Raw genomic sequence first — 72,089 nt, 5'->3', positions numbered from 1 at the left:
TGATTCCTTAGGGTCCCTTCATTCCTCACCATTCTGCTTATCCTACCACTTGGGGGTGCTCCATCTACCCTGTCTCCAATAGTGTCCCTCTCTCTGGGTTCCTCTTGAGCATCAGGGATTGCTGCTGTTTCCTGGGTCAGGTGAGGAGAGGGAGTGTGGGACAATGGCTAGGAGGAAGGGGCAGGATGTGCTGGTGCCTGGCCAGGTAACAGAACACTTGCTGGGTCTCTCTGGCACTGGGCTGGTGGTGCCGCCTATGACCCTGGGCACCTCTGTGCTCTTGTGGTTTGGCATCTGGGGAGACAGCTCTTCAGCCAGCCCCTGCCTCCCACTCCATTCCTGTTGTAAGCCATTCCTCTGCCCCATGGTAACCTTCAGGAGCTGGGAAGCAGCCCACTCAGCAGGACTCCCTGCTCTACGCCCACCCTGTTGCCTTTCTGTTGGTTGTGGTATTATCACCAGAGCAACCAAGGGAAAGAGGGCAGCTCACATTTATCAAGTGTTAGGGAACATCACGTACCAGGAACGGGAGTGCTGATGTCTCACATTCACTGGGGGGCAGTTAAGTCCACAGGAGCCAGACTGCTTTCTAATGGGTAGTTAGAAACATTAACACAGAAACTTCAGAAAGCAAATCATTTCCCAAAGTCCGTCCATTTTACTGATAAGTAAATGAAGTCACAAAAAATGGAGAAACTTCTGCAAGGCCAGTTACTAAGCAGAGTTACCAGCAGTTCCTGATTCAAGTACCAAGAGCAAATTGTAAATCAGTTCAGTGGAACTCACAGCTCATTCATCTTGTACCTTTTTATTGTTTATAACTTTTGTAATTATTTTATAACTGTTATGATGAGGGTCAGACGCCCAGACCAGGCTACAAAAGTGCTATCACTCATATTGTAACTTACATTGCAATGGAAAGTAAACAAGATACAATATTTGCAGGCTTTGTAATCAAATTATTTTAAAAAAATCATAAATGAAAAGGGTTTAAGGTTTTAAAATTGATATCTAGTGCTTCTAGAAGTTCATACTTCTAGCTGACTATGGAGCAAGGTGGAATCCACTATTTCGATTCTTCAGAGGATTGCTGTTTTCTGGGCAAAGTCATTTTTTTTCTCTTCTTCCTTTTTCCCCCACCCTCTGCCCCTGCCATCTTCCTCATACTATCTTACATACTTGGGGTACAAGCACAGAAGGACATAGGTCCTGACCCAATAGTAAAAACCGAATGCGACAAAAATTCAATGTGGTGAGCTTACATTCTAATTATACCCGGGATCTATCCACACTCTTCAGCGTCTCCCACTGGACTCAGCTCAGTGCTCTTCCCATTGGCCTCCCCAGATCCACCCTGGCACTTTCCACTATGTTCTCAGCTATCTTTGTCTCTTCAAAATATCATGCCACCCACCTCAAACTCCAAACTCCCACTGGCCCATGAAGCTCTGCAGAGAGTTGTCTTTCTAATATTTCCCTTCACCAGCCATCCCACACTTGCTGGTTTCTGCTGTACGATGTGTTTTCAGTTCCCCTGACCCCCTGAATGACCATGCTTCCTTCCCTCAGTTACTCTTACTCATCCTTTTGAATGCAACCTTAGGGAAGCCCAACCTGCTAGGGGCCCCTGTTACAGACTCTCTTAATGGACACTGTAATTTTTCTTCAGAGCACTTTTTACAGTTGTGATTTTCTATCTGTGGGATTACTTGAGTAATATCTATCTTCATCTCAACCTTGCTCCTATACACACACGAAGTGGGTTCTCAGTTCCCTGTGGGCAGGGAACAATGTTGTGGGCCCTCTGGTGTAGAGTTCCAGGAGGAAGTCCAGTGAAACCCCTGAGCACGGGGACTAAAATTTTGTACCCACGGCACACAGTGCAAGTCCTGGCCTACAAACATGTGCTCAGGAGATGCATGTTGAATTTGTTTTAATTTAGTAACCACCAGAAAGAAAAATGCAGTCTTGTTATACATCTTTGGGGGTCAGTGGATAAGAGCCCTTGGTTCAAGGCTTCCATCTGTCAGTTCGTTCAGTTGAATTAATGTTGCATAGGCATTTTTCCAGAAAGTACAGGTAAGCTGTACTCTGGTGCAGCAGGATATCTGAGTCCAGTCAAGTCAGAAAAGTTGACTTGAACATTTGTTTTCCTTTGCATCAGAAATGTATTGCCCTCTTGGCATGGATGTAAGCTCTTAACTCCTCAGCCCATTCTTCTTTAAAGGATTCATCACCTGTTCTCTCTCTTAGAGACTCATCTCTTCACCAGCTGAGGTTAGTTGCCATTAGGACATTTCCACAATCACTTCAGCTCTTCCATTCCTTGATGCTCCTGAGGAAAGAAAGCATTGGTCATTTGGTTTGAAACAGACTAGTAAGAATATATTAGCTTAGAGAAGTTTTAAGAAGTTGTACCAATTTCCCTGCAGTAAAAGTTCTGGTCTAAACTTGTCCTATAGTGTTACATGTTATTTTCCAATGCCGCTGTGGTTTAGTCGAGGAGTCCTCTTGGAATCAGGAAGAAAGGTCTGGAGCTCTTGTCCTGACTCTGCCCCTCATTAGTCATGGGACTGTCTGCTCTTTGGCTTCCTTACTTGTGAAAACAGGGTTTGTAGGCCTATTTCTCAGGGTCATAATGGAGATTACGTTAGATAGCACATGAGTAAGTGCCTGACATAGAACTAGGCAGACATAGAATTTCATAAATGTGAATTTACTACTAGTTGTCAGTTTTCTTCCCTAGCAGAGAAGTTTGGGAAGAATGCAAAAGTTATACTACAGACAGAATTCCAGAAAGAATTTGGGTTAAGTTGGCTGACAAAAGTGTTGATTACAAAGGTGGTAGCTACTACACTAATCTACCTACCTACTGTCCATCATCTCTCTATCCATCCATTCATCCATCCATCCTTTCATCCATCCACCATCTATCATCATCATCATCTATCTTTAGTTATCTACCTACCTATGTGTCTATCCACACACATGTACATACACATAAACATGAATATAAATACAAATAATTAAACTTGGGGTAGCAACTTTTGTCCCAGTTAAAAGGGACTGTTTTAAATTTAAAGAGTTTTCATTCAAGTAATTAAAAACATATGACTGCCAAGGACCCTTGACCTCCAGATCTGTCTTTCTAATTGCTTCCTGCACATCTGCTTCCTGCACATCTGCATGTGATGTCACAAAATCCACTTACAAGCTTTACCTTCATATCTGCTTCACTTCTTGATATTTTCCATCTTGGTTAATAGGATCATTATCTGTCTGGGAAGTCACCTAAGCCAGAAACCAAAGACATCTGTATTTAGTTTTCTTCTTTCTTAGATCCAGTTCCCTCTATGGGTACTCTGCTGTCTAAACATGCCTTGGTTTTGTCCCCTGGTTGGCATCCCCTCTTCCAAGGCCGCATCTGTAGAAGTGAAAGTGAAGATTATCATTCCTTAGAAGAGAAAATGGATTCTGTATTTCTTAAAACAAATTTTTATAACCAATCTCAAGGTAAATTTGGCAATTAAATAGTTGGAGGGGAGCTCTGAAAACAGGTGCTAAATTTTCCTAAGGAAAAGGTAAATCCTGTCCACCTCTCATGTCTCCCTGTGCTCAGAACTTGGGCCTCACTTGCCCCTTCAAAGCTGTGAAAACTGTAACTTAAAATCAATGATCTAATTGCTCTTACACATTTTGAGTTCTCTTCAAGAAAATAAATATTTATATTTATTAATAACTATATTTATTTCCAATTCCCAGTTTATTATAAATGCTATTTACTTTTATTTTTTATTTATTTAATACTATTTATTTTTAAAAATAGATCCATGGTCTCTATTTTTGGTCTTCCCTTCTTGTTTTCTTCACATAGTCCTTAAAATCTAATGATGTTAATTGAATTTATTTTTCACTGATTGAAATGTAATATTCCTACTGAATTGCTATTTTCTTCTCTTAAGTTTGGCTTAAGTGCTCCATGCATTTAAATAAACCTTTCCTGGATTAAAGAGGTTCTTAATGTTTGTGCTGTGTCCTCAGTATCTTCAGTCCCCTAACTATTCATAATATCCAATGAACTATTGAATGATAAGGAATCTGTCTGGTCTTCATCCCAGATTCCTGGGACAGAGCCTTGAAACCTCTGGAATTTGTTAATAGGAGCAACTTTGTTATTCATAGTGGATCCCTCAGGTACATGTGAGTGTATGCTAATAAGATGACTTGTGATAGATCCCTAAATAGTTTTAGAATGAAGGCTGGCCATGTCATAAAGACCAAACTTGTGATTAGAGGGTTGAAGTTTTGAGCCAGGTGACACCAGCCTGACCTCTTGACCTCCGGGGAGGGGATGGGGGCTATAGACTGAGTTCATGTGGTCAATGATTCAGTCAATTATGCTGATATAATGAAATCCTCCAAAAAACTTTGAACTCCGGAAGCTTGTGTGAGCTTCCTGGTTGGTGATATACATTGATGTACCAGGAGGATAAAACATCCTGAGGACATATTTGGGACCCTCTCAAATCTTGCTCTGTGTGTGTCTCTTCATTTGGCTAGTCTTGATCTGGAACTTTCATAATACTGTGATTTAAGTATGGAGCTTTCCTGAGGTGGTCTTGGGAACTCTTAAATTCTCAGTTAGTTGGTCAGAAGTGTGAGTGACCCAGTACTCCCAAGCTTTTGGCTTGTGTCTGAAGTGAGACTGTCTTGTGGAGGACTGAGCCCTAAATCCCTGAAGTTCGACCTACCTTTGGGTAGTAGTATCAGAAATGCACTGCAACTATTGCTTGCCTTCTGTGTTATCAGAGTTCTCCAGAGAAACAGAACTAAAAGGAAGGTATAAATATATAAAAGAGATTTATTATTCAAATTGGCCCACATGGTTATGGAGGCCAAGAAGCCTTCTGAGAGCTGAAGAACCAGGAAAGCCACTGTGTTATTTAGAGTTTGAAGGTCTGGGAATGGCAGGAGATGATAGAGGGCAGTGCTGCTGGTGGTGAAGGACCTGGTACCTGAAAGCCCAAGAACTAGGAGTGCCAAAGTCTAAAGGCAGGAGAAGATAGATGGCTCAGCTCAAGCAGAGAGCAACTTCACCCTCCCTCCACCTTTTTGCTCCAGCCTGTCTTTCCGTGGGTTGGATGAGGTCCACACAATTGGTGAAAATGCTTTTCTTTCCCCGTCTGTACTGATTCAAAGCAAATGCTAATCTCTCCCAGATACCCCCTCACAAACACACCCAGGAATAATGTTTTACCAGCTATGGGGCGTCCTTTAGCCCAGTCAGTCTGACACAGAAAATTAACCATCAGACCTTCTACCCTGCTTTCAATCTATTATATTGCCCCCTTCCAGCAGAATCTTCTGCTTTAGTGGGGCTGACCAGCTCTTTACTCATCTCAAGTACTGTGCTTCTTTCAGCCTCTGATGGAGATGCCTTTTCCCTCCGTGACACCATTGCTACACCCATTGAGGTTGGCTCCTGCCCCACATCTTCCTTAGGACATTGCCTCTTACACTGCATTCTTTCTTCTCTGAACTACAACACAGGAAATTAATGTTTATTTTGAGAATATATTGTTTTCCTAACAGCATAGGAGGAGACACACTGAAGCTTTTACACTAGGCTTCCTATTAAGAAAAAAATGTTGTTCTCTGCTCAGCATAGTGATAAAAACTTACAACTTAACATATATTGAATAATTGAATAGTGACAGATTAAATGACACTTATACTTACATTGATAGAGACTGCAGACTGCACTGACACATTGTAAAGCTTTAGGTTTGGAAGGGACTTTGAAGGTCATCTGGTGAGATGGCTTTGTTTTGCTACTAAGCCACTCCATAAATATTGGTGGAATGAATAAAGATAAGGAAAGATGAATCCCTGAGAATTGGCTTGCCTAAGTCCCAAAGCTATTAATATTTATTAAACAAATGAATCTAGACCAATCCAATGTAACAGTAGGATGGCTCTTTCCCCTTTCCTTCTGACCCCCTTTAGCTACCATATTATCCTCCCTCATTTGGTTATTGGATGTGAATCTCTTTTATGGTGCTAATAAGGCTCAAATGATCATAAACATCTTAGAGAGTCAATAGTTTTTTACTGATTCTTTTTGAAATATAAAGGCTTTACCTCAGATCAACATTTAGGTGCTTAATGAACATTTCTTCTTAAAAGGCTTACCTTAGATAGAATGAAATAAATTCAAATCTCTAAGCCTAGTATCTAGGACGAAAGGGAAGTAAAACAGGCATTGTGCCCCAAATTTGGGTCTAGTTACCACATATATGTAAATCCTAATTATTTCTTTTAGAATGCCTGCTAACTCACTTCCAAATAATAGCAGAAAGGCACTTGTTTTCTAAATAGTGATATTTTATTGCCTAGAAAGATGTTTTGGGTATTTCAAGATATAATATTTATAGCAATTTTGCTAGTTTTCCAGATGAACAATGCTGCTGGTGATGAACTGCTAATCCACCAAGGGAAGACTGTGAAGGACCTTCTCCTCCCTTTAGGACTTTAAGCAAAACTATTTACTTGGTATCTTTTAACTACAATCCACCAGGGTTGGCTTGGAAGAACTCCAAAAGTCATTTCCCAATTGATGTTTGTAGAGCATATAAGAAGCAAGGGGAAAAGAAAATAGTATGCAACAGGGTTTTGTCTTTGTTTGCTTAAGAATAAAGTAGAAATCTGGGGATTGCCTCCAAGTACCCATAGCCATGGGAATCTTGTCTAGAATGTAACGTCTAGAGCCTTTGCTTCTCTGCATGCAATTGTCCCATCATTCCAGAGGAAAATGATCTCAAGCCTCCATAGCATCAGCAAGTGTGCCTGAATGCTTTTTGACAGGGTGGAGGTCACAGTAAGATCTTGAATCAGATTTTTCCTGAGGAAGGACAGAATTGGCTGTGTTAAGGTTGATGAGGATTCTTAGGAGAAGGGAGAACATGGTCTCCCATGCTCGGACTCCTGTAATAAAACCACTGCAGGAGCAGCACTGGACTGAAATGGGTGGCTCTAGCTGGTTCTTGACCCCGCACACATCCTTTTTCTTCATTTATAAGATGGCAACTGCGATCCTTATCCACTCAGGCTTTTGGTAGGTAGTGAATGAGACGAAGTCTGTAAAGACTGAGAGTGGTGCCAGCACTTAGAAAGTGCTCAGTAAGTTTTGTGAGTTAACTCATGCCAAACAGTAACAGTTGCTAACTATACCATATATCCTGTATGAGGCAGGATGCACTGTACATCAGTGCTCTCATAGGAGTAGAACAATTGAACAATTGAAATTCTCAGGCCCAGATCTTTAATTGAATACCCAGCTATTTGTTTTACTCAAAAGGTATCATAATTCCCTTTAGTGCATTCCTTACCTTAGGTGCTTATTTACTTCCTAGAGAAGCCTTATGGATTTGTTTAAAGATGATTCCTGAATATTTGGGTTCTTTGAAAGAATGCTTTCTGTTGTGTTTTAGAGGAAAATAAAATTGTGTAACTCAAAGCACTTGTTAGATTTTAGTGAATATTAATGGGTTAAAAAGACAAATGGGTTATAATGGGTTATAAAGATCAAAGACATTCAGTTTATAGTTCAGTTAGTGATCAGCACATCTAATGGTGACATTCTGCAGTTAACTGACAATAGCAATTCTAGAAATTGAAGGCAAAAGGAGCTACCTGGAATCTAGGAATGGCAAACAAAGCTGGCTTCCTCAACTACCTCTCTTTTGGTTATGAGGGCATGGACCTCCCTTTTGTCCCCTGTTGTTAGGATGGCAGATCAGCATCATCTTTAGCTATATCATTGTGACACATGAATCTGTGAAATTTTACATGTTCTATTCAAAAGCCAACAGATTCTGGTAAATAGTGTGATAGCTTCATCTGGGGTGCATGATATCCCTTTGCATCATCTATGGTGACAGGATTCATTTCAAAAAATGCCAAGACTTCAGATTGGGTGTTTCCAATGCAAACATTCAGCAGCACCTGCAAGCTAAGTGCCAATGGTGTGCACGCTACAGATATATTCAATACAGAGTATTTGCTGAACAATGGCTGTGTGGTTGCATTTTGTCCTTGTAACCCTTCAAGGTAGGTCCTATTATGATCTCCAAGGTAGGTCCTATTATGATCTCCATTTAATATATAAGGGACTGAGGTTCAGAGTGATTCGGTCATTCTTTTAAGATCTTACACCATTTTGAGGCAAAGCCACATCATATCCTGAATAACTAAGTTGGAGTCTCAAGAATCATGTGTGTCTCACTTGTAAATGCAGGTAAGTCAATTCAAGTAAAAGTGCATCTGGCCAAGAGTCCTGCCACATCTGGGCTTTATTTTGCTTCCTTAATGAGGAGTCCAGAGATAAGTATTTTCTGGGGTTTATTCAGCTGTCTGACGATGTCTGGGCTCTGAGCTGGTGTTTCTGTGATTCTTGTGGCAGCTTTAAGCATCATTTCCTCCTATGATAATGTGGAGAAGCAGGAAGGAAGGCTGGCAAAGACCATGTTCTTCATGTATATCTTTTTTAACCTGAAAGAAATGCCTTCTCTGGAAGCTTTCCTGGGAAGACTTTGCCTAATCTGGGCTAGTCACATGCCTGGGCTCAGCTGTGGTGGCATTGGGGAAGCAAATGTCAGGGTGGGTGGTGGGTTCAGTTATGGGAGGGGGTTCTGCTGTCAGAGGAAGTGTGGGAGAATTACCCCCTTCTGCCCTGCCCCTGCCCAAGAACTGTGAGGTCTGTTTCCAGTAAGATGTCCAAATCCTCTGCTTTGATAATTGCTATAGCTCAAAGACTGCAGATCTAGTACAAGCTGTAAACAGACTGGCCTTTTGTGCCCTTTTGGTGACTATATTTGATAATTAAAACTATCGCTTTTTAAGTGAGGTAATTATTGGTGAGTGAACTGTTGGAATATTGAACCAAGTGATGAAAAAATTCGAAATAATCTTCTAACTAGTAAGGACATGCAAGTTAAGAATAGCTTGTAGTAACCATGGCTAGGATTGACCAAACACTGTCCTAAGAGCTTTGCCTAGAGTACTCAGAGCAGTCTTCACAATAATGGAGACAATCCCTCCTCTTTTGTAGCTGACTTTTCCACAGGGTAGGGTTTCCACAGGTGAAGTAATTTGCCCATGATCACCCAGCTCATCCACAGCAGAGGTGATGCAGGAGCACAGCACTTCACTACTGCACTTTTGAACTGCCTCTGCATTAGTGGCACCTTAGGTTAGTGGCACCCTGATTGCTCTGAAGAGAGAGACCCTTTATCTGGGTACTATAAACCAATTACTGTACCTCATGTCCCTTCAGTATTCCTAGGGGGACTTCTGTCCTTCTTGGCTCTTGCCTAACCATGGCTCTTGGGTCCGGTGGTGGTCACTTTCTCTTGAGCTCTCTGTTGTTCCCATTGGTCACTACCCAGCTTCACCACCCCCATAGTGAGGTCCCACAGTGCTGGTGTGGGCAGCAACATGCTCTGATGCTGGAGGGGCATCTAAAGTTCATTTTTCTTCCTGACTGCATCTCTACTGTGGCTCCAACATTTTTACCATCTACTTGTGATTCCTATCTTTCTTTACACTTAAACTTTATTTTACACTTGTTAATAAGATAAAATGTCCATAACAGTTTGGAATTAGTTTTGTCTTTGATAGTCTCAGATTCTTAGGCATTTTCTTCCCCAATGAACCTTTAAAATTGGAAATATAGCTGCAGAGGATTTATTCTTCTATTGTCCAAAGCCATTCTCCAGGATGATGGGCAGTTCTTGTTTTTCTATTAGGGCCCACACCTCATGTAGGAAGGGAACAGCCCAAAAACTCAGCCATAAAGTGATCATGTATCCTTGAAACTTACCCCCACTCTGTACTGCCTGGGACACTTTCTTTACTGGCATGCAGACCTAATATTTATTTCTTGTCTCATTATTCAATATTCTGTGTGAAGTAGAAGTCCCAGCTTGAGCTAAAGCCAAAGTTACAGACCTATCTGGGCATCTGATGATGAACTGTTTAATGCAAGCTCAGAAGCAATGTGGATTTAATTTAGGAAAAGATAACTGATAGAACATGAAATGGTAAGACCAGAATAAAGTGTTTTGTTGTGGGACCAACCCTGGCCCTGTACTTACCTTGTGCTGGAGTCCAGGGTTTTGGGCAGAAGCTGAAGGAATAAGACTCTGGACATCTTGAGGGTGTAAGAAACCCTTGGGGGTGATCAAATGGGACCCAAGGTTACCATTTCTGCATGGAGAACAGCATGGCTTGGGTCATGCAATGCACAGAGCAGGCACTCAGTGATTGTTGAGTTAAAGAAGGAAGAAGTGAATGTTTGGAGACAATAGAGAACTGAAGATCACCTCAAGAGTATGCAGCTTGGAGGGCCCCAGAGAACAGTGTCTGAGCTGCAGGCTTCTGAGCTGCCATGCTGAATCCTAGATCCAGACCATGAAGGCCCCCAAGAAGCTCCGAGGGGCAGTGTTCATATCAAGCAAAGTCTGAGGAGGAATGATGTGGAGAATACCAGATAGAGAAAACTAATTTCATGGAAACCTCCAGGACTCCTGGAAAGAACATAGGCTTTGAGAGGCTCCAGATAGGGGTGCGGGGAGTGAGGGGTTGTGAATAGCCCAAAAGTATCTCTAAGGGGTGACTAGATGGAAATCTACCTTGCTCTCTGCTTTCAAAGATCTCAAAGGGATACCTTATGCTGATTGCACATGGTGCCCTGTGGCCTAGTAGTGGCTTCTGTAGGAGCAGTAATTATTACCCTGTTTGTACCTAAGGCTGAGAAGGGGGTCCCTGAGAAGACAGACTTTCCTGATCCAGGTATTAAGGAAGATTCAACTTCCTCACCCTTGTTTACTTCCTCACTGCATCTTTCATATGGAAACTTTTCAATAATTATTTACTGATTAATTCATCACCACTGTTGACTTTGGTCTTAACAAACTGATATATACATGATTGTATTTCTATCTCTATATACAGTTGACTGTAAACTATGTATGTATATATATATATATACACACACACACACATAAACATATATATATATATATAGTTGACTGTATCTATGTATGTGTGCATCTATGTATCTATTATCTATCTATCTATCTATCTATCTATCTATCTATCTATCATCTATCTATCTATCTAATTGGTGTATAGTTGACTCACACATGTCCTCAAAGACACAGAGGTCTGAGACTAAGAGGCAGGGGCTAGATGGCTTGAGTTGAATCACATCTCTGTCTTTTGGGGACAACATTATTGAACCTTTCTGTGCCTTAGCTTCTTGCCTTGCAGGGTTCTCATGAGGGAACCTATGCGCTATTCTCCATAAAGCTCCTAGAGCATTGCTTGGTGCATGAAAAGAGGTCAGCTGTGGCTATGCTTGTATTAAATGGCTTCTGGTAGCCAAACCTGCCTGTCCTTTCTGCTCCTCCCACTGCCACTGCACAAGGCCTGTTTGGAGATTTCAGATAATATTTACTTTCAGACATGGAAAAAGGAAATGTGTGTGTAAGGCAGGGACTATTCGAAGGAGTGTAGTGGAGCATGCAGTGTTGACCTTGCTCAATACAGACTTACAGACATTCATTGCATTTTAGAAGTGTGTTTGGTTCTAGGGATGCAAAGGTGAGTATTTCATGGTCCCTGGGCTGATGCATTCCTGGCTGAATCCCCCTCAATTGTATTTCCCTCAATTTCTCCCCTATAGATTCACATAAATTTTCAGATGATCTTTAAAATAGGAATACTTCTGAATAATTTGTTGGCATTAGATGAATTAGCTCAACCCATTTCTTTCCTTATAACACAGTGTCATGAAGGAATGAGGGAATTTTGGCCAGGAAGAGAGTGTAAGAACTAATTTTGAAAGGGGGGTACATCTGAAGATCTGAATAGAAATAAATGACCCTAGAATAGAGAAGTTCAGAAAAAGGTACAGAGAATCGGCAAAATCAAAATTCATCTATTTTCCAAAGTTTTCAAGGGCTCAATCTTGAACAGTGCATAGGATAAGGATACTGTTTCCTATTTGGTTTCACTTTCTAGTCCCGACTCATGCCCTCATCCTCATCTTGAGACCTAGAACTTTTAATACAATTCACCTACTTTTTGTTAAATGAGCTTTTGCTGTGTAGCTAAGAAAATAATCTCAGTGATTTACTCCATCCTCCTGAGATAGCTCTAGGCTTCACATGTGTCCCCCACTTGGCTCCTGCTCTTCACTTCTCCCATCTATAATGTCCTTTGTCAAAACCAAGGAGCCTGTTGGCTGGAGTTCTGGTAACCCATGACATATTCTTGTTGACATCATCCTCTCTTAGAAGAGAGGAACAGAGTCTGTGGGTATCTTTTTCATCTCTTCACCTTTTTACAGATATTTTCACTCCCACATAGGTGGTATGAACAGGCCTGGGTCTTCCTCTCATTTTGGAAGGGCTCCTTACCCACCCTGAGAAGTCCTAGGCTTGGGTATCTTAAGCCAGTTCTGCTATAGGTAGGTCTTGGAGACCTACCTATTTGCTCCTTCGTTCTGAAGAGGAATGAGCACTGAGATGCACAGAATTGTGACTGCCCCCCCCCCACCCAATTCATGGGTTGAAGTCCTTATCTCTGGTACCTCAGGACATGACCTTATTTGGAGATGGGGCTTTTAACAGTTATTTAACATAAAATGAGGTCTTTAAGGTGGGCGTTAATCCAATATGACTGCTGTCCCTGTAAGAAGAGGAAATTTGTATATATACTCAAAGGGAAGACAAAGTTTGGACAAAGGAAGAAGATGACCATCCACAAGCCAAGGGGAGAGGCTTCAGGAGGAAGCAACCCTGCTGACACCTTGACCTTGAACTTCCAGCCTCCAGTTCTATGAAATGGTAAGTTTCTGTTGTTTAAGCCTTGCAGTGTGTGTGCTTTGTTTTGCAGCCCGAGGAAACTAATACAACTGAGCAAACTAATACACCATCCCTGCTCACTCTACAGAAAACCAGGATCAGTGCAGCCTCTAAAGGGGTGGTCAGAAAAGAAAGAGGCTCCTGTCTAGCCTTGGGCCTCAGGTCTCATTCATTCGAGAGAATCCTTGTGGCCCACATATTGTCTGATTCATGTCAGTAGACCCAGAAGAATGGCTTATAAATAACAAATAGGGTGTCTTTGTCCTGCCACCTTTCTTTGCCTTCTGCCCCAGCAGGAAGAACCTAAGATCACTCAGGTGAGTGACTCATCAGTGACTGGGATTCTGGCCAAATACCTTTCTAACTCATCACACAGCTAACCCTACCTGTCGTTTAGAACTTTGCATTCATAGGAAAATATATTCTACATTCCCAACAACAATTTATAAGTGCATTTTGGATTGCAACTTGTTTAAATTGAGGACTGCCAATATTCATAGATTTCTTTTTGAACTTTTGAACTTTATATACTTTTTTATTGACACACTATAAACTTCAACCTTTTCACTGATGTAGAGCAGTTTTTCCAAAGTTAGTACTACTTACTGTAGTTTTTTGTCACATTGAGTAAATAGTTTCAAAGGATTTTGCGGATATGAAAAATAAGCCTGAAGAAATCCTTATTTTTTAAAAAATATTTATTTATTTGAGAGAGAGAATGCAAATGGGGGGAGGGGCAGAGGAAGAGGGAGAAAGAATCCTCAAGCAGACTCCCTGCTAAGCATGGAGCCCAACTTGGAGCTTGAATCTAGGACCCTGAGATCATGACCCAAGCCAAAATCAAGAGTCAGATGCTAAAATTGACTGAGCCACCCAGGGGCCGTGAGAAGTCCTTTTTATGGTACTTAGCATCCCCAACAATCAGAAAATATGGGAAATTTTAGTTTTCAGTATTTGAGATGCTGTGTCCTATTGACATGAACATATTCACTTCGAAATGTTGAATACTTGTTCAATGAGGAGAAGACAATGTCTTTCTTAGTGACTTGGCATGGAGTATTGTTCTCTTGTAGCATTCTCTAGCATCATATAAAGGAAGGTGAAATACTACCCACTTCTTTAAAAGTATATTAAATGAGTTCAAACAACATTGGTTAAAGGCTGAAAAGTAGGTTAAAATTTTTAATCAGCTCATAACTATCAAATCCTGCTTCAGGCTTGACAAAAGTGATCAGACAAGCATTTGCTGAATACTCACTCTGCTCCTAGCACTGGGCCTGGATAAATGCAATATCATGCCTGCCCTCAAGGAGCTGATGATTTAGTAGGTCTGACCCATAGTCACTGAAGAAATTTCCTTTAACGTTTATTAGTGCTAGAAATGAAAGGAGATAATCAAATAAAGTGCTTAGCTGAATACTGGGCATATGATCCAGCGTTTCATAAATGCTAGCTATAATAGTCACTATTATAAAAAATAACAAAAGATATACAATGATCTACTTTGTTGTCTTTTGATTTGCTTTATCCTGTAGCCAGCTTTGGGGCAATGCCTGGAGAGTAACATTAATGATTATAGAAGTCTATAAACGCCTTCACAAGTGTTTTGTGACTGCAGCATCACTTTTCCTACCTATGGATAAAAATAAACAGTCACTCCCCCTGGGTAACAACATTGCATTTTGCAATTCAGATTTTATATTTGACTGACTTCTTAACAGCTCTGCCAATGTTTATCTTATCTGTGTCTTAAGACTCAGCCTTGAAGCTACTGAGCACCCCTTCCCTCAGCTTTTTGCCAGCGTTAGCTAAATTATCCACTGCCTTTTTTTTTAAAAGATTTTATTTATTTATTCATGAGATACACACAGACACACAGACACACACACACACACACACACACACACAGAGGCAGAGACATAGGCAGAGGGAGAAGCAGTCTTCATGCAGGAAGCCAGATGTAGGTCTCGATCCTGGGACTCCAGGACAATGCCCTGAGCCAAAGGCAGACGCTTAACCACTGAGCCACCCAAGTGTCCCTATCTACTGCCTTTTTAAATGAATCATGACCTCAAGATTCAGGACTTTTGGGTGTTGTTTCACTTACCTCTTTGAAGCTTAGGGACATGTGTTTACTGCAAAGAGTGTACAGCCACACCTTAATGCTGAGGCCCAAAAGAAGGCCGAGAAGCAACAGGCTTGCTGACAGGAATACCCATGCTCCGTTATTTCGTGGCCTCCTGTGCCATTACAGCTGGAGAAAGGGCTGAAGGCAGACATCTGAAGGATGGCTTTCTTTTAAGAATTAATTCTATCCTATCTGAAAATGGCCTTGCAGTAGCTCCCTCCGACCCTGCCAGCTGACTGACCCTCCAATGGACAGGGCGTGACCTCGGCCATGGCCTTCTACTGCGACCACACTCTAATCCCAGCTCCCACACTGTCATGCCACATGGGACATCCACATGCAGCTCCCGCCTCTGTCCTCATCAGCAGAGATTTCTCCCACAGCTGGACACCATCAGGGCCTCCTGGATGCCCACATGGGATGCATTTTCCACTATCAACTCCTGTTATTGAGGACAGATGTGCATCTTAAAATTTAGGGCAATCTTGACTGCAATGGTCATGGGACACTTGATAAACTCTGCACTTCAGTGGCAGAAAAAACAAAAACAAAAACAAAAAAACCCTCACTTTCCAAGCTTATTTTCTGGGCAAGCCTGATCATGGAATGAAAGACCCTGCTTGCTTTTTTCTTTAGCATAGAAACTCTTTAATTAAATAACGGATTTGTTTTTCACTCCATAGGAGAATAGAACATTTTAATCTTTTATGCATGCTGAAGAACGTGTTTATTGAACAAAGGAAACAGACTGAAATCTCATTGGATAGGCTCACAAGGTGGTGAAGATGGACCTACAGAAGGACAGTACTTCACAGGGAGAATCTTTACGAGAAAGCCCAAGAACAAGAAAGACAAAGCTGGAGGATTTCAGGTCTTATCACACTTAAATGGGCAGGCAGGGCTAGTTGTGGGTCAGTCTGTGTAGGAAGTGAAGGTACCTTCAGTAGGAAACCCTCCAGGTCTGATCCTAGTCTATGGACATGGAGTCAGGAGGACCCTGGGGAGATCCCCTGGTCCCTCCTGCTCCTCATCCTCTTCTCACTAAAATACAAAGTGGTTGGTTGAGATCTTTATTTTGTCAGGAGGGCCTCCTGCCGTTGCTGCCTGGGTGGATGCCATTCTCCGTGGATGCATGCATCACACATGCATGACCTTCTTTACGGCTATCACGCTGGGCACTAAGTGTGATCGTTTCCACCCTCATCACTGCATCTGCCAGGGTGGCCCTGTGACCTCCTGTTTTACTCTCAGAAAGCAGAGCTGTATTAGCATATGGCACACACCCAATTTGGGAAAGCAATGGAGAGAGGAAGGAGGAAGGAAGGAAACAGAAAGAAAAGAGGGAAGGCAGGGAAGGGGGAAAGAGGACTTGCTATTCTCTCCTTTAAAACTCTTCCCTCAGCAGCTTGGGGACTGTGGTCCCCAGATTTTTTTTCTTCCGACTTCTCAATCCAGTTTCCTCTTTGCAGTATTTAGGTCTTAGTATCCCTTGGTATAGAAGACTGATTGGTTCTAATGGGAGTAATTGTGTTGACCCTTTCAGGAAACATGTTCGTTTTAACTGGACTTCCTGGGGATAAGGCCTGCAAGCGAGAATCCAGGGCTATAAGGCAGCCAAATGCAGGGTTCCTCAGTTGAGATGGCGCAAGTAACTTCCCGGGGCGAATGCTCGCAGTGTCTATGTTACAAAAGAGATTTGCTGTTGCCCATTTGGGCAGAGGCAATATGGACTCACCAAATAGTGCCTGTTTTTCTTCGTGAGGTGAGGAGTGCCAATGGCTATGAGCAGAAGGCGTGGGGGCCCTTTCAGGTAAAGGCAGTGAAGAGCAGAGGTGCCTGCCCTACCTCTGCTCCCCTCCTCAGTGGTCTGGAGGCCAAGTGTTCCACAGAGAGGGGTTTTGAGATGCAGGAGGCTGGCTTTGCCTCAGTGACAAATAAGCATTTACTGTGTCAGGCCAGTGAGATTTGGAGATTTGCCTTGTTGGAGGTTAGCATTAATTTCACAGACTAATACACACATTCTGCTATAAACCAAACTAAACTATATATATATATTCAATTAGTCATCAGAGTACATCATTAGTTTCAGATGTAGTGTTCAATAATTTATCAGTTGCGTAGACAAGCCAGTATCAACCAACCAAACAAAATATCAAGAACACTTCCACGGCAAGATTTCCTTAAGTTTTGATTGATGAATTCCTGCTCAGAAGGTAGATGTAAATTTGCATCTTTTTTTCCCAGGGAGAGCAATGTTTCTTCACTGTGAAATGAATATCAAAGTTGGAGAAATCAGTCATTTGTGAACTAATACATTTGTAAAATGGTAAGATGATGCAGAGTCTGCAAGTATGATTTTGTATCAAGTTGGAGAAGATTGCAATAACTCCTGTGAGCCCAGGGAAGTCACTTCATTACCTACATAATAGCTCATGCTTAAAAAATGAGGGTGACAAAACATGAGACACCCCTAACTCTGGGAACGAACAAGAGGTAGTGGAAAGGGAGGTGGGCAGGGGGTTGGGGAGACTGGGTGACGGTCACTGAGGGGGGCACTTGGCGGGATGAGCACTGGGTGTTATGCTATATGTTGGCAAATGGAACTTCACACACAAAAATGCTATATGTGTTCTTATTTCACCTTAATGCCGTATTTATACTTGTCTGTCCACAAAAGGTTGGGGGGGGGTGCGTGAGTGGCATACTAGTAGAATGTGTTAGAGCAAGTCTTGATTTTGAGGGTTCCAATTCTGACTTGGGGGACAGGTAGGAAAAGGAAGGCATGAGAGAGCTCATATTACGTCTTTTATCCTTACCTGCTCTCTCCCCATTCCTACCCTGCTGTACCTTACCACGTGGAGGAGGAAGTGTTCTGTACTTGGATTTGAGGGCCCTGATACCCAGTAACAAGGAGGGTTAGGGCCTACTGATGCATCCAGCTGAGCTCAGGACACTCACGTGAGACCATGTAACACAGGACACAACATATGTGCAGTCACATGCAAGCACAGTGCAGCTTCTTCCGAGGACTTGAATTGTATGCAAAGATGTGGGAACGGAGTTAAGGAATTTAACAGGTGGAAAATTCAAAACATTCACATTATATCAAAGCATACCTAGGGAATATTAGGGATTAAAAACACAACATTTATTAGGAGTGCTGAAATTAAAGCACTGACTTCAGTGACAATTATTATTGTTATTTTTGCTTGCCATCAGCCCCCTTATATTTCTTTCTGCAGATTTCTAGGACTCTACGTTCATTGTTCTTTGCTGTTAGGGGTACTTTGATGGAAGTATTTGGGAAGCTCAGAGTGTCAGAAGAGTTTCAGATGGCTCTCCTTAGATGTTTATCTGGGCAACATTTGTCTCTGTACTGTTTAGAGCTTTAAGAAAAACTTGATATTCTACAGAATTGCTTGTAAGAGCTCTCCAAATACCCACTGAACATTTAAAAATAAGCGGTGGTTCTCCATGATCCTGAGAATTAGAGAATGATCATTGTGATCGGTCAAATGTGTTACTAACTCTGAGGAAGGTCCAGTTCTTTGGAGTAAAGACACCGTATGTGAACCCACTTTAGCCAGAGGAGATCTGTTTTCAGTGATGGGTTTTCTGCAAGTAACTTTGCGATGTAAGGGCTTTGAAGTCTGGGCTATGTACATGAGGGGTCACTGAAGTGCAGCTTGCTTTCCTGGGAAGCCCTTTTCATGAAATTCCAGGAAACCAGCATCTTTACTGAAGGTGTGTGTTTCGTGTTTCTCTTTTTCCACTGTGGGCCCTCTGATGATCTGAGTGGCAGGAGCAGTGTGGTCTATAGGGATGGGGCAGAATGAGAGGGTGCGGTGCCTCTGGTCCCATTTCAGGGCACTCATATCACGCTTTTGGACTATTGCACAATTTGACTGACAGTGCCTTTTGTTTATGTAATAATTACCAGTTTACAGAGCAGTGCACATTAGAATCAGGAGTTAAAAAAAAAAAAAAGAATCAGGAGTTTAGACCAGGAAGGAATATTAAGAATCCTCTGAAAGTAAGGATGTTAGGATACCAAAGATCCTCATTGCTTCACTTTGCAGTTGAAGGCAATGAGGTCCAGAGGAGAGTGGGGTGACTTGTCCAAGATTACACAGCAGCACAGTATGGCTGAGATTAGAACTGGGATCTTCTGAGTCCAGCCAGGCAGTGCTCCTGCTCCCTGTGGGACCTCACCGCACCCCATGGGGAACTGGGTCTTTGCCTCAGCAGTGGTGGGCACAGAGGCAAGCACACCCCACTGGTTACCTTGCTGGCAACTACCTTTCAAGGTAGGAAGGGCAGGTCATGTATATAATTAAGAGCATCTCTAAGTGATAGGAAAACAAACTGAGCCTCAGAAACCATGAGTATCCTGTTTAAGGCATACACCTGGTAAGTGACAAAACCAGAATAGAATACAGTTACCCCAGCCTTGAGATCTTTCTACGCACATGCTGCCTCGGTACCCAGAACCCAGCCATGGTCCTGGAGGCCCAAAGCCTGCTGAGCACCTGGAGGGCAGCTGGAAGCCTTTCATGCAAACGGAGGAAAATCTAATCACAGACAACTGGATGAAAGATTTAAAAAAAGAGAAATAATTATTGGGATCTCTTATTCATACAACAAAAGAGCAATTTCCTTGCGTCGCCTAGGCAGGGATAGTGGATTGTGCAACAGGCTTTGCAGGAAGGAAAGAACATTTTGTCAGTTGTCACCTTTGGCCCACTATCTTGCCACCTGCTGACTTTAAGAAAAATTTGTCTGAAGATGAGGATTAATGTAATGGCTCATTCCATTACTTCTGTACTTTTTGGATGAAATTTGATCATTCCGCTTCACATTCCTTCTCCTCACCTGCTCTGGAAAGCAAATTGAATTCTTTGAAAGAAAATTCAGTCCAGACCAGAACACACACAGAACCAGCATCTACCCCTCCTCTTAAAACCTAAGGGGCTCCTCTTAGCCACAAATGCTTCTCTTCTGGTGTGTTTACACTGCACGGTTTATTCCATTAAGGTCCAATTTCAGGTGCTCAGTGAAACCCAGATGGCTCGAGCCTGGCTGTCCTGAAGAACATAAGCACCCACAAGTAAACAATTTCTTAGACTAACTTCCTCAGGGATTCGTTTGAAAGTTCACTGGAAACTCTGCTCATGGAGAGCTTACCCACCTTTAAAGGAGCTGGAGGTTGTTTTCTGGCCTAGCCCATCAGAGCCAGGCATCTTAGTGTGAATCTCGCTCCCCAGCCATTGTGGGCTCTGTGCACACCCGGGGAAGCTCACCCTGCTGCAGGGCCTCTTCCCAGTGCTTCTCCCAATGCGAAGTTCCCGGCTCAGCCTGCAGCTGCTTGGGAACTCAACAAATAAAATATCATCCAAATAGCTGCGCCCCACCCTCCCCACCACCATTTTTTAATAGTGCCTTTTAATGTATATAAAGCACATAATTGATGCTCTTTGCCTTATAAACATCTAGTTACAGGATTTTGAAATACAGGAGGCTAATATGTTTCATTTCCCAGTTGAGTAAACTGAGGCCCAGGGAGGTTAAGTAACATGTCTCAGGACCCCAAGCCGGTGAATGCTAGAGCAGAGGGCGGAATCCCAGGGAGGTTGAGTCCAGAACAACCTCCAACTACAGTCTTACCTGTGGCCCACCTACACGCCAGGGTGCGTGCCTCCAGCCCTCCTTCCTTCAAGACAGATTCATTTGTTCCTCTCTGTGATGCAGAGCTACCAGCATCCTTTCTTTTTTTTTAAGATTTTATTTATTTATTCATGAGACACACACACACACACACACACACACACACACATACACACACACAGAGAGGCAGAGACACAGGCAGAGGGAGAAGCAGGCTCCATGCAGGGAGCCCGACGTGGGACTCCATCCCAGGTCTCCAAGATCTCGCCCTGGGCTGAAGGCAGCGCTAAACCACTGAGCCACCCGGGCTGCCCCATCCTTTTGTTTTTGAATAATTTTTGCATTTATCATCTGTGTCGCAAATGCTAATACTGAATGATTCTTGTGCTGTTCAGGGCTGTCAGTTTCCTCCTCACTAACCCAAAAGAACTCTAGGGAGGGGTCTCATCAAGTGCTCCATGTTCAGGGTAAAGCAGGGATGGCACCTACCACTGATATGGGTTGAGTGCTTTGTCCCACTGTTAAGTCCAATGAGGTTGTGCTGTATTACGTTGGTCATGGTGGATCTGGGTTCTTCTATGGTTGATTGTAGGCAACCCTGTCTGTCTGTTTGGGCCCTCCTCAGGCATGCTCGGCTGCCCTCTCTCCCACTGCTCGCCCAAGCCCAGGGCTGAGTCCTCTCCACTACTCACGATCCACCGCGCTCTTCATGTGTACCCGCTCCTTGCTTCATTCTGCCTCCGATGCTCTTCTCATTTACTTCGCCTTTAAAGGTCTGCTCAACCTCACCTCCTCTGTAGGAAAAATAATTTGTAATTTCCTCTGTGCCCATACATGCTCACAGCCCCCGGCTATCCTGCGAGTCTAGAACTTGCCTCCTTGCTTTATGGTCATTTATTTGCTCATCTTCCTCCCTTGCCAAGCCTGGGTGCTCCCAGAGCCCCAGGACCTGTTGTATGCGTCTTTACACCCCTCCTGCCCTGGGTCCCGGCACAGCCCTCGGAACTGTGGGGCCTCAAAATCGTTTGGGAATGAGCAGGTAATTTAACTTGCCTCGTGAGATGCGCCAGCAGGAAGAGAGTTCACAGAGGGGGCGAGGGAGGAGCTGCTGGCGCGGCCTCGGCCCATGCGGAGGGCCCACGGCAGACCATAGAACCCCCTCGAGCTTGTGGCCAGTTCCCCCACACCAAAAGACCCACATCCTTAGTGAAATTCTCGTTGATTTGGAAAAATTAAGCCCAGAGGTGGATTCACCGCAATGAAACGATAGGAAATTCGCCCGCCCACGCCCTTTCTAAGGGCCTTCTTCACCTGGACTTGCAAGTTTGTCTTTCCTTCCTATAAAGATGAGCCTTTATATTTATATAAAGAGAGCCTATAAAGATGTAGGACTTTGTGTCTGCGTGAGTGGGACTTGCTTCTGGATTATGGGTGTCCCTTGGGTCTGCCCGCAGAAGAGGTTGCAGCATCACTTTCTAGAGCCTCGGGGATGGCTGCACCTGCTTGTGGGGGGCGGGGGGGGCAGTTCATGTGAGGCTCTTCCCGAGGACCTGCAGATTCTTCAGCGGATGAGAGACTGGGTCCTGCCAGGCCCTGATTCCCCTTTTCACAGGTAAACCAAGGGACATTTTATTTAGGAGGAAGTATAGAATTTACCCTCCATGACATCTGCCTCAAAAAAGATAGAGGACGCCTGGGTGGCTCAGCGGTTGAGGGTCTGCCTTTGGCTCTGGGCGTGATCCAGGAGTGGCGGGATCAACTCCCATATCAGGATCCCCATGGGGAGCCTGCTTCTCCCTCTGCCTGCCTCTCTGCCCCCCTCTCTCTCTCTGTGTGTCTCTCATGAATAAATAAATAAAATCTTTAGAAAAAAGATTAGAAATAAACTCTGCACAACATGTTTTAACTGTGTTATATATTTTTCAATTTTTTTTTTGTGTTTATTATGCCATTAAATCCTTCCACATGCTCTGGAAGGTAGGTTGAGGAAAGTGTCATATCTCTTACCAGGTGAGGAAGGTGAGTTCAGGGTCACTCTTGTGAGGTCCCAGGGCAACCACTGTCAGGGTTGAGGTCGAATTTGAGTCCCTTGTTGACTTATACTCTGTCTCCTTCGTGGTTTTCAGAGAGGAAAAGCATCAGAAGTCAGGTGGAGTGGAGAAGGGACATTTTTCCCCCAAAAGGGTTGTGAACATGGGAGCTGGTCTTCCAAGGTTGGGGGAGGTGATCAGACAAGAAGTGTTCAAGACCCGAAAAAACTGTGTAATGCATGTGTGGTGTGTGTGTTTGAGGTGTGGTGTGTGTGCATGCATGTATGGTCGGTGGTACATGTGGTTTGTGTGTGTGCGTGTGCGTGCACACGTGTGGCGTGTGATGTATGTGTGTATATAGTTTGTGGTGTCTGTGTGCATACATGTAGTGGGTGTGCATGCTTGTGTGGTTCGTGGTGTGTGTGTACATGCATATGTGGCAAATGGTGTGTGTGTGTGTGGTTCGTGGGGGTGTGTGGTTTATGTGTGTGCATACATGTGTGATGTGTATGTGTGTATTTTGTGATGTCTGTGTGCATTCATGTGGGGTATGCGTGTGTGTGCATATGTGTGTGCAGGTTTGGGGAGTGTGTTTTACCCTGGAAGATCTATTTAGGCAAGAAGGTCGGAGACTAACTGATGTCAAATCCACAGATGGAAATTTGGGGGAAAGAGAGAACCAAAGGAATTTAAGAGTGGCAGTGATTTGATTCGTTGGCAGGTTTGGTGGATTATTCTGAATTTAGGATTGAAAGAGGCAGCTGGAGTTTAGATATTTTTAGTAATTAACACCTTATTAATACTTTGTTTCCCAGTATAATGTCCCCTCCCCAAGGAAACGAAAACACTACCTCCCCCTTCGTGCCAAGTTTCCTGTGTAAAAACAAAAGAGGCCATGAGCCATCACCCTTCCTAGGGGCCAGTGTGATTAGGCCTGTGGCTTATTAGAAATTCCTACCTGCATTTTCCTGGCGAATACAAAGCACTTTAGAAACACTTTCTTATTTTTTTTAAAGATTTTATTTATTTGAGAGGGAGATAGAGTGAGAGAGCGAGAGGGAGAGAGAGAGAGAGCACAAGTTGTGGGGAGAGGCAGAGGTAGAGGAAGAAGCAGGCTCCCCACTGAGCAGGGAGCCTGATGTGGGGCCTGATCCCAGGACCCTGGGATCATGACCTGAGCCAAAGGCAGACACTTCACTGATTGAACCATCTGGGTGCCCAAAATATTTTCTAATAAATCTTCGTAATCTGTTCAACAATATTCAGGATCTGTAAGAGGTGAGGAGCAGGCCTCACAGTAGCAGTACTGGATTGGTCTAACTCTGGACTATACATTTGTGATGTGTGTAACATATCCACACTGAAGGTAGAACCAAGCCTGTATCTGTGAACCACAAACACCAGCTCCCTCTTTCCTAGGGCCATTTTACATTGTGGATGTCATATCGCAATGATTTCTTTGACTTGGTTCTATTTAATTAATTGTTGTTTTAAAAAAAAAGATAATGAAATCCCACAAGTTCTCCTACACTTCTGATGTTTTTTGACAAAGACATAGGCCTGCAAGTCAAGCAAGTGAGGCATGTTTTTGCATGGAATGATGAACAGAGTCCCCAGTGAGCTTCCTGATCACAGTGCCTGGTGTATAAGCTGGTAGCCTAACGCATTCTTTGACTGTCGAGCGTCTGGTTTAATACATAGCTGTGTGTACACACGTTTTCATAAATAGATACACATCTTTGAATTCCAGTGCCAGACGAAGCTTAGCAGGCGTAGTTGGGGAGTAGTTCAGCTGCAGGGGAAGAGGGGAGGATGTGGCCTGGCTGCTCTGGGTCCCTTTTTAGGCCACAATGTGGGTGGGGGTGGAACCAAAGGCCCGGAGCCACGGAAGGTGAGTGTGGAGACAGTGGTTGAAATCGGGTGGATTAGGGAGATGAAAAAGGGAGAAAGATGAGAGGTAGGGGATTAGCAGAAAAGAAGTGTCAACTCCAGAAGAGAAGCCTTGGGTTTTATGGAATGTGCTCCGTGTAAAAAATAACTGCATTTTGATGTCTCTTCCAGGCTTTTCATAGCTAGACAGCTGCAGAGGCAGAGAAAAATGCAGAGGCTGAAGTGGGAGGAGTGTGTTCAGGAGATGCCTGATCTTCGAGAAAGGTCCCCGGCGGTGACCTGCACACGGTGCTCTCCCTTACCTCACACACACCTCGAATACTTGGCCATGCTGCTCAGGGGATCGTGTCGTTCGTGTGGCACACTGTTTGTGAAGGTATTATTACACTGTTAAACATGTAGTTAGACAATGTAAGTATGGCTTTTGATTTTCAGGTACGGCTAAGCATGCATATGCCTGCAGCACACGCGCACGCCCAGGCACACGGGCACGTGCACACACTCGCTACACACACACACATGCACGCGTGCGCACGCACGTTCTGAGATGGTTTAACTTGAGACTTTACCTTTGTTCTCGGGTCCTGTCAAAGTATTTAATATGAGGCAGTGCACATTGACAAACAAAAGCGCTGTCACTTTGATGCCTATGCCTGGAAAGATGTGCTTGTTGGCCACCAAAAGCTCCATTTCCGTACAGTTAATCTTAGGGGCTTCTGTTCATGCTCAATTCTGATTTCCACTTTGTAGAGACTTGCCTCTGCTGTTTGGACAGGTGAGAGCATCAAACACACGATTCTGTTAAAATACTAGCTTGTTTGTGTGAGGACAGAAGCATTTTAGCATGTATCAGATACTCTTACTGTCTATTCTGATGGCTTTTTATTTATGGAATATTGGCATATTGTTATCTGTGAGTCTTTTCAGTTGTTTTTGGAAGAGAGATTTGGAAAAACATGAATGATGGGCGCAGCCACGGACAGCCAACTCTAAATTAAATATTCACTGCTTGGTCTTGCCAATTTATTTTTTAAAAAGAGAAATTAGCACGAGTTCATTTAATGTCTTGCAAGGTCCAAGCCAGAAATAATTCCATAATCCTAAAAGATCGCTCCTCTTTAACGCTCCTGTTTAAGTCCTAAAACAGGTCTTTAAATACATGTGCCTTTATCTTAGCATTTTGCTCTCTCTTGAATGTTTCTCTAGGCATGGGGCTTTGGGCTCTGTCGAGTGCACAACCCCTTTCTTCTAATTCTCCTGAAAACTAATCTATTTTTGGGGAGCCTTTCCAGGGCTTTGCGTTTCAGCTTTCATATTTTTATCATGGGTACAGAGGGAATTTGTCTTCCTTATTGGATTCTGCACAAGGAGGGCCCTGGATGAAAGTGGGTGTGTCTCTTATTCAAAATGTAAAATACACTTTTGCAAAACACCCGATTAAAACCAACCGCAATGCTGAGAGGACACCTTGGGACAAGAAATCATTTACATGTCAGGGTTCTTTCATTCTTTATGATAACTTGCTGCTGGAAATGCTGCGGCTCCTGGATCAGCCCTACCTTAAACTGATATCCAGCAGTGAAATTTGAGTTTTGATGTATGTTGTATAATGAGACCCACTTACAGTGCTCTGAGCCTAAAATCTCATGAAAACTATTTCTGTAGGATCCCTTCCATATTTCCTGTTTCTAGGGATGTAATTAGATTTATGTATGACTTCACAGGCTGTTGTAGCTTCGGTTATGGTTACAACCAGGGTGGGCTGTCAGAACTGTAACATTGCCAAGGGCCCTATTGGTGTGCTTTTCCCGGGTACCCATATGACTTCCCTGGGACCCCATGGCAGGGTCCAGTGGGTCAGATACGGTCCTGAGCTGAGGCCTGGCTTTATCCCATGGTTCCCACCCCCTTCTTATCTGTTTGTCTGTTTGTCCTTTCATTCTTTCATATAACAAATATTCATTGAGAACCAGGTGTTCTTTTCTGCCCAGAATACAGATGAGGACGGGGTCCCCACTCTTTGAACAATTAGGTCTGTGTGTAAGTTACAGAAGTAATTGGTTCCTACTGCCCAGCAGATTGGAAAAGTGTGGAAGTGTGTGTGGGGAGAGCAAGGAGTAGGAGCAGAGTGTGAAGGACAGGTGGGAGAGGTAGGAACCCTCTAACTGGGAGTCTCCAGGAGGAGGCAAGGAGCCCACTCTTCCAGAATCCATCAGGGAAACCTGCATGCTGGAGAAGGAAGGGCAGGTGGGTGTACACGGGATGGCTCTCTATAGCTTTTGAAGCTATCATAGAAATTGTACTTGACTAGTTTGTTTTTAGCATACCATTTAAAAAGATTTATCAATTGCTAATAATTCTAAGGTAATGTAGACCTCTTGGGAATATACCTAATATTTAGAAAAGCACATTTTATTGTTAGTAATCAAGATTCCAACATTCCAAAAAAAATGTTCAACATTTCACATGGGATTTTTCAGGTATAAACGATTTCCTTTGAATCCATGTTTATGTCATTTCCTATTTTGTCAACATTTTAGAGTTTTCACAGTTCTCTTGCGAATTTCTCAAGCAGCATGGTCACCTCTGGTTTGCTAGTTCTAGTATGAGTATCTAAATTACTTTGTAATGGTTTTGGCTTTGGTTTTCTCTCTAGGTCATTTCTTACTTTTCTCCCTCTTAGCATTCAGCATGTTAGTCATTTCAGTGGTGTTCTGTGAATTGTCCTGCTTTTTCTAAATTCATTTTTGTTATGATTTGATTTTAAATTATCTTATTTCATTGTGGTTAGCTCTTGAGAAACTTTCACTGTACTCCAAAGTTTGCATGGATATAAACTTCAAGTAAATATATTTATCCTTTCTTATTGATGTCTGCTATCTTTTCCTTAGCACATTTTCATTCAAGGCTTATTCTGTGCCTAACATAATGATAGGCTTTGGGAATATACAGATTAAATAGAGTCTATAGCATGTTAGCATAAGGAGTCTAAATAATGGAACTTTATCTGTAGTCTCTTGTTGCTTTTAGGTAGCATTTTACTTTAATAAATGTAGTTTATTATACTATAGAGATGGATAACACACCCTCTATTCTTCCATAATGATCTGGTTGTAGGATGTGATACTACCTTTTTGTTTTCCTTCCAGTGACACATAAGGCTTCACCAAGCTTCAGTATGAAATTATGTTTCTACTAACTGACTTTTTTTTTAGATTTATTTATTTTAGGTGGGGGAGTGAGTGGCAGAGGGAAAGTGAGAGAGAGTCTTAAGCAGACCCTCAGGAGGCTCGATCATGACCTGGACCTGAGGCTTAACTGACTGTGCCACCCCGGTGTCCCTCTACTAACTGACTTTTAAGGCAAATATTGATAGTACTCGACTTTTTGTATGTCTGATTTTTGAAAACTCAAAAGTTATACCTTATTAAAATTTACTAGCTAATTCCTGATTTCTTTTTCTCTCTCTATCTCAAAAAAACAATAGACAAAAAGCAACTTCTCACACCTTGATTAGCTCTAAAGTACTTGTGGTCCCTTGAACTATTTAGGTCAGGTGACTTCTACGTGAGACCCATTCAGGTTCTTTGCTGAATGCATAAGTGTCACTTTTCCCCCAGTAGATACAATAGCCAATAAAGCCAACTTTAGTGTTGTCACTTGGTGGTTGTTTTCCAAGATGGTAACTGAGATTTCAACGTATGTCAAGCTATGGGATAGTAACTGAAAAATTCTGCTAATTTGGATAGAACTGTGCAATGTGCAATAGATACGAGCTTGATGTTCCATTAACTATTTGTCAAACAGCCGATAAAATATTACAGATGTGAAATTTTTAAACCTTATTTGCTTTTCCAATCAAGCTTTAGCTTAAAACACAGAATCCACTTTAGATATTTTAAGCAGAAATGACTGTGCTTTAGGGAGTTTTAATGCTCACACAATTATCAGAAGGACTAGGGAAGTAGCTACCAGGCTAAGGCTCCAGAAATAATGCCTAGAACAAAACTTCTGGCCAAGTCCAGGATGAGGGAGTCTGAAGCTAGGGATGGAAAGTTAAAAGCAAGATCTATTCCCTGTCTCACCTGTGACTGCCTCTTAATACACAGAGGGGAAGAAAGCCAAAAGGAATCAATCTCTTCTACCTCACTTCCATCCTTAAAATTTTAATAATACTTAATATCATCAGGACCTCTAGCTGAAAGGGAGACTGAGAAATGTAGTTTTTAGCCTCTCAGATTCTAGTCTAGTACTTCTACAGAAGTACTCTGGAAAGGGATGAGAATGAATGCCTAGTGCCAGTTCATTACATCCAGCAGAATGACAGAAGGAGAAAGTAGTGCATATGCAGATAGATGCCATGGGAGGAGAAGGCTTCTTGTAGTGTCTGTTACTGGAAGCTTCTATTATCAGGACAATCAACCTTCCTCACATTTGCCATACTTGAATAATGATTGTCAGGAAAGTTTTGGTCAAGTCTAGGTCTGTTCAAGAAGGAAAGGGAAAGTGAGACATGCAGGTGGCTGAAGGAGTATTAATGGAATCGGGTTCATGCTAATGCACCCTAACCTCTACCTCCACTGCAGACTGATGCAGAGGTAGCAGGAAGGAATCCAGAAGCATCTTTGATTAATGCAAAATTCACATGGTATGAGGCCACCTGGATCTGAACTATTCTGTGAACTGGGAAGCATTTGTAATCTAGGTATTGAGAAACATAGTCATGTTAAGTTGGGTCATCTATCATAAGCAGAGTCAACAAACATGTTAGGCCACAGCCATGTCGAACACCTTGTGTGGTTGGTCTCGGAGGTGATGCCAAAGCATAATAGTGTGTCTTTGGATGAGGCAGATAAACTCTGGCTAAGTTAGGTGAGCATTGTACCTATTACCTATTGGTTAAGGGGTGGCATGGAGCCAGGTCTTGAAGGATGCCTATGGTATCATTGGGAGAAGGTGTTCACTCTAGGCAGAGGCATTAGGATGGGTAGAGGAGCAGTGGCCTTTTGATTCAAAAACTTCAACACCCAAAAAACAAATAATCTGATTTAAATGGTCAGAAGAGGGACACCTGGGTGGCTTAGCAGTTTAGCGTCTGCCTTGGGCTAAGGATATGATCCCGGGGCTCGGGATTGAGTCCTTCATCGGGCTTCCTGTGAAGAGCCTTCCCCCTCTGCCTATGTCTCTGCTTCTCTCTCTGTGTGTCTGTCTCTCATAAATAAATAAATAAATCTTTAAAAAAAGTAAAATGGTCAGGATACATGAACAGACATCTCTCACAAGAAGATAAACAGATGGCCAACTGACACATGAAACGATGCTCAACATCACTCATCATCACTCAACATTACTCAACATCAAAATTGCAATGAGTTATCACCCCACACCTATCAGAGTGGCTAGAATCAAAAACTCAAGAAGCAATAAGTATTGATGAGGATGTGGAGAAAAAGGAACACTTTCACACTGTTCACACTGTTGGTGGGCATGCAAACTGGTGTTGCCACTCTGGAAGACAGTATGGAGGTTCTGAAAAAAGTTAAAAATAAAACTACCATATGACCCAAAATTGCACTACTGGGTATTTACCCCCAAAATACAAAATTGCACTACTGGGTATTTACCCCCAAAATACAAAAAATAATTCAAAGGGATACATGCACCCCTATGTTTATGGCATAATTATTTACAATAGTTAAATTATGGAAGCAGCTCAAGTGTCCAATTATAGATGAATGGATAAAGAAGATGTGATGCATGTCATATCTATCTATCTATCATCTATCTATCTATCATCTATCTATCTACGATGGAATATTACTCAGTAATAAAAAATAAAGTCTTGCCATTTGCTAAGACATGGATGGAGCTAGAGAATATAATACTAAATGAAATAAGCGAGTCAGAGAAAGACAAATATCCTAGGATTTTACTCCTGTGTAGAACTTAAGAAACAAAATAAATGAACAAAGGGAAAAAGAGACAAACCAAAAAACCGTCTCAACTCTAGAGAACAAACTGGTGGTCACCAGAGGGGAGATGAATGGGGAATGGAGGAAATAGGTGATGGGGATTAAGGAGTGTACTTATCATAATGAGCTCTGAGTAATCTATAGAGTTGATGAGTCACTATATTGTACACCTGAAACTAAGATAACACTGGATGTTAACTATACTGGAGTTAAAATTTAAAAAAACTTAATAAAGGAAGAAAAAACCCCAAAGAGTGTAATTTTCCTCTTGCTGTTTTGGCACTGGATAGAGAATGGTTGAAATTTACCAATCACCATAACAATTTTTGGTACAATTTTATAAGGAAACTCTTGCTTTGGCTTCTAACGAGACCCTGTGGCCTTAAGAATCTGAAGAGATTTTGTGGTTTGGTTTTATTTTCATAGAAAGACCAAAAAAAAAACGTCTGGAACACAAATTGATTCTGTGTTTTAGGTTTGCTGTATAGCTTCTGACGACCACAAAGCTCTCAAGCTTTCAAACTTATATTAACTGAAATGAACAAGAATATCTTCAAATTCAGAGAAGCCCATGAGCACTGCAGGAAGTTCACAGCTTTCTGTTTGCCTATGATTGGCCAAATGCCTCTTTTTAGCCCTAAGAGTTGGAAGTAGGAGTCACCTATAATTTTATGTTTCTTGAAAGTTTTCCTTAGAAGTCATTTTTAAGTATCTCATTTTTAATTCTGTATCATATTTTTATTGCCTTTATATTTTAGGTTAAACATGCCTATAAATAGCTTAGCCAACTGGAATGAATTCTTTACCCAAACTGGCTTTACTGTCTGATGAAAATTGCATTTTCTCAGGGAAAGAAAGAGAAGATGAATTTTTTTTTTTCTGGGTACTTCCTCAGAGCTTTGTTTCTGCAGTCTGTACCAGCGTTTGGGCATGAAATTTTTTTGAGGGTTTTTTTTTTAAAGGCTTTAGTTACCATTTACCCACACGACTTCTTTCATCCCCTCTCATATAATTATTCTATTTGTTGGAACCAAGACATGCTGAAACATTACAGGGAATGCTTCTCTCACAGGCAGACTGGAAGTGGGATATAATAGTGACCTAAAATACAGTGTGCTGGTACAATTCTAAGCCTAGAATTTATGAATGTGGGAACTGGGAAGCGGTATTCTAAGGAATATTGAAGGAAGTGGTATCTAAGGAATAATTTGGCAACCTGAATTTTTTTTCCCTAGGCAAAGTAGCATGATTAGTTAGAATATAGTTTCTGTTGACTCTCTTTGGATTTGAAGTTGCCTTGAGCCCCCATGTAACTATGGGTGGTTTCCTTAACCCTCTGCACCCCTGGCTCCTGAAAGAGGGGATATTATTAAGCAGCTAGCTCACAGGGTTAGTAAGAGCATTACATGAAATTAAATTGCATTCATAAAACTTTACAAGACTCATCACAGTTCCTGGAATAGTGAGGGTACTAAATTAATGTCATTATTGCAATTAATGCTATTAATGACTTTTGTCCAGCTTGGGCCTATGTACATAGCTGGTTCTTTATCTGTTAAATTTAAGTAAATGCTGAGCAACTTGGTGAGTTATTGTTATTTATTGTTAAATGGAGCTATTTACCAGCTCAGGAATGTGATGTTTCTAACAAGTGCTACCCATGGCCATGGGGAGATTTATCTGGTACAGGGTAGAGACAAAATCCGAAGGTGGTTGTAATAAAATGGTGAGCTACAATATTATGTGAGATGGCCTCTTTACACACATTACTGAAATAAACTTTTATGAAAAGAACATCAGTCAGAAGGAATGTGGATGTGCCTCTAGCAAGAGCAGACAGGGCGCTGATCTCTGGCAGCTTCGCCAAAGTGCTCTCACTCCCTCCTAGGTACGGCCTTCATTTCAAGGGGCTCTCTGAGTCTCCTTTCCTTTACTAGTAAAACAAGACTGATGCCTGGGCTTGAGGTGGTTTGATAAGCTCTTTTGTAAAATTGTTTTTAGTAGTTATTAAGTATTGAGTAGTTAATGAAATTAATTAGAACTAATGCAGTGAGTGGCATATGATTGGTCCCCAATAAGTGAAGGCCAAAAGAGACCAAAGATGTCCCAGAAGTCATGATGAGAAATGCAGGGACATGTGTACTTAAAGAAAAATCTTCAAAGCACAATTAGTAATAAATTTGAACTAAGTGACTGATCACATTTGGTTTCTTCCAAGGGTACAGAACATAGACTTCTTTTAGGAAGGCAGTTTTATTTTTCTTAATTTCTGCCTCTGGTACTTTATGACTTTAGGCAGGTTACTTAACTTCTCTAAGCAATGTGGGCAAAGCACATTTTCAGAAATGCAAAAATATTGTCTGTAAAACATTTTATGTGCTGTGATGTGCTTGGGTAGATATTTATGATGCTGTTATCATTATTTTTCCCAAAGATCAAGCCTGAGATCTGGTTTCTGGGGCTCCTGTGGAATTATCTACATAATCAATGGGCTCCATCATTTTCATACCTTACAGCACCTGGTTATCATGATACAAGGGTCACCGAGTTTATATGGGCAGCTCACTTCATTCTGCTCCACAGCTGCCAAACAAGACCTTACCCTTGACCAATCGCTTTGAAAATATATGCTGCAGGTTGTGACAAATTGTGGCGGGGTGAGCACAGACACATCCTGGCTCCTGGAGACACAGTTGGCAGGGTCCACCCTTCAAAGGATGAAGGATCAGCTTCATCTTAGGAGCTAAAAGTGGACCAGGAATGGGTGTCACCCACTGGTCCCTGAGTGTCCCATGGAGTAGTGGCCTCTACTGCAAGCTAACATTCTCAGGAGCTCAACCTGAGCTTGCAGTGTGGGTTTGACTCACTTTGCTGGTTTATAGTTTTGGAGTAGAACTTGTCCTACTAGTTAAAACAGTCAATCTCCTGGTGGCTCAGCTGCAATTCTGTGGTTGTCAGTATCTGGCAAATTCCAAAGCAGTCTTTGGGGAATGCTTCTGGGTCACTCAAGTGTCTGTGTGGAATTTGGGGTAACCAGAACAGGGATTGCTTCAACCCCTGCCCCAATAAGACACACATATCTGTTCAGTCTCGCAAATTTAGAGGGGAATCTTCAGGGCACTAACCCAATGGCTGTATGTCAGAATTGGCACTGGAATTTTTTGAAAAGTTCTATTTCCTGACCTTGATTCTGGAGATTCTGATTGGCTGGGGCAGCACAGACAGCAGCATGAGAAACCTTCATTTCAATCCTGCAGTGAGAAACCATCTGCATTCATTGATTGTAGGACTTACAGACACACCCCAATTTTTCTATATATTTATTTATTTATGGCTAAATTCTAACTGAGCATAAGAGAAAGGAAAGCATTTTCTCTGATAAGCTGTTGCTGGTTCAGTGGGTCTAGTGTGGGGCCTGTCTTGGTGTATTTGTTATTTTCAGGCTCCTCTGATGATTCTAGACAGGGTTTGGAATAACGTGACTGAGAGAATTTTAAAATGTGAGCCTCTCAAGTAAACTCTGGAATTCCTAACTCCTCAGACTATGCCAGTCATGACCTGGGGCCTTCGGAGGACCCAAAATTCCTCTCTGGTCTCAGTGAGGCATTCACCAGTTCTCTGGATAGCAGAATGCAAATGTTGAGCCCCATGGCATGTTTTGATCATCTAAGAAATACCATTTTGTGTGTGTTGGCAGGAGGAAGCCTCCTTGAGCTGAGATGAACCACCTTTCCTGATTCCTGCGTAATACCCCCAACTCTGCTCATTTGGTCTCTGGGTAAATCCTCCTAATGGTGGTGAGTGCTGGGTGGGGACTGCCCTCAGAGGGCCTGCGATGAAAGGACAATAGGAGGAGGGAAGGACTTCTGTGTATTGTGATTTCCTTCTTGAAAGCAAAATTCTGCACCTTATGTGATCCAACCTCATACTCTGAGTATACTGTGTATAATAGCGGACACTAGAGGATTTCCCAACCCTGCCTGGCTCCGTCCCATGGAGGCAAGAAGGGACCCAAGGCTGCCCACCGCCTCCTGCTAGTGAATACCGTGGCCAGCAGTGACTTCTTCCATTACAAAGGAAGGTGACTATTGATGGGACAGCCAAGGTCTTAGTCTAGCAAAGTGATACTGTGGATTGAAAAGGAATCCTGACCCTGTCAAGCCCTCGGCGTATGGTCTGCTATTCCATGACACAGTTTTGAACTGGAAAGCAGTTTTGCGGGCTGCGATCAATGGGTAGGACGATGCCTTCCTATTGCTCAGAGGAATATGATCACATAAGTGGTATAAAGTCAGCAGCTGGGGGGCAGATGTATACTTATAGGAGGAAAGGGAGAAGTACTGAGGTTGGCTGAAAAGTCAAGCCCTCTGAAGTGATACATTATTAAAAAACCACAACATTTCTCTGACAATGTGATTCTTCACGGGAAGAATGTACAAGCTTTTTTTTTTTTTTTAAACAGAATTTTTATTAAGCAGGTTATTTTTAAGATAAAAAGGTCAGCTCTAGGCAGAAAAGGTAACTTATAATTACTACCATTATTTTTTAGCAAATGGATTACTGTGAAAATATCATCCCTGTGTCAAAATCAATGTTTAAAATAGGCAGTTGATTTCACAAACTTCTCTTCGCAGATTTTCTCCATCCCCTGATGCCCTCCTACCCCCCAGGGAAGTTCCATGTCCTGCCCCTCAGCCCAGGATTCCTCTTTGTCACCTTCTCCATCTGATCATCTGCAATGCATCCTTCAGCCACCAACTTCTATGTCCCTGATTCAGGGACAGTTTCTCCTCCTCCCTCTAGACAAAACTGATTGCTCAAACATCAGTGCTCTCTACCTCCAGCACATTTGTCACACCTCTGTTATAAGAGATTTTCACATCGCATGGTAATTTATTCTGTAAATGTCTAGCTGCCTTACTATGCTGGAAAATCTAAGAGAGCAGACAGTGTTGGGTGCCTCTGTATTTCTAGGCTCTGGCAAGGTGTCCAAGGCAGAACAGGCACTCTGAGAATGTGTGCTGCTCAGTGGATGAAGGCATTAGTGCGGGATTACACGGTCTACAGGAAACTGGGAACTGCATCACCTTCCTTCTTATCCAGGGAGATGCTAACACATGGCAGGTTTTGACTGTAAAGTACGATGACTAGAAGGAAGTCCCCAGAATAACTCCCACCTTGGAAAGACATAGGCATCTTACACTCGCAGGCTACCTAGTAAATACTAAGTGCTCATGATGTTGGTTGGACACAAAAACCTTAAAATATGCATTATAGGCATTATTAGCTCTTGGTGGAGGAGACGACCGGCACCTAAAGGGAGCAGTGACTTCTTACCAGGCATCACCTAGCAGGCCTGGGCCAGTGTGAGGCTCCTTCTCTGGTTCCCAGCCCTGAGCTCAGTTCTCAAGCCCATGGCAGAGCTTTGGTAGAGCACAGACTTCAGAAAACCAGAGCCCTAGAGCACAGACTTCAGAAAACCAGAGCCCCAGCCTTCTCTGTTTCTAGGTTTACCTCTTCAGGAAAGTCAGTGATCTGGATATGCACTGCAAATGCAAGCCCCGGCAGTCCTGGCAGCCGTGTGGGTGGGGGCACGTGGGAACTTGTCTTCCGAGTTGCCTGTGTCCCAAATGGCATGCAGAACTCCTGAGGACCTCAGGTCCTGTAAAGCAGTGAGGGCGGCTGTGTGAGGCTTCCATCTGTCATTGTCAGCTCCAGAATTCACATCGATTTTGCTGTTTCTAACATAAACTGTGACTATTGCTGAGGCTTGAGGGTTTGTAACGAGCAATAAAATACAAGTGGACGTTCAATTTACTTAAAGCTTATACATGTCAGCACCTAACTAAATAAAAAAGAGGAGGAAAAATAAACTGACAATGATTAATATCAGTAATGATTTGTTTTGCTTATTTTCTAAAGTAGTAACTTGATCCTCTCTGTTTAAAATGGGCAGAGAAGTGATAGGAGGAAGCGCTAAGGCGATTGAGCTTCTGTCCTTTCCAGTTCCTTTGCCACTGTAGGAGAAACTTGGTTTCTCTGTGGAGTTAAATGTGCAGGTATTAATTTTCATTCAGCAAGAAACATAGAAATGAGGTTATGAGTGTGTTAGCAAAGATAAACTTGTCTAATTTAACAATGACTATTCGTATAAACTGGTTATCAGAGCAATGGTTGGTGAAATGCTGATTTCCTAGCATTTGTAGGTACAAACTGTGACATCATTCATTGAAATCATTAAGGCACGCTTAATATTGGCAACTTTTGCTTTCTGTATGAGCAAATCAAGATGATAATAGATTTGGAGGTTGACAAGAGCTTGGAGAATTGTTGAGACATTTAACCTTTGCTTTTAGTTGAGATGCTAGGAAAACCACCCTATCTCCATACGTTCCTTGGGAAGATAGTTAATGATAGTGGGTTCTCCTTAGGATCTCAGCATGCTAATCTCTACATAGTTTCCTTTCTTCTCACACTGCTTTGGAGGGCGAAGGGTTTCAGGCATTATTCTTCCTTTCTGAGTGTTCTCTGGTTTGATGACTTGGGCTAGTAGACTGTGTTTTGCAACTGGCCCCAGGAACTCCAGAATGTCCCTATAAAAAAGGCCCAGATACTGCCAGTTAAATAGTGTCAAGACACCCAAATGGAGCTTTGAATTACAGATTTGGGCTGTAAAGGAATTGGCAGTCAAGGTGTAAAGAGAGGCAGAGTGAGTGTTTCAAAATGGCACTCGCTCACAAATTACATCACTGGCTCTGGTTCAAAAGACGAACCTGGTATCTGAGCCTTTCCGTGAAATTTCCGGTAACACAGAGAGTGCCTGTGTGTACTCTGTCATCATGAGGAAGAGTGGTTGGTTAATTGCTTCTGAAGGGTGCCTTGAAATGAGAGATGGTGATGATGGTGAGAATGAGAGTCAGGCTCCCCAGGGACAAACATGGCCATGGTCCTCATTATTCGGACCTAAAAGGCTGTGACAGTTTGATTCTTCCATACTCAGAGGAAACTAAGATCTCCTTATCTCCTTCTTCTTTACCTATTGTTGGCTCATAAAAACTTCTCAATGAAAACAAATTGTTGACAAATAACCCCTTAACTTTAAAATGCTGGCTATGCTCTATAGATCAGATATCTGCAACCTTTGGTCCATGGGGTCTACCACCTGGTTTTGCAAATAAAGTTGTATAAGAACACAGAGCCTACCTCTGCTGACCCTGTTCAATAGAAATGTCACATGGGCCATGTATGTAATTAAGTCTAGTGACCACATTAAAAGAAGAAATATAAATGAGTAAAATTAATTTTAATAATATTTTTCATTTAATATAACATATGTAGCTGTCATTTCAGTAAGTAACAGTATACAAATTAATGAGATATTTACATTCTTTTTCTCATATAGACACTGAAATCCAGTGTTTATGTTACTCTTGGAGCACATCTCTATTTGTAGGAGCCACATTTCAAAGGATTAATGTCCACCTAACCAGATAGCACAGTTCTACAGAGCTGTGCTAGTACCTTGATCTTTCTTTCTCTGCCCAGACAATTCAATAGGTTGATACCCCACTGGCTCCCTCACCCTTCTCAATAATTGTAATCTCAATTCTGGGAAGATAGGAACTTCTTCGAGTTGAACTAGGTAATTCTAGCTTTATTTGGCTCTGGAATGGCGATACCTAAAAGTCCTAAAAGCAGAATAACTGAAGAACTTTCATATTGTACAATCTGCTTAAGATATTTAACTGAAGGCCCTGGGACTACTGAGAGGTAATTCCCTTCACTGGATCTTTACCTAAAAGGCCAGCTCACTTTTTTTTTTTCCTAATCAGTCTCTATTTATCAGGTTCTACAGTTTCTATTTTTTTTCTGTGGTAGCATAAGTGCTGTGCAAAAAAAGCTAAGCTGAAAACCTCAAAACTGAATAGAGAATTCAGCAAAGTCTTTGATGTCTGTTGAAGAATTCTCAAGGGATGCATTTGGTCAGACCCATAACTTCTCTTGCTCCTATGTTAAGTCAGATCATACTTTTGGCCGAATTGCTGAGAGGCTTCCTTCCAGATATATAGGAAGGAGAGAAAAGGCATTTATGTTTGCAGAAATTTTTATGTTTTTGAATTATGTTTTAAAGTGAGAAAGTTTTGTTATTTTATTTGGCTAAGATATATACTATAACATTAATATAAAACTCAAGATTGGTTAAACGAACAAAAAATAATAACCAAAACCAGAAAGATTTCTTTTTCATCAGAGTGATAAGGAGGAGAGAGAGAATGAGAATTAACTTATAAATGGTAGAGTATTTTGCTAAAGTCATCATATATATTTGAGTGTCATTAAAGCCATGGACAAGATTTTTTGTTTTTGAGTTTACAGCTATGTGTTCTCTGGGTTGCAAGGTTCAATCTTCCATTAGTTACCTACAGTCTAGAAGAACAAAGTTGTTTCAATTTAATGCTCATAATCTAATATTTAAAGCTGAGGGCTGAAATGAAGAACAAAATGAAATACCAGTCTGTGGGGTTCTAGTCTTTCTGTGGAGTTTTTATATATTTCACTCTAATTCCACTTGAATAGTTCATTAGATGCATTGATGAAATGGGCCAAATTGGATTAAGTGGAATTCTGAAGGAGGTGAAGTGGAGGGAGGGATGGGCAGTGGATACAATGGAACTAGAAGCTTTGATCCTTGGCCACCTGGGAGGTCTTGATTGATTTGTTTAGATTGTGAAGGTAGACAGGAGTCATCTTATTGTAAAGGAGTAGAGGACCTGGGTTTAAAGTGAGTTTCAGTGAGGTAACATGATAGTTCATTTCTGAGTCTTCCTTCTACTGTCAAATAGGATTGCTTATATATATTCTACTTATCCTACAGAATTGTTGTGGAAATCAACAAAATTAGTATGATAATACGTTGTAAGCAGAGAGGCCTAGAGAAATAAAGGTATCATAGTAACTTTCAAGAATGAATATCTATCTAGCTCATTAAAGGTTCAGCTCTGAGCTGCTTGGATTGTCCCAGAAAAACAAGCCTCATCATTTCAAAATGATGGGTTCAGAGAAAGTGCATAATGCCATTAGTCCTGGAGCATTGCAATCTGGGCTTGTATGAAAAATCTGTGTGTTTTTTACGAGGACTAAAGATCTTATATAACCCTACGAGTGCACTTAGTTAGCTTTGGAAGAGCTAGGCAATTTGTATTTAGTGTGAAGTCTGATTACCTATTGAACAAGAAGAAAAGAAAATTTAGAAGTGATTGCTTTGGAAAATGCAGCAAATACCTATTTTCTTGCCAGAGTTTTATCTGAAAGGATGTCTTTTGTGGAGCAGGGAGACCTTTAGTTTGGAGATTTCTGATTTTTAAACATTTGTTCTGTTGGGCCTCACAGGTCTCCCGATGTTGGAAGGATCTTAGCAATAAAAATATTTTAACTGGTCCTGCTATTTAGCCATGAAATAGTAGAAGTTGCACACAGCATTCATTTAGAAATATATTTTTTTAAAATAGATCATGAGGAGACAACTTGAGGATTCATTTTAAGTCTGGAAGGTTTCAAGTTGAGGAAACCACTTCCCCAAGGAAGGTTCTTGAAATGGCTGCTGTGGTGGTTATGAAGGCACACAATGAGGCTCTCAGTTTGTCGAAGAGAATGTAAATATGGATTTGTTGGAAGGTGGGACAATCTCTCAATTTCTTTCTACACCTGCATTTTAAGCTGCTTAATAAAATAGAAGACACTCCCTTAGTTGCATTTATTGCATATGGTGTCCTGTCTCCCTTACTTCTTTTTCCTCCCTCTCTCTCATCCTTCCTCCTTCCACCTCCTCTCTTCAGGCTGGGGTAGGAGTCATTGTGCTTCAGATGTACCTACTCATGTCCCTCATAACATTCTCCTCATGAGTGTCTATTTTTATCCATGAAGAGCACTTCCTAGACTTGGAGGCATATTTCACCCGTAAGAGACACTTCAATTTGTTTTTATTCTTTGCAAAGAATTTCCCTAAATATTCTCCTTTTGGTTCCCTTTTCCTAGCTCTGACATACTCAATCTTCGTAATATTTAATACTTTCAGTACTGGCTTTCCCTTTGCCCTTGGAAGGCTTCTACCTTCCTATCTTCTGTTTTCACAGAGATAGGTTTTAAGATAGAACAGAGCTGTGCAATTTTGAAAGTCTTAACGTGCTTTGAGCCTCAATTGTTTTTTTCCAGTTTTATTGAGATGTAATTGACATATAACATTGTGTTAGTTTCAGGTGTGCAGCATAATGCTTCCATACATGTATATATTGTGAAATGATCACCATAGTAAGTTTACTTAACGTCCATTACTTCATATAGTTACAAATTTTGTTTTTTCCTGTGATGAGTGAACCTCAAATTCATCACTTGCAAAATGTGAAGAATCATTTGCACTTCATGGGGATTTGAGAAATAAAGTGACTGAGATGTAGTTGGCACCTAGTGCATTTATTGAATACATTTAAAAATGAACACATGGATGACCTGCAGTAAGCTTTTGACAAATTTCTTTAAACAGTTGGTTGATTGCCATATCAGACATGTTGGTCCTTGATTCAGGTGTTGTCTTCTTGAAAAAGACCACATTGGGGTGTCTTGTGAACAAGGAATCAAGCTCCCTGCTAATGCCCTGTTTTGTTTTTCTCTCTAATCTTGTGTTACCATGACGTGGGTAAGCATGTAAATGATTCTCTTAGTCTTACTCTTTTCTCTGGAACAAGAGAAATAAACCAGAAATCATTTTTAATTTAAGTATTAAATCTCTGACATGAAATGCTAAGCGCCAAACGGTACCAGCCTAGCTTTGACAAACTATAAGAATAGATAAAATCTCTTAGAATCTAAAGGGGCCCTCTTGCTAACCATCCCCTCCCAGCTGTGAATGGCCTTTTCTTATGCAGTATGCATGAGGTTGGAAAGTGACACACCGTACCTCAGAAGCTTTTCAGCTAGAATAAGTATAGATTGCTTTCAGAATTATCATTCTCACCAACTAATATGTTCTAAGTGGCTGATGGGTTTAGACCTTGTGCTGCTTGTTCTTGCTGCTTGGTTGGGAGCAGAAATGGAGGCAATGTGGAGAGTTAGGGATATAATTCCCTGGTTTAGATTTTAATAGAACTGAAATTTCTTTTTTTTTTTTTTAAAGATTATATTTATTTATTCATGAGAGACACAGAGAGAGGCAGAGACATAGGCAGAGGGAGAAGCAGACTCTCTGCAGGGAGCCTGATGAAGGATTCAATCCCAGGACCTGGGATCATGACCTGAGCCAAAGGCAGATGCTCAACCACTGAACCACCCAGGTGCCCCTAGAACTGAAATTTCTTAACTATTCCATTTACATTCCATTTCCTGACTGAACAGAGGCTAGGTATAAACCAAAGTGTTCAGCTCCATAATGTTCACTTAACCAATTTCTTGGGGAGACCATCATTAGCTGTGTGCATCCTGTACTGAACATCTTGGACTTTAAGTAGAAAGAAAATAAATGTATTTGGGTATATGTGGGGAACCTTCATGTAAAGCTCTTATCTTTAAAGTCATCAGAAAATAAATCATGAAGAAAGCTTTTTCTGACTAATTTGACAAACATTTGCTGAACTTCTATCATGTAGAAAGCACTGGTGAGTGCTAATGATAGGAAAAAAAGGCAAGGAGTCTCTGGCCTCAAGGAATCTTCAGACATTTGGGGAGACATACAATTATATTAATGTGGTAAAGAATCCAATAGAAAAAAACTTAGAATGTCCTAGAAACACATAGGAGAGACAGCCTAGAGGAGGCCTGAGGTCGGGGAAGTCTTCAATGCCAGTGATTGATACTGCAGCACATACTAAATGTCTAATGTCAATGAGAAAGACATCAGGCAGAGATTATATCTTGTTTTGCATCAGAGCATTCATAATGGGAAGATGCAGTGTATAAAAAGAAGTACATAAAGCTTTGTGCTACAGCATAGTCTTCATGGATCATTAAAAGAATCTAGCAAGAGAGAAACAATAAATGTGAAGAATACAAGACAAGATCCTTTAATTTGAACTTCTGTATTCAATCATCAAACAAATAGTGAGTTCATCTCCATGTCAGGCATTGTCAAGGATTAGGGATACAGGTGTGAGCAAGAGGATGTATCTGCCCTTAGGAGAACTTTCACTTTCTAATGGGAGAAGACATACAATAAATTCATACATGAATAAATGATGCAGTATAATTTTATTTTATTTTATTTTATTGAAGTTTACCTGACACACAATGTTACATTAGTTTCAGGTGTATGGCATGGTGGTTTCACCACTCTGTACAGCTCACAGGTGTAGCTCCCATTTGTCACCATACATCACTATTATGATACCATTGACTGTATTCCCTATGCTGTACCTTTAATCTCAGTGACTTACTTCTTTTAGATATTGAGAAGAGCTGTGGAGCTAGAGAGTGGCTAGGATGAGATGAACGGTGGTTGCTTTCTTCAGGGCAGTCAAAGAAGGTTGCCTGAGGGAGAATTAAAGGATAAGAAAAAGGCAGCATGTGCAAGGGTCCTGAGATGGGAATGAGGCTGAATGCTAAGTGACAGAGAAGATATTAGCGTTTGCTGGAGCTAAGTGACACAGGTTGGGGATAGCAGACAGTGAGGCCAGGGAGATAGATGGGGGCCAGGACATGGAGGTCAGCATCAGAAGCCCCAGCTCTGGCACAACAGGGGAGACCCCTAAATACAGGCACCTCTCATACCAAGTATCAGAAGAATCATTATTAAAACAAACAAACAAACAAAAAAACTCTATTTACGGAATGTGGGAAAACCTTAGTCATAACTTATGGTTCTGTAAACATCAGAAAATTCAAACTGTGTAAAGGAAAGTAATATGGAAGACCTTTGCTTGAGATCATCTCCCTTCTACATCAAGAGATTAGAGGAGAATCCTGTGATTGTAATATAATATGGAGAGTCTTCAGGTTTAGCTTAGCACCTCTACATCCTCAGACACTTTACACAGGAGAGTAGTCCTGGGAATGAATGAATGTACAGCAAGATGTTAAAAGCTGAGGTCTGTGGTTTTAATAAAGTCACGAATAGGAATTTATAGATGCCTTTTAGAGTTGCCATTTAAAAGAGTAGAAAGCAAACACAGTTACCTAAGGATAAAAAGTCCTGGGGCAAATGAACAGTTGTCCCATGAATATTTTTGAAATGTTCTTGTTGGACAGAATTTTCTGTCTTGGAAGATGAGAAGGTTATCAGTGCCACTGAACTGGGCCCATTAGAGGTGGTCCACTGAGATTCACTTAACGGTCATCTGTCTACCTGCCTATGTTCCTCATCAAACACACCAAATACATCAAATACACCATATACACTAACTACTGGCTAGAACCAACTACCAGTACATAGCACACAGTCTGCATAAATGGGACTTTGCCATTACATTATCTTCATTAGCACAACGTTGCTATTCCTGGAAATGCCTAACCCAGGCAAATAACTTTATTGTTCATTTCAGGGACTTCCAGGAGGACCCATCAACTCTTCAATAGAAAGCATCAACTGACAGTTTACCTCCCACTTCAAAACCATTGTCTTGTTGCTTCCAACAATCTTAAACTACTGCATCATAATATTTATCCACTCTTTTTTTTTTTTTTTTTTTTGAGAGAGAGAGAGGTTGAGAGAGAGAGAGAGAGCAGGAGAGGCAGGGGGAAAAGGAGACAGAAAATCTTAAGCATGTTCCATGCCCAGTGTGGAGCCAAACAGGAGGTTCAATCTCACAAACTTGAGGTCATGACCTGAGCTGAGATCAAGAGTCAGATGCTCAATTGATTGAGCCACCCAGGTACCCTTATATTTATTCACTCTTAATCAAACCACCTATATTGGAAGAGTCACCTTAAATGACACTTCAAATTCCCAAAGTCCAACCTTGCTCTTTCCCTTCTGAGATGCTACCAAAGCCCTGGTGATGGGGAGGATGTCCTTTCCTACAGTGGTAAACAATGAAGTACATTGTCAACAGGTTGTGTTGATGGTATTTGGAGTTGGTACTGACATGCCAGAATTTGAGGGAGAAGAGATTTACCAAGATGAGACAAAGCTAGAAGTGTTCATTCTGGTGCTTGAGACAGGTTAAAATATAATGAAACTAAGAGACTGAAAAGACAAGCCACCGAATGGGAGAAAATATTTGCAGAATTCCTCTCTAATAAAGGACCCATATCCAAAATATGCAAAGAACTCTTTAAATTCAACAATAAGAAAAAAAAAACCCAAACCCAATTAAAAAAATGGGCAAAAGATCTGAAAAGACACCTCACTCGAGAAGATATACAAATCACAAACAAGGATATGAAAAAGTGCCCAATGATCATATGTCTGTAGGAAATTGCAAATTAAAACAACAATGAGATACTGCTACACATCTATTAGAATGGACAAAATCCAAAACACTGATAACACCAAACGCTGGTGAGAACGTGGGACAGCCGGGATACTCCCTCACTGCTGAAGGTAATGAAATGGTGTGGCCACTTTCAAAGGCAGTTTGACAAAAGCTAAACATGTTCTTATCGCACAACCCAGCAATTGCATTTCTTGGAATTTACTCAAGTGAGTTCAAAACTATGTCTACACAAAAGCCAGCACACAAACGTTTACAGCAGCTTTATTCCTAATTGCCAAAAATTGGAAGCAACCGAGGCATCCTTCATTAGGTGGATGGATAGACAAACTGGTCCATCCAGACTGTGGGCTGTTATTCAGGGCTAAAAAAGAAATGAGCTACGTGGAGTAAACGTAAATGCAGGATGCTAATCGTAGGGAAATGTGGTGCTGGGTGGGTGATACGGTGCACGAGGACCTTTTGTGCTTTCTGCTCAACTTTTTTATAGACCTGATACTGCTTGAAAAAAGTAAAATTTATTCATTAAAACATAACAAAACAGGGCAGCCCCGGTGGCGCAGTGGTTTAGCGCCACGTGCAGCCCAGGGCATGATCCTGGAGTCCCGGGATCGAGTCCCACGTCGGGCTCTCTGCATGGAGCCTGCTTCTCCCTCTGCCTGTGTCTCTGCCTCTCTCTCTCTCTGCATCTCTATGAATAAATAAATAAAATCTTAAAAAAAACACACACAAAAAAAACATAACAAAACAAAATTCCAACTATAATATAATGAGATAAATCATTTGTAGAAGTATGTATCAGGTACAACGAGTAATGTCAAAATCACCTCCTCACCTAGACCCACATGAGTGGAGAGAAGAAACAATGTAGTCAGGAAAGATTCTGATGGGGAGGTGACCCCTTGGGAAAGCCCTGAAGGGCAAGAATGGATTAGTTAGGTGAAGAGGGTACAAAAGCATTTCAGGAGAAGGCAGGAGTACTTATATACGCCCAGGGTGTAGGGGTAAGGGTCTTCAAGGTGCAAGGGAGGAGAGACGGGAGAGGTCCACATTATAAAGGAGCTCCGATGCCAAGCTAAGGAGGAAGGGATTGCCTTTAGGAGAAGGGGTGTGACATGGTCAGTTGCATTTGGAACAATCACTGTGGTCACAAAAGAGAGGAGGCTGAGAGGAAGCAGAGCTGGAGGCAGCAATGCCCATGAGGATGCTGCTGTGGCCACTTGAGGTGAGGGGTTTTGCTGGGCTCATCTTTGACCCTTTGTGGTGAGTGTGGGGCTGCACGCACAGCGCAGACTCAGGCAGCATTCGCTGAGGGCACAGGGTGCGGAGTAGGGCCTGGGCTTCCTGGGGTGGAATTTAGACATCTTCTGTCTGACTTACTCATCTGTCTCTCCTACAGCCTGTAGAACATGAAGAAACATCTCTTCTGAGCCCGATCTAGGAACATACGATCTGATAATTATATAAAACATTTGACCTTTTGGGTTAACCCTCCAAATCTGGGTTGTGGGGTCTGTTGGAAACAGAGGAATAAACATTTCTCTTTACCGTCGTTCAGAAATAGAGATATTTTATTCTGAGCTCTTACAGGAAAAGTAGGAAAAGAGTTTGAAAGAAAGAAAAGGTCTAAAACATGTTTCATTTATACAGTAAAAGATTCCCGGGCTGTATAACAGCATGACTTTTCATGGTGCATAATGACTCCCTTTATTAGTTTTTGCAACTTGGTGGAGTATTTTGGAGGTAGAATTTTCTATGAATAGGTGGAAGACACATAGAGAAGAGTGCGCTCCTCAGGCCCCCTCACTGCCAGCGTGATCACAGCTTTGCCCCCGGCGGTACAGAGCAGACGGGCACGAGTTACTTCAAAGTCATTTTGTATTCAGAGAAATTTACTGTAATTCCTCACAAAAAAGGACCTTTGAAAATTACACTTAACATATTGTATCCCTATAATCCTTCATATTTTTTGACTTCCTATAATTTGTGCTCAAGTCATTATCCGTTAAAAGCAAATTTTAAAATGTAAGATCAAGGTTTATTCTAGTTACGAAAAAAGACAATTTAGGCCAGCACACGTTTGGCACGCTCTCTCTCTCTCTTTCTCTCTCTCTCTCCCTCTTTCTCCCTCCCCCTTCCACCCAACACCTCTCCTTCCTTCTTTATTCATCATTTGTTTTCTTACAGGCTACTCCTTTCTTCAGAATACTTTGCCTCATGGTTAACAATATCATTATTGACATTTTTTTCTTTAGTGCTGGTGTCAGCGTGGAATGTTGCATTTGTAAGACTAAAGATGGCTTGTGGCTTTCAAATTTTGTTACAAAGAGCCTCAAAGATCTCACAGGGCTCCCAAAGCCTCAGGTTCCTCCAGTGAGCACAAGGCTTGGGCCTCTACTGAGCCCAAATCAGCTCTATATAGTCCAGTTTGACTTGATTGGAAGATAGGGCTCCTGGCTTAAATAAAACAAAAGGATGAAGAGCTTAAATAAAACAAGGGGATGATCTTGGTTAAACTGACAAGCAGGCACCAGGTCACACATGTGTACCCTTTGCTACAGTCTCTTACTTGCTCCAATTCTTGTGTCCTCACAGGCCAGGTAGGTTTGGGTACCATTTTGGGTAAATTTCTTGCTGCCCCAAACTCTCACTATATGGTCTTTGAAACTCTGGAATCAAATGCTTCAGATAGCATTGACCTCTAGCTATCTAAACCCAGGAACTGAATATTTTTTTAATATATCAAACAATACTCATCTTATGCAGTCACCGATACACAACCATAGATACTCACATATAAAATATAAATGACTTGTTCCTCTGACAGAAATCTGAACTGAGAAAATATATGGAAGAAAGTGAACTTTTTATTCCTCATTTGTTATATATATATTTTTATTGCCTCTGAGCATATGTGTGTGTGTGTGTGTGTGTGTGTGTGTGTAGAATAGAGATACCATGAAAAGTTAAAGGTCTAGAAAGTATTGTCTCCAAATATTTCAGATTTGGCAGATAAGAGAGCTGATCAATTTCCCATAGAATTTCTCTCAAATTTAAATTTTTTCTAAAGTTCAAAAGCATGGAGCTTCCAGTATTTGAGGTTGAGTAGAAGAGGAGATGGCCTAGGAAGGTAGTGTTCTAGAAAGGGCGTCGTGTCCTGATATAGTAAGATTCGAATCAGAATTCCTACACTTTCTATTCGGTCACCTTTAGGGAGACATTTAATCTCTCTACACCTCAGTTTTCCTCTCTATAAAGTGGGGATAATAAAACCTTACCCTTGTAGGATGTTGGGAGGGGAAAATCAGATAGTAAATTATGGTCAACCAGAGTGTTCTATGAGGTCAGGGAATCACTATTTATTCCATGGTGTCGAGGACACTACCAAGGACATGAGAAATACTCAAAAAATGTTGAATAAACAGTTTTTTCTCTGTGTGTAATACTAACAAAATGACTAACAAAAACGTGAGATTTGATTGAATTTTTCTACTCATCTTCTATTTCAATTCATTCTATGGTATGCAGAATAAATATATCAGAATATATATATATTTACATATATATATCAGTAATACTCTTGATAATGGTCTCCATCCTATATGGGGCAAAGCAGAGAAGTTGTGTACTGGGTCCCATTTTAATTAGCCTACATATCAGTCCTACTCTTTAAAAAAGAAGAGTTAATAGTAACAACTAGGAAAAGCACTTGTTGAAGTGCAGCCACACCTACACAACAGCATGTCGTTCAGCTCAAGGGGAATCTATAACCATAGGGTAGGTATTCTTGTAGTTTGTGGTCAGAGAATCATCCCCCACACAAGGGCCAGCATATAGTTTGCCAAGTGGAGCAGCAGAACATTCTGGACTTTGATAAAGGAAATCCAATGCAGGAAGCTGGTGCCCAAGCTTTGAGTCTGCCACTTGGTTACATTAAGTAAGTGCCAAAAATATGAAAGCCATAAAAAAAAAAATATGAAAGCCTTGTTTGGATCCTTCTGAAATCTTTCAGAAAGTCTTTATTGGTCTTTATTACTTCTAATGGCTATTCCAGTAGTTGTGGGAGGCTTCCTTGATTCGAAGAGTGATATGAGATCACCATAAGAAAGAATGATGTTCTCAACCAGGTGACATTTTCAGGGACAATGTCCCAACAGCAGTCAAGAGGCTGCAGAAGGGCCTGATGAATGAGTTCCATGAGTCTTTTAGAGGATCTGCCTTTTTGGAGAAGGGAAGTTTGTAAAAGTATGTAGAAAAGCTTGGCCATTCTTCCATTCCCAAGAGATTTCTCCAAATATTGGCAAATTTGTCAGAACAAAATGACTTGTAAAGATGATTGTCTGCCATTATGGGCTTCACAGATGAACTGTAACCTCTTCATTGTGGTCAGAGCCAAGGCAGAAGGTAAAATGAAATGGCAGGTTTCTGGAAGGGAGACGCTTGTTTCCAGAGGAAGTCTTGACTGCAACCCCACTCATCATCATCATCATCTCTCTCTCTCTCTGTCTCTTTTTCTTTCATAGAGGAGAGGGAAAGGGGTTGAGGGAGAGGGACAGAGAGAATCCCAGGTAGGCTCCATGTCCAGCATGGAGCCCCATGCGGGTCTCAATCTCACGACCCTGAGATCATGACCTAAGCTAAAATCAAGAGTTGGGAACTTGACCGACTGGGCCACCCAGGTGCCCCTCATCATCTCTTTTGATCTATCTTTGCTAAACTCTGAATAGCTTGTTTGGATGTCAACAAAATCAGATCATTTTCATTAAACAGTAACACCAACAACAAACCCTTAAAACTTTTCTCTGCTGGTGAAATTACTTTAGAAAATTAACAGTTTTCTTCAGTTCCCTGTGTAAAATAAGCCTCCTAATTTTGTCTCATGGGGCCCATTTCCCCTAGCCTGTGTCAGGAGGCAGATAAAGAAGAAGAATCCACTGGATTTCTCACTGCCCCCCCCCTTTGTCTCTCCTACCCCCACTTGGGTCCTTACTTTCAAAACATTTCTAGAGAGAAGAGACCTTCTAGTTTTGGGCATCTGAGAATATTGTAGAAAACTCTAGTCCTAGAGGAAACCTAGAGAGAAGCCATAGGACTCAGAGAGGGGGCTTTTAGTTCTGATAGTCATTCAGTTGTGATGTACCTTTTGGTTGATAAAAACCAGGGCTTGACTGTACTGACAAATTATTATGTGTCAGGTACTTTCCATTTTCTTATTTAATCACCATAAGATACCCATGAAGACAATAGTTTCAAACTTACTTTGCAGATAAAGAAACTAAGATTTAGAGTGAGTATGTGAATTATTCAAAGTTAACATCAGTAGAATGTAAAGAAAAAGAAGGTATGCCTGGGTGGCTTAGCGGTTGAGTGCCTCCCTTCGGCCCAGAGTGTGATCCTGGAATCCTGGGATTGAGTCCCACATCAAGTCCCACATCAGGCTCTCTGCATGGAGCCTGCTTCTGCCTCTGCCTATGTCTCTGCCTCTCCCTCTCTGTGTGTGTGTCTTTCATGAATAAATAAAATCTTAAAAAAAAGAAAGATAGGAAATCAAATTGAATTTCAAGATGAAGACAATAGTTTAATTTATGAAACTCCATCACTTATCCTCCGGGTAAGAGGGCCAGGGGCCACTTCCCTCCAGGGGCATGTGGTTTCAGAGAAAGTCCCTATGATTTAGCCTGGAACCTTCATGGTGGACTGTGTCCCCCAGGGGACTTTGGACAATTCATGCAGACATTTTTGATTATCATAAGTTGGGTAGACCTTAATGTCCTCTAGTGGGTGAAGGTCAGGAATGCCAGTAAACATCCCTCAATGCCAGCACAGCCCTCACACCAAAGAATCATCAGGTCTAAAATGTTAATAGTGCCAAGGTTGAAAAACCCTGCTTAGATAACCTTGCTTAATTAATGAAATTCCATAAATTAATTTATGAAAGTCAGGCAGTGGCAGATTAAAGGAATTTGAAAAATCGGGAATTTTGCTGATATTTGGGTCTATAGAAGGCAAGGGCTTTTCTCCATTGTGAACGGATGCCCTTCACTTTCCTTACTTCCAGTGCTTCTCACAGTTCTATGTACAGGAGGATGTGGACTGGACTAGACAGACAGACTAGAGGCCAGTTGGCTTTGATGCAAGAAGCTACTTAGTCAGAATAAGGTGGCGGAAATGAAAACCCGAGAAGAATGGTGAGATGCTGGTTTGGAACGTAAGATTCCAACTGGCCACCCATCATTTTGGAAGACCTGTCTTGAGGTCTTGGGATCAAGAGCAACATTCCATTTCATTTCTTGTTTCCCCATTATGCTAAAAGCACCTTCTAACTCAAGGAGTGTTTTTCTGTGCATGGAATGGGCTAAATTCATGACCACTTTAGGCTTTAGCGTTTACTGTTTGCTCTGCCTGGAATATTGTTTTCCCCCAGTGTTTTCATTGCTTGTTCTCTCATAGCATATGAGTTTCATTCTTAAAAGTCACCTTCTCAGAAAATCCTTCTCAATCTTAAAGTAGTCTTTATCCCCTCATACCTTTCATTCTTTCAAATTGTTGTGTTTTTATTTTTACAGCTTTGTGAGACTTAAAATTGTCATTTACTTGTTTACCTGTTTGTCTGCTAGAATTTAAGTTTCACTAGAATTTAAGTTTCATGAGAACAAAGGTTTGGCTTGTCTTCATCATTGCTTTATTCTGCATTGCTGTACCTTCAGTCTTTGACAACTTTCTTTTTTTCAAATGAAAGAATGAATGCGTGTGTATGTGTGTGTGTGTGTGTGTGTGTGTGTGTGTGACTGAGCACCGACCTGTAAGACCATTGAGTCGCACAATTCCAGAGCACAGCAGACCTGGGTATAGTGAACAAGATCTTGAAAGATTATTTGTTACCTGAAGTCATGGAACTCTTACGGGGATTACCCACATAAGGATCATAATTTTTCTCTAAAAGTTGAGAATAATGACCAAGTTACGAAGGCAACACAGAACCAGCAGTCTTTGTTTAATCTGTGAGCACTGGACTAGGCAGCATTTTATTTGGAGTTTAACAAAACTCTACTTGGACCATCTGTTTCAGGAACAATAAATAAACAGAAAATATAAATTTAAAAATAATGAGGAAGATAGCACATTGGGCAATCGGTTACCCATTTAGGAAAGACAGAGTGATAGCAATGTTATGCTCAAAGTATCTCAGTTATTCCTAATTGATCAAAATACCCTGATGTTTATAGCAAATGAGAGAGTGACTCAGAATGAAATGAAGTCAGCGAAATGCCAGAAGTTTTTACATCCAAAACAGAGACATGGCCCATATGTTCAGAAATACTTTTGTCCTTAGGAAATGTTTATGAAAAAATGGATAGGCAGTTCCTCAAAAAAGAGACTCAACTAATAGTAATACGGATTCAGATAACAGAAGCATTTTTTCCATTAAGAGCACCTTCCCTTCCCTTTTAATTGCTAATTTCTCCACCACTCTGCTTAAGAAACATTCAGATAGCAAATGCAAAAAGTGCAATAATAGCATACTCCTCTTACATGCAAAAAGATTTTCAGAAAGTTTTTCATGATATCATCAATATATTGTTTTTGGTAAGTAAACATGATGAATGATTAATAGTGCCATGGTCTCATAATATGCTAAATATATTCACAGATATTTATAAACAACTCTAAATCTAAAATCTGCACTCCACATAATCCCATACAATTATATTGGTACATATAATGATTTCATCATTTTTCAAAGTAAGAAAATTATCAAGTAGTGGAAAGCTGGTGTGGTTAAGACCAAGAAAGGCAGATGATTGGTGCTCTGTGGAGCTTTGGGTGACACAGGACAGGGACTGCTGGTTGGGAGAGCAAGCACAGGAGCCTTCCATTAGAAAGGGAAGTTCAGATCCTGTCTTATGAGAACATTTTAATGAAGTCTTCCCGATAGAATGGTCATACATTTTATCATCAAGATGAGGAATTTTGAGAGTAAAAGGGGTAGTTATGAATAATTATACTGGGATAATTGGTGTGCATTGGAACTAATCCTGCACACTCCTATCGATGGGAGTAACAGAAACGGTAACAGTGTTACTGTTGTGTATGTTCTATTGCTGGGAAGCTAAAGAGATTTCCATATAGTTCCCAATGATCCCCACCTCTTTGTGAAATTACTTCCTCTTGAGTGTAGGTTGGACCTAAAGACTCTCTTCTTGCAAATAGAATACAGAAAAGTGATGGGATGTCACTTCTGAGATTAAGTTTTAAAGTGACTATGACTCTCACTTTGCTCTCCATCCCTCATTTTCTCTTGAATTCCTTGCTCTGGGGAAACAAACTCCTGTGTTGTGAGCTGCCTTTATGGAGAGAAGCCCACGAGGCAAGGAACTGATGTCTTTGGCCAACAGCCACCTGAGTGAGCTTGAAAGTCATCCTCCCTCAGTTGAATCTTAAGATAACTACAGCTTCAGCTAATACCTAAATTACAGTGTCATGAAAGACCCTGAGCCTGGGACCCAGCTATGCCATGCCAGATTGCTGATCCATGGAAACTGTGAAATAATAAATACTTGCTTTTTTCACTCCCTAAGTTTCAGAGCCATTTGTTGCATAGTGAGAGATAACAAATACAGAGACCATCAGATGTCAGGATACTGGTACGGGTTTGTGGTTCGGGGTCAGATGGACTGTCTTTTTAATTGGTGGTTCTGGTGGAAAATAGGCGCATGTGAGTGCCACAGATAGGTTGATTGAGGTCAGACGAGGAGTTTTCAGTAACCCTGGGAATTAAGTCCATCTTGATGTGTTTGCATTCCTGCTTCACTTGGAGGAAAATAGAAGTTGAGTTCATTTCTTTACAGATCCTTCAATTTTATGTTCTCTGACCAATATCCCCTTAAATTCAATGAAATTTAGACTTTCAGAAAACATGAAAACCAAGAAAAACAAAGAAAAATTCATCCTATCATTATCAATCTGTGACTTTTCAGATATTCTGAAATAATTTTTTTTTAGCCAAGACACGTAGTAGAATTTGTACAACATTTATGGTGAAATGGCCTCAAAATTATTTGAAGTTAACAGAGCAGGATAATGAATAAGGAAGAAAAAGAATATACCACATTTATTTTTTTCTCCTCTGCCCCCTTTCTCTATTTTTTTCCCTTCTATCCTTCTATTCTAGCTCCTGAGATGGTTAAACTGTTGTGTTGGGGTTTCTCCTTGCCCAAGGGGTGCTCTTGAGAGGGATTTAGACAGAACATCAGGGTTCTATTAGAAGTGGCTGGCTTTCACCATGTGGAAAGCCTGCAATTGAATTTATCTTTGTGTGCTTTATGCCTGATGTGTTTAAGGTGCAGAGAGTGCCCCAGGGTCTCAAGGTGAATGCATGAAATGACAACAATTAAATGAGATCCAACTGAAAAAGTAGAAGCTGAAAGAATAGAAATCGGTCCTTGGGAAGGAGCCCAACCTGACTTGCCTATCAGGATTGAAGAGCAGAGATTAGGATTTATGATGTCACAGCCCAGAGATGAAAGCTCCTGGTGCAGAGACCCTCTGTCCTAGTATTGGCAAATGTTGGCCATACAAGATGCCATGCAGATGCTTTATTTCAGCGTCTTTACCATGCAGATGAAGACACAGTGTTAAGGAGGTCATGTTGGCAGCAGATCGAACCTGGAACTCAGATGGCTGTATTGTTGGCAATGTTGTAGGTGCTCACTCTGGAGGTTCAGGCCTCTTAACTGTATGACCTGGCAAGACATGGGCTAGGCTTCTGTTCCTATATTAGTAAAAATGAAGACAATGCTCATTCTTATTGCACAAGGTAGTTATCAGGCGTGATAGCATGGGCCAGAGTGAATCCGCATCGATGTGGTGATTCTTACTGCTTGAGAATTTGCCCAGGGATTTAGCTGAAGATTGACAGAGTCTAGACTTGGAGCCAGCTTTTCTAACTTTGTGTCCAGCATTCTTTCTCTGACATCAAGTCCACTGGAAGGATAGAAGGCAGTGATTCCAGAATCTGCAGGAACACAGACCCTGTCCTCAGCTGGTGAGCAGTCTCCTAGGACACACGCAAGGAGGCATGAGGGTACTATAGGAGCTATTTTAGCTATAGGGAGCAATGCATACTGGTTGCTCTGAAAGACCACGTGGAGGAGCTTTTGGCTCTGGGTCTTTGGCCTCCTACAAGGTTTTCAGGGCTCTCTGACTTAATTTCAGGTGAATCTTGACAGTTCAATACTGCAGAGGGATCTGGAGAACAACAAATCATTGTAGTAGTTGACAAATCATTAAAGCCAGAATCAGAATTGTTGATAAAGAGAAAAAGAAGATCCCTTGTGCAGGTGAGACCTCTGTCTAGAGCACAATGACCAATCCTTGGTCAGGGTCAGCTGTGCACCCAGCCTGAGGATGGGGCCCTCCCCAGATCAACACACTTTCCATGTCAGCTCTTTCCAATGTTTGAAGAGACCACAGCAGTCATTACCATGCATTTCAGAGCCAGTCACACCTGGGTTGCAGCCCATGTCTGTCACTAACTGGCTAAGAAAATGAGGACAATGATTTCACCTGTCTGAGCCTCATTTGGCTCTTCGGGGAATTAGGGGAAATAATTAGGCCCAGCCATAGGTTCGTTGTGAAGACAGAGGGTAATGATGCATGTAAAATCCTGTATGTAGAGCCCAGTGCCTGGCAGGCAACATGTGCCAGTAAGTGAGAACCAGACATGCATTTGGACGCTCCTCTGTGGGATTCATAACTCATGAGGTTAAGCCAGGGGAAGGCAGGTGAGAGCCTTTCCTTCTCACATTTGGATCAGGAAAGTAATTTTACTGCTGCTGTCCATCCCAAGGGAAGTGTATGAGTCCCTGCCGCCCCCTCCCCCATTAGGGAGGGATCTGAGCCAGATAGTGTTATGAAGCTGGCCATTCCTGCAGCCCCGTGACCACCATTCCCAACTCTGGTTTTCCCAGCAGAGCCTCATAACTTTGTTTAGTATAAAGGACTGAGAATTATTAGAAACACTCTGGTTTTCTCTTTTATCATATTCTGCAAGGGGCACATGGAGTGGCAGACATCCAGTGATCCATGTGACCCTCTGTGCCTGACTCGCCCGCCATGGGCATTTGACAAATATAAACAAAGGGTGCCTGCCCCTCCTGCCAGTGGAACGATATAGAAGCCGTGAAGAGTTCTGGGTGAGTTACTTACTAGACACCTAAACTTTTAAATGACCTGTCCCATGCTCCAGCCCAGGACAGACTTGCCTTTCTGCACAAGCCAGTTCCCGCTCCTGCCAAGCTGAGCCCCCAGACAGGCTGGCCAATGCCGGTCACTTCGCTTTACCTATACCCACACGAGGTATCATTTATGTCTCTGCTGGAATTTGCCTCCTGCCACTTTCACACCTGGCTGTTTTTTACTCTTTCTTTAAAACCCACTGCTGGGAGCTGCCTGGGGCCCCAGCTTGGTTGCCGGGAGAGCTGTGCCTACCCACACCACGACCCCATTTCACAGGTGTGCCCGCCTTTCTCTGCGGCTCACCTGGGCTCCTGGAGGGCCAACACTGCACCTTTTGCAGTAGTGCCTCCGCCTTCCAGCATGGCTGTTGGAACTCAATGAATGATTGAAGAATAAGTGAATATTCTTATATCACAAATGTCCTGGCATTTTACATCTGTACCATATACTTATCGTTTAATTGTAGTGTCTTATATTAAATTTGTTCCTTCTGTTTTGGCCATGTGATCTGGCTGGGTTATAAAGCCGTGGTTTCATGGCTGGCACTCCGTTTTACTGGTCAATATTTGCTTTACCACCACTTCCCTGCATTTAGAATGGTAATCACTGACATTTGTTTGCTAGTCTAAGCTTCCGACAGGCCCAGGCTGCATTTGTGCTTCTCTGCGACCTTCGAGGTCAATGAGATGAGCATTTCAAGTATTTTGTGCATGTGAAAGCTGAAGCTCTGAGAAGTTGAGAGCAGACTTGAATTCAAGTTGTTTGGGTGGGAAAAAAATAGAATTGTTCTAAAATAATTTTTGAAATTGCATCTGCTGCGTATTCAGAAAGTTCTGGCCGGCTGAGACTTGGTACCTTCTTGAGTGGCTGGTTGAATAGCCATAACTGCATTCAGTCCTGGAGCGGGGCTGAGGGGTCTGCACCTCACAGCACCCCTGAGGCCATCACACTCTCCTGGTGGGTGATTTGTTAGAACGGCTGTTGCCCCTTTCATAGGAGCAGTTCCTGACTCAACACCAGGCCCCCTTTCATGTCTGTCCTCATCTATTACAAATGTCTCCAGGAGAAGAGCTTATAGTGGATGGCAGAGTGATTTTAATGGCTAATTGAAAAATCATGGGCTTTTAAAGCTCAGAAAGGCTTTCAAAAAGATTGATGATGGCCTATGGATGTGGTTTACCTTCTGCAGCTCTGTGTGTGACTTTCTTCCCTGAGGATATAAAGTAGGTCACTCACCCTCCAGTGGCTGGTCTCTCTCTCTCTCTCTTCTGATTAAATGGCTGCATGTCATTGCATGTTGGTATATGGCTTCAGTAGTTTCCCCTTCTCTTTTTAGTTGTAAACTTTGGAGATGATAAGAAGGCCTGGGATATTTTGAGCCTCTTTTTTTTTTTTTTTCCTCTCTCTCTTTCTAGGTGGAATTGTGGCTGTAATTTATTCCACACCATGGGAAATAGACGTCTTTCCCGAAGTGGTAAAGAAACCTTTTTAAACAATGAAGTGTCATGGTGTGCACATGGATGGTGATGTCATCAACACCTAATAAATAAAATAATAACATTTTATGTTTCATGCCATGATTCTGCTCCCCCAAATCCTTGTAGTTATAGCCTAAGTCAGTGCTTTGGAAAGAGAGCCAATTTGAATGTGGGTGAGCATCAATTAAGAGGTGGGAATTCAGAGCTTTCTTGGTGATTGTCACACTGTTATGGAAAGCTCCCCAGGGCATCCTCAATTTCCATGTAGACTAGATTAGGAGTTCTCAGGCTTTGGAATTTCATGCAGCAGTAAAATTTCCAAAAACATTAGAATACTGACATGGTTGTTTATTTTTAATTTGGCTAAAAAAATAAAAGAACACTAGAAATAAAAAAAATTAAAAAAAAGCCCAAGCTAAAATCAGATCAACAAAGAGATGTCCCTCCCAACTATAATCACTGCATGTTTCATAAAAGAAATGAACCTTCAACACCAAAATATCTAAAAAGCTTAGGTCTCTAATCTGTAAATAAATGTTTTAAATAGGCTACATTTTGCATTATGCAAAGCTTACTACATTTTTCTTATTTTATCATGAGCACATCTTGTTGCTTCAACTTCTAACAGAGGAGAGACGGAAATACATGATAGATTAAATAGGCCTAGGTAAATGCAGGAAAAAAAAATACCTGCCAATATTGTAATATTGCTCTTTCTGGCTAGTGGCACCAAAGGGATCGTTTCTAATTTTTCTTTTTGTTTGTGTATTCTAAAATCTATTAAAAAATACTTAATGTTCTTAATAATAATAGAACTATGTAAACTATGTTAGATCTTCAAATCAGATTTTTCAGGGGTAGGGGCAGCTGTAAAGGATACGTCTTGCGACGTTCATACAAATGTCGGACATCATGCCCCTGGAGTGTGTTTTTGCCCTTAGCAGCAGGCGGCGGCTGGTCCTCTGCCATGTGGTGACTTGAGTGTCATTGCCTTTGTCTCCGCTTATGCCTCTCCTGCTGCCACCACCCCGGATTCCAAGCTCCTCCTTCTGTCTCTTGCTTTCTGCTTCCTCAGGGCCTCCTCTTGACCTCTCACCGCCCTTGCCGTCCCATGCCTTTGTCTGTGTGGCCATTCAACTCCTGCGTCCTCCGTCTGCTGGTCTGCATCTTTCCTTTCTACCTCCAGATCCAATTCCTGAAAAAGGCAGATTCTATTGGGGCCTGTGGTGTATGGTGCCCCTGTGTGAGCAGAGCTCTTGCTCAGGACCTCAGAGGCTGTCACCAGCCAACTTGCTGGCTGCCGTGGAGGCCAGTGCCTGGCTCTGGGCCACCTGGCTGTGGTTTGGGGCACACTCTGTGCTAGGCACATCACTTAGGTTATTGATTTCATGACTTTTAAAGACCTGTGAGGTAGGTGACAGTATTGAACTTACCTGTGCTCTGGAGAAAACAGCCATGATTATGCAATCCCCAACCCTTTGGTGTTCCCAGTGCTGGCTGACCACAAAAGACCACCCTGCTCTCTCATATTCTCCCAGAATCCCCAGCCCCACCCTTCCCTATGTGACTTTCATAAGATTTGCAATGACTCTCTTATTTGCTTGCCTCAATAAAACCCCCAGGTTTCTCATTAATGCATGTTCTTCCTGTTGCAATAGCCTGAATAAAACCATCCCCTTAATTGTGCATTTTGTCTTTCACATAGGAAGCATATTCTCCATTTCTATTCCTGTGTAAACTAAAATATGCCGCAAACCACGCAAACATAAATAGCTAGCATTTGGTCTCAAGAGTAGCTGTGGAACAAGACTCCAAATCTGTGTCCATTTTACTGAAGTCACACATTGTCACATCAGCCTCATTGGGATAGCTGAAGACTTTCCCAGGAAATGGTTCTCTGAAGAGAACAGTGCTCTTGGCCAGGCAAGTCAACACTGCCTGCTGATAAAGGTGCTTATATTTTCTAAACAGAAGAACTCCACATTTAAGCCTACAGTCTTTTCCTTGGTCTGTCAAGTTTGTCAGAAACAAGCGCTTAGAGTTCCAGAAGCACCCTCATTATTCACCATTCTTAGGATGAGCTTTGGAGTCTTGGCAAGAAGCTGGCCACATCCAAATGTGAAACAGGCAACAGACTTGTTGTTGAAAGTGAGCACCGATGGATGGGTCGCATGACAGATGCTGTCTGGAGGACATGGTTGTGATGCCGAATGCTCTGGTCACCATGGCTAGGATCTGATGGAAATAGGAATGCAAGATATATCACTAATACTCGAATGAGTTAGATGTTGAAATGGTATTTTGGATACATCGTGTTTAAATATAAATCACTAAAATAAAAAAAAAATCAAGTAAAAAGAATTGCTTCTTTTGCTCGTGTTTCATGCCATAGCCCTCGATTATTATACACAGTTTATGAGTCTAGGAGACAAGGACCCTGGAACTTGCGCGTACTGGATAGAGCAAATTGTGCACAGCCTGTTTCCAAGTTTGTTCCAAAGACGATCGACCCTCCAGGGCAGTGAGACCTTCTGGCACCCTGTGAATTTGTGGCCAGGACAGCAGGGAGTGTTCTGGGAAGAGGCTTTTTTCTGCTTCAAGTGCCAAGTCAGGGAAGATGCTTCTGTATGGCAGAAAGTGCCTCCCCAAAAGATATTTTGTGATCCTGTGTGAAATTTAAGTATGTTCATTACATGAATATATATCTGTATATTATAAATTCTCCAAATTTGTTTGCTTACATGATTTTTTCTTTTTTTCTTTTCAATATTAAGGAATCTTGGTGTCTTTAAAGAACCAATTAAGACCTTCATGAATTAAGTTTTGCTAATCTTGACTTCTGGCTTGATACTTGTCACTTTCCTGGCCAGTATTTCTGGAGAGGGCAGGAAGGAGACCAGTGGTTGCCCTGAAAACCTTGCTCAGCTTCAACCTGTCCGGATTTGTCAGGCAGGAGAGAGATGGGGCAGGAGGAGGGCTGGTAGCAGCACTACTTCCCAGGATCCTAGGTGTTAGCATGCACTTTCTTCCTGATTGAAAAAAATACATATGCATACCTCAGAATAAATGATAATTCTAGAAAATGCTTATTTCTTTTGTTTCTAAAGTGTTTGAAATTATTTTCATCTTAAGACCAACAAATGGGCTTCTTCTTTTTAATAAAACATTACTTAATTTGAAAGTATAATACAGGGACGCCTGGGTGGCTCAGTGGTTGAGTGTCTGCCTTGGCTCAGGGCGTGATCTCGGGGTCTGGGGATCGAGTCCCACATCAGGCTCCCTGCAGTGAAACTGCTTCTCCCTTTGCCTATGCCTCTGCCTCTCCCTCTGTGTCTCTCATGAATGAATAAATAAAATCTAAAAAAAAAAAAAAAGAAAGAAAGTATAACACATTTTAAGTCTACTTGAACCTACAAGTAGAGAAAAAAGTGTTTCTAGAGTTCAGATGTATTAAAAACAAAATTAATTCCCTGTTCTTGCTTTCCTAAGACCCCTGGCTTAACCTGAAAAGCCAGTTCTACTCGTAATCTCCGTTTAGGAGAAACAAAAATTGTAAGCCACATCTTTTATTTCCAACACTCTGAGACTTCAAAAAATGTATTTACACCAATGAATTCCTATTAAATGAGCAAATGGCACCAATGGAGCTTAAACGGCTTGTTAAAAGACATAGTGGTTAAGACAGGCCACATATCCGTCTGCTGACCCCATGGCTATCTCTTCTTTCTTGTTGGCCGCATTTCCCTATAAAAACAGGTCCTCTGGAATTTCATTGCCTGTGGTCAAACCCCCGTCCTGCCACTTAGAAAGCACGTGTGTAGGTTCAGTTATGTAACTATCTCAGCGTGGTTGGGCTGCCAGAACACAAATACCACTGACTGGGTGGCTTATAAACAACAGACACTTATTTCTCATGGTTCTGGAGTCAGGGGGAGTCCATGATCAAGGTACCAGGAGATTCAGTGTCTGGGGAGGGCTTGATTTCTGGTTTGTAGGTGGGGCCATCTTTTTGCTCTATCCTCAAATGGCAGAAGGGCCAAGGGAGCTCACTGGGGCCTCTTTTATAAGGGCACTAATCTCATTCATGAGGGCCCCATCCATATGACATAATCCTCCCCCAAAGCCCCTACCTCTATATTACCATCAGGTCGGGAGTTAGGTTTCAACATATGCATTTTGGGGGGACATAAACATTTAATCTATAGCACTGACCAACCGGAATTTTGAGTTCCTTTGCTTTGAAATGGACATACAGGCTTTTTTTGTGGGGGGGGGGTGGGGATATGTGTGGAAGAAGTGCAATTTTAATGAGAAAGTGAGCATGCATTGCCCAGAACAGTTCTGCATCTATCAAGGTTTGTGCCTCTTATAGCAATCAATACTTGCATCCTCACCATGACTGCAGGTTCACTTAGCACTACCATTTTCTTTTCTTGTGATGAGCACAGAACCCAGGCTTTCCCCACCAGCCATTGTGCCTTGGTGCTTCCACTCCAGACTGTCTGCTATGTGGAGTATGATGATAGTTTTCCTTCCTGGACATGAACAGAACCCTGCCTTCCAACATGGAGCCTGGCCTGGCTGGTGAGGCAGAAGAAAGGAGTCCACATCCTGGAGGACATGCTCGGCTACCATTTTATTTCTAATTCTGGTCCTGGGTAACCAGTGTCCTGTGGTGACGTGTCATGAGGAAATAGTCTCTCTGTCAGTAGTGGCATTACTTTAACACATAGGAAAATACTGGAAGATCAAAAGTAAAACTCAGCCTGCTGGTGGCATTATCATTTGTGTTCTGCTTTCCTGAGTTGGTGATAAGCTCCTTGAGGCCAGGGTTGATATTCCCTGAGGCTGGAAGCACAGGTTCTCATAGAATGCTCGGGGAATGAGTTAATGGAAGACAAATCCTAGACTCCAAGGTCAGCTGACAAACATCTGGGCCAGGATAGAGACAGCCAAGATGAAAAGGCAGTGAGTTGTTTACTGAGAGTGTGAACAACAGTCTCAAAATTAACTTCAACCATAAGAAACTGGTTAAAAAGGTGTCAGAGAACACTGGGAAGAGACCCCCGGAGGCATGGCCCAAGGCCGATGCAGCTGTGTGCTGTCAAGGAGAAGCCCATATTTTGCACATGGATCAGATCCCAGTGCATCAACACTGGCATCCAGCCCTGGTGCGGACTGGTCTCAGAGGGATGCTGCGGATCCTGGAGGCACTTCCAGAGGCTCTATTATGGATGAGATGAGCAATAGCTGTGTAAAAGAAGCCAAGGTGAACATTCTGTGCATAATTTGAACACCTCTTAATGTGAGAGGATATCTCTGAGTGCCTGGGATGCTTCAATATCTGATTTGGTTTGGAAGCTTGCAGCCTTGACCACCAAGTCATCTGGGAGTGGAAGGAGGAAGGAAAATACCCAAGATTCTCATGGCCCACCTATACATACTTTGACATTCCATAACTTTCTTAACTCTTTTGTTAAGTTCACAAATATGACTTTGTTATTTTCAATTAAAAATTAAATGTATAGTCTGAAAATCTCATCGAAATGAACCCTGCACTGGATCTTCATTTATTTGGCAGAAGCTACCTCTGTTCAGGTAAGTGGGGTGCCTGCATTCGCAGGAGAAATAAGTAAGGGCCAGAGAGATCACATCACCTCAGTTCCAAGTAACAAATTGTTACATGCCAAATACAACTTCAAATCCTTTACTTTTTAAGTAATGGATTGTTCTTGCTCTGTATGCTCAAGGACAGTATATCAAAGTGGAAATAAAAATCTATAGGCTTTGCTGTACTCTACACTTGCACATGCCCACGCATGCACATTTCACACATGCGCACACACGCAAACAGAGAGAGGCCCACAAAGACGTTATGGAGAAGTTCTAGGAATAGATTGAAATGAACCTTGAATTAAAAAGTTGGTGTAAGTGTTGTTATGTCACAGGAAGCAGCTACTTGTATGCCCCTCTGCCTCAGAAATGTCTAGGTTTCACTGTGGCTACCTTACCCTTGGTAGATATAGTTAAGTCTATGTGAAACAAAGTTTCTAGACTAACTTTTGCTATCTGAAGTATTGATGAAATGGTTTCTCTTCAGGCATTAATTCTGGTGATTAATGCTATTGTGACGTCTTTATTACTGTCCCTTGACAAAGCTGGCAGGAATTGTCTTTGGGGAGGGACAAGTCCTTCTAAGTAAAAAATTCATCTATTTAACCTCTGTTGAGAGATATCATGTCAGGATGTGTGCGGTCACTGAAATTTTATCTATGGTTATCAGGCACTCTCAGGATTTCCTTTTTATAACTTTTTAAAAATTCTATCAAGAAGCCTATAGTCAATCCCAGATCTGTCAGAATGGCCTTTAAATTCAGTCTAATCTCTGTCATGCGCTTGGCCATTGATGTGAGTCACTTTGACATTTTTGAGGCTGCAGGTTTCTCAGAAACAGTGCAAAAGAGACAGTTTTACAAATGCTGTGACCTTGAAATAAAAAAGTCACTTCGTTTTCCTGCTCCAGATATTACCAGGTGCCAGCTTGAAATACAAGTAAGAAAAGGCAATGAAATTACGCAGCTTGAATTTGTCCTTGCAAATCCACATTAAGTAACTCACACTTATCAATGAGATTTTGTTCTGTGCCTAGGGCAGTTTGCTAGAAAATTAGTCTGAATTGATAGGGAGGATCTGAGGGGTTTAGTTTTTGGTGGACTTTATGCTAAACATGAACCCCAAAGCAGGTGTGTTATCAGACTTAAGCTCAGGAAATGATGAAAGCTTGGGGGAAAGCCAGCCTGCGCAGCAAGTACTAAGGTCCATGAGGGCAAAGGAGGGAGATTGGGAGAAATGATGGACCACCTTGGAGCTGAAGTGAAAATGTGTTTAAAAGGTATTTTAGGGGGGACAAAAATGTGAAAAAAAATAGGCTGCATCAGACAGACGAGACCATTTTTGTAAAAGTGTTCTAAACTGTGTGACCCACACATCAATATCAAATAATCACATCAAAATTTAGCATCCACACCAGTAATGTCTGACGTTCCTGGTTCTTCTTGGTTGTTGAGTCATTCTCTAGTCTCCAAACGTGGGAGGAGCATGTATGGACGGGAAAGGCAGGCAGGTGTTGGTGGAGGTGGTGCTGCATCTGAGGAATCTGAAACATTTCAAAGGAGGAAGTGGTAACTTGCCATGATTTGGAAATGGACAAATATTATTTTTGTTAAAAAAATTCTTTCATTTATTTATTCAATAAGTTCTTATTGACTGCCTAGTCATTTTAAAGAACATGTTGCGTACCGAAAATACAACCATGAGCCAAAATGGCCCTTTGAGATTCCTAACCTAGCACAGAAGACAGATAGTAATGGAATATCTCCCAAATATAAAACTGCAACTATGGCAAATGCTAAAGATTAAGCTTTAGCCTTTTAGATTTCTCAATGAAAAGTATTTAAATGTATAAGCATCAATCAGTTGGTCCTTATTTTGCATCTTTTTCTTTGATTCATTCATTGATAAATATTTCAGGGCTTGCTGTGTGGTAGGTGCCATGGCAGGCCCAGGGATACCACAGAGAAAAAGGCAAAGTTCCTGGTCTCATAACTTGAGAATAATTTGGGGATAACAGGTGATAAAAATGGCACAACACTTTATGTACATTCTTCTATTTCCGGTGACACTGGTAGATAGGTGTATTGTCTTTATTTTATAGATGGTGAAGTCCAGGTTGGGAGACATACATGGGTGAAGTCCAGGTTGCTCAAGATTACATTGTTAAAAAATGGAAAAAGTCAGAATTTGAATCCAGGTCTTCATGGTTTCAAAGACTGGACCTTCTACTACCCTGTGATTGTTGTCGTAAACTAATATGTAATAAATACACTCATTTTTGTTTGTTTCATAAAAAGTAAAAATGCATTGCTAGGGGTGCCTGGGTGGCTCAGTTGGTTGGGCATCTGCCTTCAGCTCAGGTCATGGTCTCAGGGTCCTGGAATCCAGCCTGTATCAGGCTCTGTACTCAGTGGAGTCTGCTTCTCCCTCTCTCTCTCTGCCTCTCCCTCTCATTTGTGTTCTCTCTCTCAAATAGATAAATGAAATCTTAAAAAAAAGTAACACTGCATTGCTGTCACATTGCTGTCTTGAGGATGAGGGTCAGGTTTCAGGGGATGTGCTCTTGTTTAAGAGGGAGGAAATTGATCTCCTTAACCACTGGATGCCCTATATTGATGGCATTCCTTTTTACTTCTGACTGATAATCTTTCTCAGCACTTGTCTCCTTAAATAAGATGGCTTGCCATTGTGTCACAATGAGGCCAGCCCCAGTTCCTTGTTCTTCTAATCGACCTGGTCCTAAAAGTACATCATCTATACTTATTGACTGAATTCATTCAAAACAAAGCACTTTCCTTTAAGTATTATGTATTAACTCCATAGTAACTCAGGCAAGAGGCTGGCCCAGAGCTCAGGGCAAAGCATCCAGCAGATTCTACCCTCAGCTGGGCACACAGACAACCCAGGCAGACAAATGGTGACAGGGCAAGAAAGATAGAAATCTGTCAACCTGACTTCATAGTTTTGTAGCTGTTTAGTTTTATAAAAAGTGCTTTTACAAATAGTAATGTGAACTAGGTGAGGATAATAGATATTTTGGTTTTTAAAAAGTTTGTTTATTATTTGTTTATTTGTTTATTTATTTATTTATTTATTTATTTCAGAGAGACCAAGAGTGAGAGAGAGAGCATAAGCTGGGGGAGCTGCAGGCAAAGGGAGAGGGGGAAGCAGACTCCCCACTGAGCAGAGAGCCCTTCATGGGGTTAGATCCCAGGACCCTGGATCATGACCGGAGATGAAGGCAGATGATACTCAAGTGACTGAGTCACCCAGGCACCCCAATAGATATTTTGATTTTAAGTATGAAGACAGTTGGGACAGAATGAACAGAGGGGACAGATGACTTTCATGCAAATTACAGCTCAGATGCTTGTCAGAGCCCAAGCTTCTCCTTCGTACTACATGCTTTTTGAAAGTAGTTTCCCACATACTTTTTGAAAATAGTTGTACACCTCAGGGTCATAGGAACATACATCCATTGCTGACAATTTCAGAAATGCCAAAAGCATCAAGACAAAATTAAAATCACTTGTAATTCCACTACCCAGAAATAGATAACATTTTGGTATGAATCTTAGAGCTTCTTTTCTGTAGGTATACACACATAGGGAAGCACACACTTTCTAAATTTGGAATTAGACTGAACATCCTCTTAAAAAGCTGGGATTTTCACTTAAAACTAATTGTCAATTTCTTATTTGATCAAATATTTTTGTAACATCATCTGTAACAACTGTATATTATTTTTGATGGAAGTCATACTTGATTCGAGTAATCTTTTATTATTGGGCTGTTGAGTTGTTTGCATAAATATGTGTTATAAATGGATATTTCAATTGAAAGTTGGTTTGGGGAAAAAGGGAACTTACCTTTTTTAAGTTACTAAATTCTCTTTCCCAAATTGTTAGATATAATTTTAAGGAATTATTTGAGAGGCATAATTCACATACAGTATGATACATGTATGTTATATGTGCAGTTTGATGAGATTGGCAAATGCATTTACCCCAATCAAGTCATAGATCATTGCCTTTTCTGGAAAGTTCCCACTTACCTCTTCAGTTGAATCCTCAAATTCATCCAGGGGCAACTACTTCCATTAACATTAAATTTTGCCAATTCTATGGCTTCTTATAAAGTGAATCATGTACTCTTTTTTTTTTTTTTTTTTATGATAGTCACAGAGAGAGAGAGAGAGAGAGAGAGAGAGAGGCAGAGACATAGGCAGAGGGAGAAGCAGGCTCCATGCACCGGGAGCCTGATGTGGGATTCGATCCCGGGTCTCCAGGATCGCGCCCTGGGCCAAAGGCAGGCGCCAAACCGCTGCGCCACCCAGGGATCCCTGAATCATGTACTCTTCATGTCTTTTTTTTCAGCATCATTTTTTTTTTGAGATTTATCCATGTTATTGCATTGATCATAGTTTATTCTTTTTCTTTTTAAATTGTTGCTGCGTGGTATTCTAGTATATGAATGTAGCACAATTTGTTTATCTCTTCTCGTGTTGGTAGACATTTTGGTTGTTTCTATTTTGGCTATATTTAATAAAGATACTATAAAGTCCCTATGCAGACTTTTGTATATTTGTTCGCTGTTTTTGTTTTGTTTTATTTTTCAAGCATATATTTCAATGGGTAAGTGCCTAGGAACAGAAATTTGGATCTTATGGTAGTTTCCTTATAAGAAACTCTTGAATGGCTTTTCAAGGTAACTGTGCTATTTTATTTTATACTGACATCAACAGTGTATGAGAGTCCTGGTTGTTCCAATTTATGAAAATATTGGTGTTGTCAGTCTTTTTTCAGATTAGCCATTCCAGAGGAGATACAATGGCACTTCATAGAGGTTTTCCTGTGCATTTTCCTTATAACTGACTGTGTTGAGTACTTCATGGGAATATTGGTCCTTCACATCTTCCTTTGTGAAGTGTCTGATCAAATTTTTAGTTCATTTTTAATTGGGGTATGTGTCTTCTAGTTGAGTTGTTTTTGTTCTTCGTATATTTTAGATAAAACTTGTTTTATATGTTCGTGAAAATTTCCCATAAGCCTATACCCTTCTTAGTAATGTACATACTGAGATTTTTGAGAACAGATGAAATCTTACTTTTTCCCTAACGGTTAGTGCTTTTTGAGTTCTAAGAGAGTTTTGCCAATTGAAAGTTGAAAACATGTTTTCATCTATTTTCTTCTAGAAGCTTTATAGCTTTAGCTTCTACATGTGACTGTATGATCCATCACAAATTAATTGTGCAAGAGGGAAGGCAGGGGTTGTGCCTCATAGTTTTCACATTGATCTCCAGCTGTTCTAGAACCAATTGTTGGAATAATTTTCCTCTCTTCACCGAATTACTTTAGCACTTTTGCTGAAAATTAATTTACTATATAAGTGTGAGTCTATTCCTGGCCTCTATTCTGTTCCACAGATGTATTTGTTTATCCTTATCTCAATGCCATATTGACTTGTTACTGTTGCTTTATAGTAAGCCTTAAAATTGAGAGAGTATAGTTCTTCCAGCTTGGTTTTCCCTCAAGTATTTTCTGCTTATTCTAATTGTTTTTTGGCATGTCATATACATTTTAAAAAAGAACTTGTCAATTTCTGTAAGAAAAAAGATTGTTGGGATTTTGATGGAGGTCATATCAAATCTGTAGATGAATTGAGGGGAACTGGCATCTTAGAAATTTTCAGTGGATTTTCCAATCCATAAATGTGATATAGCTCTCTAATTATTTAGAGTTTTCTTTTTATATTCCTCCAAGATATGTTTTAGAGTTTTCAGTGTATAGGTCTTTCACCTGTTTTGTGAACTGTATCCCTAGCATTTTGTGGTTTTATTATTTTTAAAAAAGATTTTATTTATTTATTCATGAGAGACACACACACAGAGAGGCAGAGACATAGACATAGATAGAGGGAGAAGCAGGCACTTCGTCCCCGATGTGGGACTCTATCCCGGAACCGGAATCATGCCCTGAGCCAAAGGCAGACACTCAAACGCTGAGCCACTCAGGCATCCCACATTTTGTGATTTTAATGTTATTTTATTTTATTTATTTATTTATTTATTTTTTTAAAGATTTTATTTATTTATTCATGATAGTCACAGAGAGAGAGAGAGAGAGAGAGAGAGAGAGATACAGAGACACAGGCAGAGGGAGAAGCAGGCTCCATGCAGGGAGCCTGATGTGAGTGGGATTCGATCCCGGGTCTCCAGGATCGCGCCCTGGGCCAAAGGCAGGCGCCAAACCGCTGCATCACCCAGGGATCCCTTTAATGTTATTTTAATTACTATCACGTTTCAACTATATTTTCAAATTATTCCTTGTAAATATATAGAAATGGCCCCAATAATGTTTATATTGACCTTGTATCCGCTGACGTGCACTTATTCATTCTAGTAGTTTTGTTATTTTATAGAATTTTTAGGATTTTGGCATGTTGCTTGTGAATAAACACTTTTATTATTATTATTATTATTATTATTATTATTAAAACTTTATATATTTGATTTCCTTTCACTAAGATCTCCAGTACAATAATGAATAGGAGATGAAAGAGGACATTCTTGCCTTGTTCTCAATCTTATAGGAACAGAGTTCAGTGTTTACTACTAAGTATGATGTTAGCTGTTGGTTTTTTATGAGATTGAGGGAAATCACTTCTTATTTCTAGTTTACCAAATTGTTGTTTTTAAGTGATGAGTGGGTGTTGAATTTTATAAAATGCTTTTTCTGCATCTCTTGGGATGATCTTATGGCTTTTCTTTTATAGCCTGTTGATGTTAAAACCACTTTTATATTTGTGGCCTGAATTCACTTGATACTCTATCATTTTTATACATTTCTTGGATTGATTTAATTTGTTAAGGATTTTTGAGACAATGTTTATTAGCTATATTGATGTCTTTTTGGAGAGGGTTTTTTTTTTAGGGTTTTGCATTAGGTATCAAGATAATGAAGATAATGTCAGCTTCAAAAAATAAGCTAGGAAGTATTCCCTCCTCTCCAATTTTTGATCATTTTCTTTAAATATTTTTCTGTCTCCATTTCTCTTTTTTCTCTTTCTGTGAGTACAATTGCACGTGTATTAAATAGTTAGTGTTATTGAACTTCTGTACCACTTAAAAAGTGTTTTTCCCTTTATGCTCTGTTATGGATGGTTGCTATCCCACAGACTTGAGACTCACCTCTTTGAGGAGGGGACACTACTCAGCTTTTCTGAATGGGCTTTTTTCAGCCCTTTTCTGAATGGGCTCACTGAGGCTGGTTCCAGGAATGTCCAAAAAACCAGAATCAATTCCTGCTGCTGAGTGGAAGATCTGTTTTGGAGCCATGCTGACAAGAAGCAGAAATTAGAAAGAGATGAGTCCATTCACTGCTTCCCAGTCCTCTGCACTACAGCCTTCTGGTCTCTCAGAGATGTATCCCTTTGGCAGAGCCTGACCTGGAGGAGCAGCAGCTGACAAAGAGAAATATGCCTTGCAGACTCTCAGCCCTAGCATCACACAGCAGGGTCTGGAGGGGTGGGTTAGGAGCTGAGAGATAATTGCTTAATAATGAGCATAATTATCTCTCAACTCAGTCTGTATATAGTAGCTATAGTGATCTTTACAATATACAGTTTTCTTTCCTTCCTTCCCTTCTTCCTTCTCATTGCACTTTAGATAAAAGACTTTAGTATGCCCTGTGGGCTACCTAGGATCTGGCCTCTGTTCATCTTCACAGTCTCATATCTGTTCACTCTTTCTCTCCTCATTGCATGCTAGTTTTTCTTCTACCTCAAAACCTGCACACATACACTACCTCAGCCTGGAAGGTTCCTCCTATCTTTCTTGACTTGTCTAACTCCTACTCAATCTTCCTTCAGTTCTCAACTCAAATGCCATTTCTTTAAAAAAAAAAAAAAAAAAAAAAAAAAAAATATATATATATATATATATATATATATTAGAGAGAAAGAGAGCATGAGCAGAGGAGAGGGGTAGAGGGAGAGGGAGCAGCAGAATTACTACAGAGCAGAGAACCTGATGTGGGGCCTGATCCAAGGACCCTGAAATCATGACCCGAGCCCAAGGCAGACACTTAACCAATTGAGCCACCCAGGTGCCCCTCAAATGCCGTTTCTTCAAAGAAGTCTTTCCTCATACGACATGTAAATTAGGTCCCTCTCTTAATAATCTACACAAGTTTGTTTTTAAAGCATGTATCCCAGCTTATAGCTATATTTTGTTTGTTTGTTTTATGGCTGGTTCTCTCGCTAAACTTTGAGCTAGCTGTATACTGAGGCACTAAGGTGGGTCTGCCTACCCTGGGAAGCCTAGTGTTCAATATGGCACTCGCACATAGTTGGTGAAATTATTGATTCATGAGTGGATTATTATCTTGGTTACTCTTTATCCCCTGCAGAGTAAGTTCTCAAAAGTATCTTTAGGGTAAATAGGAAGGATTGAATGAATGAATGACTAGAAAATAGATAGGATCTTGGGACTTGACTGAAGAGACTTCCCATTTCACTCCATTTTGCCTACTTTGACTTCTTTCTTAGAAATGTCTTGCAGCCTATCTGGTGGTATCATGAAGGTCCTTCTAGTTTTCAGGGAAAAATGGCTATTACTGTTGTTGTTTTTCAGTATCTCTTTTTGACCTGCCCTGATGACCCCCACAGCCGCCAAATGTAATTTAGACAGATTAGAACATTGGCTTCTTTTCAGGAACTCACAGAAGCCTT

The 72,089-nt window shown here is 41.4% G+C and overlaps 1 long non-coding RNA gene across 1 annotated transcript; it reads left to right on the top strand.

The window, feature by feature from the left end:
• Positions 1-17,267: 17,267 nt before the first annotated feature.
• LOC140616436 (uncharacterized) lies at positions 17,268-57,802 on the top strand. Its single transcript, XR_012016923.1, has 5 exons — positions 17,268-17,383; positions 24,813-25,017; positions 34,311-34,410; positions 56,084-56,225; positions 57,684-57,802. It is a non-coding gene; the product is annotated as an uncharacterized lncRNA (long non-coding RNA).
• Positions 57,803-72,089: the final 14,287 nt, after the last annotated feature.

Source organism: Canis lupus, chromosome 24, assembly GCF_048164855.1.
Source record: "Canis lupus baileyi chromosome 24, mCanLup2.hap1, whole genome shotgun sequence".
NCBI classification, from domain to species: Eukaryota; Metazoa; Chordata; class Mammalia; order Carnivora; family Canidae; genus Canis; species Canis lupus.
This window is presented reverse-complemented; position numbering and strand designations above follow the sequence as displayed.